The sequence below is a fragment of the Oncorhynchus nerka genome, linkage group LG22 (genome assembly GCF_034236695.1).
Source record: "Oncorhynchus nerka isolate Pitt River linkage group LG22, Oner_Uvic_2.0, whole genome shotgun sequence".
In the NCBI taxonomy this organism is placed as follows: domain Eukaryota; kingdom Metazoa; phylum Chordata; class Actinopteri; order Salmoniformes; family Salmonidae; genus Oncorhynchus; species Oncorhynchus nerka.
In genome coordinates, this window is record NC_088417.1 from 14,357,534 (window position 1) to 14,429,622 (window position 72,089).

The 72,089-nt window shown below is 41.3% G+C and overlaps 5 protein-coding genes across 7 annotated transcripts in view; 3 read left to right on the forward strand and 2 right to left on the reverse strand.

Moving 5' to 3' along the window:
* LOC115104878 (GTP-binding protein Rheb) overlaps positions 1-8,349 on the forward strand; it is a 36,938-nt gene extending 28,589 nt beyond the window's left edge. For both annotated transcript variants that reach the window (XM_029626250.2, XM_029626249.2), the window contains 2 exons: positions 6,561-6,642; positions 7,940-8,349. In XM_029626250.2, coding sequence (XP_029482110.1) covers positions 6,561-6,642; positions 7,940-8,032 — 175 coding nt within the window. In that variant the 3' untranslated portion in view covers positions 8,033-8,349. The remainder of the gene's footprint in view (positions 1-6,560; positions 6,643-7,939) is intronic.
* A 3,929-nt stretch (positions 8,350-12,278) lies between these two features.
* Positions 12,279-15,566, forward strand: LOC115104881 (gamma-crystallin N-B). Its single transcript, XM_029626253.2, has 4 exons — positions 12,279-12,381; positions 13,954-14,202; positions 14,568-14,713; positions 15,313-15,566. Exons 1-4 carry the CDS (start codon positions 12,361-12,363, stop codon positions 15,446-15,448), a joined length of 552 nt encoding a protein of 183 aa, XP_029482113.1. The 5' UTR covers positions 12,279-12,360; the 3' UTR covers positions 15,449-15,566.
* Positions 15,567-15,952: 386 nt separating this feature from the next.
* Positions 15,953-21,301, reverse strand: LOC115104879 (NEDD8 ultimate buster 1-like). Of its 2 annotated transcripts, none has more exons than XM_029626252.2 (15): positions 21,172-21,301; positions 20,734-20,858; positions 20,419-20,586; positions 20,250-20,314; positions 20,060-20,124; positions 19,668-19,835; positions 19,380-19,468; positions 19,055-19,161; positions 18,604-18,790; positions 18,381-18,488; positions 18,073-18,225; positions 17,626-17,772; positions 17,332-17,418; positions 17,050-17,230; positions 15,953-16,760 (listed from the first exon to the last, which is right to left on the reverse strand). In XM_029626252.2, the coding sequence occupies exons 2-15, from the start codon at positions 20,848-20,850 to the stop codon at positions 16,591-16,593; spliced, it is 1,812 nt and encodes a 603-aa protein (XP_029482112.2). In that variant the 5' UTR covers positions 20,851-20,858; positions 21,172-21,301; the 3' UTR covers positions 15,953-16,590. The 2 variants fall into 2 exon arrangements, with proteins under 2 accessions (XP_029482112.2, XP_029482111.2); XM_029626251.2 differs by having other exon boundaries at positions 17,029-17,230.
* A 6,880-nt stretch (positions 21,302-28,181) lies between these two features.
* Positions 28,182-30,257, reverse strand: LOC115104546 (uncharacterized protein C9orf152-like). Its single transcript, XM_029625903.2, has 2 exons — positions 29,960-30,257; positions 28,182-29,107 (listed from the first exon to the last, which is right to left on the reverse strand). The coding sequence occupies exons 1-2, from the start codon at positions 30,186-30,188 to the stop codon at positions 28,596-28,598; spliced, it is 741 nt and encodes a 246-aa protein (XP_029481763.2). The 5' UTR covers positions 30,189-30,257; the 3' UTR covers positions 28,182-28,595.
* Positions 30,258-39,426: 9,169 nt separating this feature from the next.
* Positions 39,427-47,587, forward strand: LOC115104547 (bifunctional endo-1,4-beta-xylanase XylA-like). Its single transcript, XM_029625904.2, has 2 exons — positions 39,427-39,564; positions 45,394-47,587. Exon 2 carries the CDS (start codon positions 45,402-45,404, stop codon positions 45,852-45,854), a length of 453 nt encoding a protein of 150 aa, XP_029481764.1. The 5' UTR covers positions 39,427-39,564; positions 45,394-45,401; the 3' UTR covers positions 45,855-47,587.
* The last annotated feature ends 24,502 nt before the right edge of the window (positions 47,588-72,089 follow it).

The following is a 72,089-nucleotide window of genomic DNA, read 5'->3' on the forward strand; positions in this document are numbered from 1 at the left end:
CATTTTCTTCATATCATGCTTCTTTAGAACTGTCTAAAGTAAATCATGGATTTATTGTGAAGGTCTAGGCTATATTACATGGATTTACGAGCCTTTTTAAAATGGCTTGTAAAATGTGTGGAAGCCAGGAGATGCTAAATGTGTTTGTTAACTAACGGTGAATTACCGTTAGACTCAGTAATTTGTTTGACAATCACCGGCTGACGAAATTTTGTGACCGCCACATCCCTAGCTGCAACCATAGGAGTTGGCTATATAGCACAAACAGATCTGGGACCAGGGTAGTGTTGAGAAATAGCGTGGCGAGCCTACTCTGTGGCTTATAGGGCCCAATTCAGACATAGGAAATGACACCTTTCTTACGCACGCCTTTCCTAAGCTCTTATCAGTAGTTGGTATTTAGAATTTGCAGGTGTGGTTCCCTTGAGCTCTGCACACATTTTAATTCAAACACTGAAAACCCACTTGCTGGCCAACATATTTTCTCGTGGAGTTTTCATTAAATACGGTTTTCAGGACCTTTATCTAAGACCATCCCTTTAAATTTGGTGTACATTTTTTATTAAATTTTTCTCGACAGGCTAACTAGAATATCTGTAGAGAATGATTCAGAATATAGGGATCAATGAAAGAAAGTCGTCTAATAAATGCATATTCGTCTCCGTCTCAGGTAGATTTAATAATACTCTTATCTTGTAGATTTAGGCAGTTTTAGGGTTAGGAAAGTGTTATGAATCGGTAACACTTTACACTCAGCGTCATAACACAGTCATGACAGCTGACACAACTTGTCATAACCTGTTATAATATGGTCATAACACAGTCATGACAGCTGACACAACTTGTCATAACCTGTTATAATATGGTCATAACACAGTCATGACAGCTGACACAACTTGTCATAACCTGTTATAATATGGTCATAACACTGTCATGACAGCTGACACAACTTGTTACAACCTTTTATAATATGGTCATAACACAGTCATGACAACTTGTCATAACCTGTTATAATATGGTCATAACACAGTCATGACAGCTGACACAACTTGTCATAACCTGTTATAATATGGTCATAACAGTCATGACAGCTGACACAACTTGTCATAACCTGTTATAATATGGTCATAACAGTCATGACAGCTGACACAACTTGTCATAACCTGTTATAATATGGTCATAACACAGTCATGACAACTTGTCATAACCTGTTATAATATGGTCATAACACAGTCATGACAGCTGACACAACTTGTCATAACCTGTTATAATATGGTCATAACAGTCATGACAGCTGACACAACTTGTCATAACCTGTTATAATATGGTCATAACAGTCATGACAGCTGACACAACTTGTCATAACCTGTTATAATATGGTCATAACACAGTCATGACAGCTGACACAACTTGTCACAACCTGTTATAATATATACATTTTTTTAATTTTATAATTTTTTTTAACCTTTATTTAACCAGGCAAGTCAGTTAAGGACACATTATTTTCAATGACGGCCTGGGAACAGTGGGTTAACTGCCTGTTCAGGGGCAGAACGACAGATTTGTACCTTGTCAGCTCGGGGGTTTGAACTCGCAACCTTCCGGTTACTAGCCCAACGCTCTAACCACTAGGCTACGCTGCCGCCCCTGTCATAACACAGTCATGACAGCTGACACAACTTGTCATAACCTGTTTATAATATGGTCATAACACAGTCATGACATATATTTAGAGCTATTGTGACATTGTTGTTTTATGGCTGGTTATGACACCTACAGTACATAAGAGTGTAGAAACCAGCACAACCTACCATGGTAGTTATTTTATGGTTTATTATGACACCTACATACTGTACGTGTCAAAACCCACAAAACCACACAGGGCAAAACATTCCCTTACACCATAGCCTACGTGTCAACAATATGTTTTATATACACTTTTTTTTTTTTAATTGACCACATTAAATTATAATTGTAATTACGCACACATTGATGTCAGACATACACCTACCCCAATGCTCTGTTGCTGATGACTGGGATGAATACAGGAGCAGATTTCAGGAGCAGGACAAGACGCCCTCTATTAGACTGATGAATGGGATGAATACAGGAGCAGGACAAGACGCCCTCTATTAGACTGATGAATGGGATGAATACAGGAGCAGGACAAGACACCCTCTATTAGACTGATGACTGGGATGAATACAGGAGCAGATTTCAGGAGCAGGACAAGACACCCTCTACTAGACTGATGACTGGGATGAATACAGGAGCAGGACAAGACACCCTCTGTTAGACTGATGACTGGGATGAATACAGGAGCAGGACAAGACACCCTCTATTAGACTGATGACTGGGATGAATACAGGAGCAGGACAAGACGCCCTCTATTAGACTGATGACTGGGATGAATACAGGAGCAGGACAAGACGCCCTCTATTAGACTGATGAATGGGATGAATACAGGAGCAGGACAAGACCCCCCTATTAGACTGATGAATGGGATGAATACAGGAGCAGGACAAGACACCCTCTATTAGACTGATGAATGGGATGAATACAGGAGCAGGACAAGACACCCTCTATTAGACTGATGAATGGGATGAATACAGGAGCAGGACAAGACACCCTCTATTATGATGACTGGGATGAATACAGGAGCAGGACAAGACGCCCTCTATTAGACTGATGATTGGGATGAATACAGGAGCAGATTTCAGGAGCAGGACAAGACACCCTCTACTAGACTGATGACTGGGATGAATACAGGAGCAGATTTCAGGAGCAGGACAAGACGCCCTCTATTAGACTGATGACTGGGACGAATACAGGAGCAGGACAAGACACCCTCTGTTAGACTGATGACTGGGATGAATACAGGAGCAGGACAAGACACCCTCTATTAGACTGATGACTGGGATGAATACAGGAGCAGGACAAGACGCCCTCTATTAGACTGATGAATGGGATGAATACAGGAGCAGGACAAGACCCCCTCTATTAGACTGATGAATGGGATGAATACAGGAGCAGGACAAGACACCCTCTATTAGACTGATGAATGGGATGAATACAGGAGCAGGACAAGACGCCCTCTATTAGACTGATGACTGGGATGAATACAGGAGCAGGACAAGACGCCCTCTATTAGACTGATGACTGGGATGAATACAGGAGCAGGACAAGACGCCCTCTATTAGACTGATGACTGGGATGAATACAGGAGCAGGACAAGACGCCCTCTATTAGACTGATGAATGGGATGAATACAGGAGCAGGACAAGACACCCTCTATTATGATGACTGGGATGAATACAGGAGCAGGACAAGACGCCCTCTATTAGACTGATGATTGGGATGAATGCAGGAGCAGGACAAGACACCCTCTATTAGACTGATGAATGGGATGAATACAGAAGCAGGACAAGACACCCTCTATTAGACTGATGACTGGGATGAATACAGGAGCAGGACAAGACACCCTCTATTAGACTGATGAATGGGATGAATACAGGAGCAGGACAAGACACCCTCTATTAGACTGATGACTGGGATGAATACAGGAGCAGGACAAGACACCCTCTATTAGACTGGTGACTGGGATGAATACAGGAGTAGGACAAGACACCCTCTTTTTGACTGATGAAGTTCAATCCATGAATATGTTTTTTTTTAAGTGTACAATAGGGGTTGAACAATAGTCCTATAAATCTACCCTAATCAAGTGTATGACAACTGTCCAGTCGTTGTGAACCGTGCTCCAGGTTTAACCTGCTACGTGTGGTCTGAGTTCCATAATGATTCAAATAGGCTACATGTCCCAAATGACAAATTATTGTATAACGTTAGACTATGATCCACTAATGCTAGAGACCCTCAGGAACAACTATACGGACGTATGGAAAGCAAGGTAAACAGAACTGAATGTAATGATGCAAAATGTAGGCTACAAATTTAAGGAAATGTAACATTAAAGGGACAGTTATATATGTATGTGGGTATTACTGACGGTGGCTAAAATTCAGAATAACGGCACAACTTATTTATAGCTTCACTGTGAAAAGGGCCCCGATACATGTCATGTTGATATGATTTTCAGTTTGCTTCAATATGTCTGATTTCATATTCATCTCCAGGGATCATAATGGAAAATCATATAAAACAATTTAAATTCCCCTTCTCCAAATGGATTACTAATTTACCTAGCTCTTATCAATTTGTAATTTACAGTATATAGAGCATGCTGTTATTTCTGTCCTGATAAAAGAAAGTAGCTTTTTCCACTCAACCTTATTCATGGTTTCCTCGCAATGAAAGGTAGTGGAATTGTGAGGGAATTAAGTCGAGGTCAGAATACGGCGTATCTGTAGACACACCTTCATTTATTTGATCTCCACCCCAAACCAATAGTGGGTGACTAGCCAGTGGCGTAGCGCAGTATTATAGCTAATGTCATGCTATTTTACACATTTAGCCTGTATATGCCGTTTTAGACTTCAGGGTTTCTTGAATGACGGGACAATTTCAACTTTTTTTCCACAAATATTTGTCTTAATATTTTATCTTTATTTAACTAGGCAAGTCGGTTAAAAACAACTTCTTATTTTCAATGACGGCCTATGAACAGTGGGTTAACTGGTCTAGGAACAGTGGGTTAACTGTCTTGTTCAGGGGCAGAACGACAGATTTGTACCTTGTCAGCTCTGGGATTTGAACTTGTAACCTTTCGGTTCCTAGTCCAACACTCTAACCACTAGGCTGCCCCAATATTAACAACATTTGAAATGTATATTTTGAAAGACCAAAGTATCAGCTATCACACCATGTGAAGGAACAACATTGTTACATTATGTAATTTTTTATTCATAAAATGCAAATAACTGGATTCATGTCAACTCCGTCAGACACCATAAAAGCCATTTAGTGTTACAATGATTGTCCAACAAGTGTTTAAAGGCCTTGATTGTTTAATTCTAACAAGATATTATTCAAATAGGTAATGCAAATCTCAAAATGTATTTTATTGTTTTGTTTTCTAGCACTATTGAATGCTTCAGGGCTAATTCTGTTAGCATTTTGACCTTATTTTCTAGATTTAGGACATATTGACATTTTTACAGCAAACATCCCTTTGGTCTTGCACAGAAAATTGTTCCATTGTTTAAGCACATGTTGCAGAACAGTGTATTAACAAAGCATTAGAGTTGACAAGCCACTGGCAGAATTGTCGACAGATAATTAAAACGGACATGTTTTTGCCTCTAAAAATACAAGTTAAATACAAACATTTGTAAAATATGTTACATTATTAATTTGAAAATCGCCAATTAAAAAAACAACCATTTAAGACACATATCACAGAGTTGACCAGATCTTCGGACACATCTTTTAGGAATCACAGTTTTGAGAGAAATATTGTTTAACATTCAGAAGGCTATTGCAAGAAACTACATTAGATAGTTATTCAGTTGATATCCATTATTACAAGTTTTTAGAATTTTAAACCCTTTGGGATCCATTGCTCCGGAGCATGAGTATTTTTTTTGTTGAAAATTCCCCAAAACAAATCTTTTTTCTTATAAAATTGCCCTAAATGTAACGTTTGAGCTCAAATAATGCACACAAAAAAAACTATAAAAAGTGTTTCCCTGCCAGACAAGGATTGTCCCGAATGTCCTGCTTTTCTACACATTGGCAAAATGTACAACATTTTTTCAGTTTTAAAGCTACTTTCCTGTAATTCAAACCATTTATTTCATAACTTATGACGTGTTCATATGCTATCTGCGGGGCCCCCAAAGCTTGCCGGTCCCCCCCACCTTGCGGGGGTGTGCGCTTTGCCAGTGTGAATAGCATGCTATTCTCATGCTTAAGTTCAAGGTCAGATTCAGCTCAGTTCCATTTACACGTGCTTGACTCTGGTCGGAATCCCCCCATAGTGAAAACAGCTTAGTTCCATTTACACATGCTTGACTCCGGTTGGAATTCCCCCATAGTGAAAACAGCTCAGTTCCATTTACACATGCTCGACTCCGGTCGGAATCCCCCCATAGTGAAAACAGCTCAGTTCCATTTACACATGCTCGACTCCGGTCGGAATCCCCCCATAGTGAAAACAGCTCAGTTCCATTTACACGTGCTTGACTCTGGTCGGAATCCCCCCATAGTGAAAACAGCTTAGTTCCATTTACACATGCTTGACTCCGGTCGGAATCCCCCCATAGTGAAAACAGCTCAGTTCCATTTACACATGCTTGACTCCGGTTGGAATTCCCCCATAGTGAAAACAGCTCAGTTCCATTTACACATGCTCGACTCCGGTCGGAATCCCCCCATAGTGAAAACAGCTCAGTTTCGTCATTAGAGCCTTTACCCTCCTGTAAGGCTCCCATTGGATTTTAACACTTTCACATGTGGTTATACTGTAGCGTTACAAACAAATGGTGTTCACTTTATTATTCTGTTCCCCTCAGTACAATCAGGGACTGTGTGTATGGGCTGTACTGCTGTCACAAGCTAATTGTAGTCACTATGACGTGTTGTTTCCCCTCTCTCCTCAGTGTAATCAGTTGTGAAGAAGGCAAAGCACTGGCTGACTCGTGGAACGCAGCATTCATGGAGTCCTCTGCAAAAGAGAACCAGGTGATGACTGGACATTCACTCCCAGAGCCATCGGTTAGATGGAGTTTGACATCTACTGTAGTATTGTAATGGGTGCCATCTTGGCACCGAATGTTCCAAGGCTATTACAGTCTAGTTTGAATACATACAGTGAGAGTAATGTAAAGGAAGAAACATTTGGTGCCAACATGGAAGATAGTTTGCCAAAGTGTAATACCTACAGCTTTGTTCATCATTCTCCGCTCATCAATCTCTCTTTAATCAGTTCTCATCCTTGTCATTCCTGGGTAGGGGGGACAGAGCTAGGCAGGGGAATAGGGGGGTAGACATTGATCAGACCCCATTTCTGTGCCGTGAGGACTCCAGACCAGGGTGTCGTTTTGATCTCGGTCCCCAGGAGGAGAGGCCTTTTCTGGGGATGCTGAGGACAGCAGTCTGGGCTCCAGAGAGAGGGAGAGCTTCTTATTGAATTTCTCATTCTCTACTTTGATGGAGATGTGTGCACACACCTCTTCCAAGAAATGTTCCTCTCCTTCTCAGGAATAGGCCCTGCTGCTGAAGAAGATCATAAAGGTTTCCTATTGTTGCAGAAAAAAACATTATTTTGACGGATACTTCTTTAAGGCTGTTGCAGAATCTCTCCATAGTCTTTTCAAGATCAATATGTATGATAACCAAAGAAGTAACCGACTGTTGTATTTGTTTTTTGAAGTTATTTAAATTATATGGTCTGAATGCATCATTCAACATAATTGCTATTTCCCCAATTTTCCAAAGGAGGCATGTTAGATCCATTGGAAAGGAGATACCTAGTCCGTTGTACAACTCAATGGATTCAACTGAAATGCGTCTTCCGCATTTATCCCAACCCCTCTGAATCAGGGAGGTGCGGAGGGCTGCCTTAATCAACATCCACGTCTTCGGCGCCCAGGGAACAGTGGGTTTAACTGCCTTGCTCAAGGGCAGAACTACAGATTTTTACCTTGTCATCTCAAGGATTCGATCCAGCAACCTTTCGGTTACTGGCCCAATGCTCCTATCCGCCAGGCTACCTGCTGCCACATGCTGCTGATGATATCAAAATAATGTTTGTATCAAATATTCCAGTGTTTCAACCTTCCTTATTTCCCAGCAGCCACAATTCATCTGTCAATGTTTGGTTTTCTTTGAGATTTTCTGGTGTGAACTGAACACATTTCACCATCACCATTTAATCTACCTATTAAGCACAGAGCAGAGAAAACATCAGTCTGCACACTCCTGTTGTCTTTATGGCATCATTTCTGTCCTCTGACTTCCTGTTTCCTGTGTGAGTCAGACGGCGGTGGAGGTGTTCAAGAGGACCATCCTGGAAGCGGAGAAAATGGAGGGGGGAGCCCCCCAGGGCAGGACGTCCTGCTCCCTGATGTAACCATCCGCCTCGGGCCCTCGCAACCCATCCCCAACCACAGCACTGGACACTGGGAAATCCCTCTACTTGAAGTGGCTAACAGCCTGTTCTCCCTCGAGAAATGTCTTCTTTTTTTCCCTTTTATTTGTGTTTTTTTGGGGGAAGGACAGAGGAAGACTGACATTAAGAGTAATTATCCATCCCAGCTTAGAGTACACTCATATCCCCCCCCCCCCCTTCTGTCTTCCCCTTCTTCTGAGAAACTAAACAAGGTGAAATATCGAGCCTTACTTCTCATTTGAAGCCTGTAATCTCATATCTACCTGACCCCCCCTGCCTTCCCCTTGAAAAGTTTGTATAACAACGTATTTCATAAAGTTATTATACTACAGTTGGCCAGCATTCATTCACTAGTGTAGTGAATGTTGATTCCCTTTTTTTTTGTAATCATTAAATCTGCATATTGTTTCACTACAGTTTGATTTTCTGTCTGATTGTTTCTCAGAATTAGATTGTTTGTATAAAACAAAAAATCAGAATACACATGAAAATTATATATTTTGATATTACAGTATGTGATATAGGAATTATATATTTTCCCTAACCTGTCCTGGGATAAATGATTCGGTATTATACTTCCTCTTGGCTCTACCTCAGAACATGTCAAAACACTGAGGTTGCCACCCAGTCATGGTCTCAGAGCGGGTCCATGATAATTAACATTACCAAGGAGAAATGGAAACCTGGTGGGTTGGATTCATATGTGCCCCCCATGAGAGATCTAATCCTCATTATATTCCTCTCTATAATCCAGTTGGAGGAGAGTGGAGATAGTTACTGTCATGTAGAACCAATTACAGTACGGACTTATAGCCAGTCTTTACTCCATAGAATACATTAATTTTATGATGGAGAAACAACCCCTAGCCCACCTACCCTCTAGGCACTTGGGTAGATCTGCAAGGATGGGGTCTGGATCTATACTGAACAAAAATGTGAACGCAACATGCAGGTTTGGGCTGGCAAGGTTATAAGTGGTCTGTGGTTGAGGCCGGTTGAACGTAGTGCCAAATTCTCTAAAACAACATTAGAGGCGGCTTATGGTAGAGAAATGAACATAAACTTCTCTGCCAACAGCTCTGATGTACAGTTGGAGTCATCAAAACTTTTTTTCAACCACTCCACAAATTTCTTGTTAAACTATAGTTTTGGCAAGTCAGTTCGACATCTACTTTGTGCATGACAAGTAATTTTTCCAACAATTGTTAACAGACAGATTATTTCACTTACAATTCACTGTATCACAATTACCGTGGGTCAGAAGTTTACATACACTAAGTTGACTGTGCCTTTAAACAGCTTGGAAAATTCAAGAAAATGTCATGGCTTTAGAAGCTTCTGATAGGCTAATTGACATAATTTGAGTCAATTGGAGGTGTATTTCAAGGCCTACCATCAAACTCAGTGCCTCTTTGCTTGACATCATGGGAAAATCAGTCAAGACCTCAGAAAAAAAAACTGCCTGAAGGTACCACGTTCATCTCTACAAACAATAGTACGCAAGTATAATCACCATGGGACCACGCAGCCGTCATACCGCTCAGGAAGGAGACACGTTCTGTCTCAGAGATGAACATAGTTTGGTGGAAAAGTGCAAACCAATCCATGAACAACAGCAAAGGACCTTGTGAAGATGCTGGAGGAAACCAGTACAAAAGTATCTATATCCACAGTAAAACAAGTCCTATATCGACATAACCTGAAAGGCCGCTCAGCAAGGAAGAAGCCACTGCTCCAAAACCGCCATAAAAAAAGCCAGACTACGGTTTACAACTGCACATGGGGGCAAAGATCGTACTTTTGGGGAAATGTTCTCTGGTCTGATAAAACAAAAATAGAATTGTTTGGCCATAATGGCCATTATGTTTGGAGGACAAAGGGTAACACTTGCAAGACGAAGCACACCATCCCAACCGTGAAGCACGGGGGTGGCAGCATCATGTTGTGGGGTTGCTTTGCTGCAGGAGGGACTGGTGCACTTCACAAAATAGATGGCATCATGAGGTTGGAAAATGTGGATATATTGAAGCAACATATCAAGACATGAGTCAGAAAGTTCAAGCTTGGTCGCAAATGGGTCTTCCAAATGGACAATGACCCCAAGCAAACTTCGACAGTTATGGCAAAATGGCTTAAGGACAACAAAGTCAAAGTATTGGAGTGGCCATCACAAAGCCCTGACCTCAATCCCATAGAAAATTTGTGGGCAGAACTGAAAAAGCGTGTGCGAGCAAGGAGGCCTACAAACCTGACTCAGTTACACCATCTCTGTCAGGTGGAATGGGCCAAAATTCACCCAACTTATTGTGGGAAGCTTGTGGAAGACTCCCGAAACATTTGACCCAAGTTAAACAATTTAAAGGCAATACTACCAAATACTAATTGAGTGTGTGTAAACTTCTGACCGACTGGGAATGTGATGAAAGAAATAAAAGCTGAAATAAATCACTCTACTATTATTCTGACATTGCACATCCTTAAAATAAAGTGGTGATCCTAACTGACCTAAGACAGGGAATTGTTACTAGGATTAAATGTCAGAAATGGTGAAAAACTGAGTTTAAATGTATTTGGCTAAGGTGTATGTAAACTTCTGACTTCAACTGTACATTCCTGCAGACAGTGTACCAACTGCAGTATCCCTTAACTTGAGACGTGTGGCATTGATCGTGCTGTTTAATCAACTTCTTGATATGCCACACCTGTCAGGTGAATGGATTTTCTTGGCAAAGAAGAAATGCTCACTAACAGGGACGTAAACAGATTGGTGCAGAAAATTTGAGAGAAATAAGCTTTTTGAAACATTTCTGGGATGTTTTATTTCAGCTCATGAAAAAGGGGATCAACACTTTACATGTAGCATTTATATTTTTGTTCAGTATAACATGGCAAAACATATTGGTTTTACCTGTCCAATTATCCCAGGGCTGAATCTCAATAGTCTAAAGTGGATATCTCCCCTCCATCTGCACTGATCTGAAAACTACAGGATAGGTCAAAGCAGTATGGCGGATGCCTTCTGGGATTTTGTTTCCTCTGTCCAGCTCTTTCACATTAGTGGAGAAGAAAGGAGACAGCAGATGCAAATGAGCTGTTAGTTAAATCTGGTGCAACACATTTCTCACTATTACTGACACTTGTGTTTTTGTTGAACATTGTCTAATGTTGGCGTCTAATAATGACAACTAAAGTGGGAAAGGGGATACCTAGTCGAAGTGAATGAGACCAACATTACAGGCCTGCTACCCAGGCCATGATTGAGAGGGGCTAAATTATACAAAGATAGGGCGATCTATTAACCTATTGGCCCGAGCGAGAAAGAGAGTCAGCATATCCAGAGGTAGAGAGACACTTAAGAGGGCTTATCATCCTCTAATGGACTTGTAGGCAATCGATCAGCATTCAAGGGTAGTAATCCAATACCACAATGCACTATCAGCAAGTCAGGAGATCCATTTACGTTCTCTATGTTCTCTTACAGAGCTTCAAGCTCTCCAAGATATTACAATATGCCATTGTTGAAAAACATTTTATGACATTGAAGAGTCAGTATAAATCTATATTTCTCACTTGAATGTACAGGGATAGTTCTGACATTCATAAACAGATTTATCACCAGATTTATATGCCCAGTGCGTTATTGTCATAACAGCCATATAAAACTATTTCAAAGCCATAAAATCTTAATAATCTATTTAAATGTCCCCCACACTTCACATACAACATCACTGCCAGTTCTAGTACTTCAGATCAGAGGTCGATGGTCATCTAAATAAGGTTGTGACACCTTGTCTGTGTGAACAATGGCAGGTCATAGTAGTAGTATTGTGTGGAGAGGGCAGGAGAATACGGAGCCTTTGATGTAGCTCTGCACGCTCTCTTCTCCCTCGTGGGCCTATCACCTGGTTGCCATGATAACCACCCTCCCACCACACGCACACACACTTCTCTCTGTCTTTCTCACTGTGCGGGCATGCCAGGCCTTATTCAACTTGACCAGAAGAGAAGCGTAGCATGTGCAAAACGGCCTGCACAAAGCCCTGGCCAAGCAAAACCCTTTGTTGTCCTCCTGTTTAGTCTCTCTACAGCCAAAGCCCAGAATCAGCAGTGCCAACAGTTGAAGGGAAAGTGCCCACCCAGCAAAAGCCCTAAGTCCCCCATTGTGTGTCCTTTGTGTGGCAAAGCCTCGCGATACTTTCCGGCACGGCCCCGGACGTATATATTGAGGTGTCCAACTTTTTTACTGTTACACTTTACTTGTGGGCCAGGTTGGACAGTATCCAGTGGAAATGTCGCAGTATTCTGGAAAGGTAAGCTGCACCTGGGTCTTCTTGTATACACACGGCATCAGGTAGGTTACCACTGGGACATAACTGACTGGATAGCCAGGCCAGGTCACCCTTGAAAAATAGGTATTGGGACCTCACTGGGACTACCAGGTAAAGGTTAGAGGGAACTCCAGCCAATAAACATATAGGTTTGGGACTGTATGCATTTAACAGGTAGTGTAGATGTGATGAAATGAGTTTGGAAATTTGGAGGCAATCCCTGGTGAAAATGTGAGATTGTTCTGATCAGTGCCATAATTGTCTTGCTGGGAGAAATGTTCAATCTGTCAAGGGAGTTAAAAGATAATATCTAAAAGAGCAAGTCCTGAGAGCATTTCATTTATTTATTTAAACTATCAGTGGCCGGTATGGATAATTAGTTGGTGGCTGGCCAATAGGAATAGACATACCATAGTCTTGTATGCATAATGCTGCTAAAGCCAACTCTAGTCTTTTATTAATAGCTGCAGTTGGTTTCAGCACATAAATACAGCATGGAAACAGACTGCATGGCAACATCTGGAAAGCTGAAGCGTTAAAGTTTCCGCGATTAGAAATGAAAAGGTAACATCCGGTTGAGGCCACATATGCAGCGTTTACCTTTAATGAAGTCTACTCTAAAGCGGAAACATTGCGTTTAAATTTCAATCACGCTGAACTTCCGCGATGTGGATTGAATAGACACTCCAGTGACAGTATCCATAAGCCTCTAGCCTGGGATCCAAACTCAATCGCTCTGGATTGTTCACATAAAGTGAACAATAAAAGGAAATGGAGCAATGGAGTTTGCATCCAAATACTATTTGAAATCGTTCAAATACTTTAAGCGTTTGCTTTAGCCTGCCTGCAGTGGCAGCTGGGTGAGGGTTGCACTTTAAGGGTTTGCTTTAGCCTGCCTGCAGTGGCAGCTGGGTGGGGGTTGCACTTTAAGGGTTTGCTTTAGCCTGCCTGCAGTGGCAGCTGGGTGAGGGTTGCACTTTAAGGGTTTGCTTTAGCCTGCCTGCAGTGGCAGCTGGGTGAGGGTTGCACTTTAAGGGTTTGCTTTAGCCTGCCTGCAGTGGCAGCTGGGTGAGGGTTGCACTTTAAGGGTTTGCTTTAGCCTGCCTGCAGTGGCAGCTGGGTGGGGGTTGCACTTTAAGGGTTTGCTTTAGCCTGCCTGCAGTGGCAGCTGGGTGAGGGTTGCACTTTAAGCGTTTGCTTTAGCCTGCCTGCAGTGGCAGCTGGGTGAGGGTTGCACTTTAAGCGTTTGCTTTAGCCTGCCTGCAGTGGCAGCTGGGTGAGGGTTGCACTTTAAGGGTTTGCTTTAGCCTGCCTGCAGTGGCAGCTGGGTGAGGGTTGCACTTTAAGGGTTTGCTTTAGCCTGCCTGCAGTGGCAGCTGGGTGGGGGTTGCACTTTTGGGATTCTTCTATGGGTTGCATTGCAACAGGCAAGCTCAATCAAGCCAGTTATATTATAATGATGTTAAATATTATTTGATCCCAGGCTATCCTACCTCGACCTCCCCACCCTAACTAATGAACTGTGGTATTAACCTCCTCACCCACCCAACACAGATCACCTTCTACGAGGGAAAATGCTTCACCGGCAGGCAGCTGGAGGTCAGGGGCGACTGCGATAACTTCCAGGACCGTGGCTTCATGAACCGCGTCAACTCCATCCGTGTGGAGAGCGGCGCCTTCCGCTGCTTCGACCACCCCGACTTCAAGGGACAGCAGTACATCCTGGAGCATGGCGAATACCCAGAGTTCCAGCGTTGGAACAGCCACAACGACCACATGGGCTCCTGCAAGCCCATCAAGATGGTGAGAGATGGGGTTAAGTGTTCCGGATTGTAGGGATAGGGGTTAAGGTTTGAAGGGATAGGGATTAAAGGGATAGGGGTTAAGGTTATAAGGGATAGGGGTTAAGGCTTAAAGGGATATGGGTTAAGGCTTAAAGGGATAGGGGTTAAGGCTTAAAGGGATAGGGGTTAAGGGCTAGGAGGTGCTAATGAGGATGATGAGAGGTTACGTTATAGAGCCATTTTCTACTTTAACTCAAAGATACTTTAGATTCTTCTCGCTCATCTTCATTATAATAATATTCCGTATTCCGCTGTTGAAAAGCGTGTATGAAATCCAAATGCAGACTCATGTTAACCTCTCTCCTCTTCTACTGTGTCTTGCAGCACGGTGAGCACTACAGAATGGAACTGTTCGAGGCCTGTAACTTCTCCGGCCAGTGTGTGGAGGTCTGTGACGACTGCCCCTTCCTGCAGAGCCGTGGCTTCAGCAAGAGCTGCATCAACTCCATCAAGGTCTACGGAGACGGAGCGTAAGAAACACACCTCTAGCCACAGACTGCAATCACACACGTAAAACTGTGAAATCAGAGATAAACACATTTACAGTGATTAAACATTTGGATCTATTTTTGTTGAGCTAAGATATCCAACCTTTTAGCATGTAGGAACATAATTGGAACACATATGCCAACGATCTAGAAGGTAAAGCGTAGACATTGCTGAATTCCTAAATAACTAATTCCACTATTCACAACTGTGGTCCCAACTGTTATTTTCCAGGAGTGAGTTGAATATTAAAGGGGAAGTTCAGGATTTTACAACTTGTTGTTAAATGGATCCTCACCCTGAAAGTAGTATATTTATTTTTAAAAGCCAAACCACATATGTAGTTGATTTGATGTGTGATAGGTTTATAAAATACTATGTAATTGATTCATTTATTAATTGAATAGACAGGCTATAGCTATTAGCAAACACAATACATTTCTATATCTGACTTAATATCCTGATAACATCAAATTACACAGAGTAGATATATTTAGGCCATTACTGCTATTCCATCTTCTCTAACAGTGTGTGAAGTGAGCAGATGTGTGACCATTTCTAACCTGCCGATTTCCTTCTGTAGCTGGGTGATGTATGAGGAGCCTAACTTCCGCGGACGCATGTACATCGTGGAGAGAGGAGACTACTGCAGTCACAATGAGTGGCAGGCCGAGAACCCCAACATCCAGTCCATCCGTAGAGTGGTCAACTACTTCTAAACCTTTTCCCCTGTCCCGACCCCAGACCCGCATGGACTGACTTTCACCATTCTAGAAATGTACAATAAAAAAAAAAACATTTAAAAAAGATAATACCACAAATTTATTTTTAATCGAACACTTGCTGTGTTATGTTTCTGTGAGTGTACGAGGGTCTATATAGAGCAGTGGTTTTCAACCTGAATATTGGCTTAACGATTGATTGCACATGAGGGGGTACTGCGAGAGCAAAACAGATCTGGGGTAAGGTACCCCAAAAAGGTTATGATTAGATAGCACAGGAGGTTGGTGGCACCTTAATTGGGGAGAATGGGCTCGTGGTAATGACTCAGTGGAATGGTATCAAACACATGGTTTCCATGTGCTTGATGCCATTCCATTTGCCCCGTTCAAGACATTATGAGCCATCCTCCCCTCAGCAGCCTCCACTGGTAGATACGGTATAGAGCACAGGCATAAGAAAATACATGTTCATACTGTGAATCATGAGGCACAAATACATACTAATTGCAAAGGAGTATTTATTGTATGTAATAACAGGTTCTTAAATTAAATGCAAATGACTTTGAAACTAAAGGCAACCTGAACTATATGGCACTAAGACCAGTCATGTATTGTCATATTATTAATCAAACTCCATGAAAACCACAACTGAAATAAAAACAGAATTTAACCAACTTAATTTCTTGAATAAATTACTTAAAAGGGATCTGGAATACTAAAACAGAGCACGAAGACAAATGTATTTCAGTTGGAGAAACATCTTGTACACAAGCAACCAAAAATCCCTTTACGATACAATTATAAGCCTCACATTCTAAACAGGGTTGAAATCTCAAACATGAACCTTCAAATAATCCAAGTGGTGAGAATGGGGAGAACACAGTCCCCATATTAACTTTCTGATTTCCTTTTTTGATTGACGTTAGCTCACTTCCTTACAAATTATTTCCAATCTGTTCACATGTTTAAATGACAACACTTTAGTACAAAAAAACAGAATGTAAAAATGTTGATGTATCGCTATGGGGGAAAAAAACAATCACAAACCTAATTTGGGGTCTAAAAAGACCAAAATCAAACACCCTTGTTTCAGGACGTGGTGGAAGTGCGTTAAAAATGGCCACCGGCTTGACGGCACTTTAGCTGGAGGGGGTACAGTTCCTGTGGAGGTAGGACTTCATCTGAGCTATGACCTCGCTCTCCTCCTCCAGGGTCAGGTCCAGGTAGTCTTCTTCATGTCGGGGGATATCCTCCAGCACCTCATTCACCAGGTCTACGTCCATAGGGTCCTCCCCTTGGCTCCCAGAGCCTGGACACACCAATGACAAGTGTCATGTTCATTAGGGCTCTACTTTGGGGATTTGGGTATAAATGGCATCCTGGTGCCTTAAGTATCAACAGCATATTGAATGCCTCTTTCTCACATAGACCTCTCAACAGCGGAACACTAGCCAGTGTATGTGACAATAAAACCGATTTCTTAAATGATTTATTCAGTAAGACCTGTATTGTTGTATTAACGGAGTAATGAGAGCGTGAATCCATCTGTTCATCTGCATGCTTCTCTGTGTACGTACGTGTGTGAATGTGAGTCCTACCTGCGGACTCAGAGGAGGTGCTGGGCTCCTCGGACAGTGAGGAGGGGGGAGAGGGGGAGAGCAGCTCTGGGGGCAGGACCCCCTGGTTGTCCAGCAGTAGCTGGGTGGCCCCTTGCACGTCTCCCCCCGTGAGCCTCAGTGCAGCTTCGGCAGCCTCCGGCTCAAAGCCCAGGTATAACAGCTATGCAGAGGGAAGGTACCATACTAAACTGATAAACCTACCTTTTATACTGAAATAGTGACGAGAGCGAGTGAGAGCTCGAAAGAGGTAGGGGATGTTACCTGCTCAACCTTGGATTGATCTATGGGGAGCTCTGTGTTGTGGTTGGTTACAGCAGCAGACTCAGCCTGGGTGGACTCTAGAAGAATCTAGGGGGAAACAAGCAAACAAGGATCAAGTAATATAAAAATAATACATATTAGCAAAGTATGCTAGCCTGCACCTACACTCTTCTGCTAGCTAATGTTGCTTCATGGCTCTGGTTATGGTAACATGTTGTGATGGTTGGCATATCCTCTTTCATGGCGTATTGAGAAACAATGTGTGTTTTTGCAGTAGCAGCGACTGCCTCTCACCCCATAGGCTCTGTCCATGTCCCCGTCTGCCTGATGGAGGGCCCGGGCAGCGTCTCTCTTGGAGTAACCCAACGCTCTGAGGGTGGCCAGGCCCTCCATACGCCTCATCCTCTTCTCCCTCTCCTGCTGTTTCATCTCCTCCCTCTCCTGACAGGGACAGACAAAACCATAGAATTACACTGAATATGCTCCACCCATCATGCTCCACCCATCATGGGACACTGACTCAAATAGTTCTAGTAAGTGTATTTCTATAATTATAACAGCGCTGATAACTTAGTTGCTATTAGGAAATATTTCCTATCATCTGCAACTACATCAGGTGAGAGCGCCGGCCCCTTTTTCCCTACTATGGGACTTATTTAATTAATAAAAATATAATAAACTAGAATAGACGTTACCATTCAAGTCAACATTGCGTCATTCTATTGCTCAGGGGGGACCCACCTGTCTCCTGTGGGTGATGTGCAGCGCGGCCTCGTCTACGTTGCCGTGGCAGGCCCTCAGGCCTAGACGGGCCTCCTGCTCAGAGAAACCCAGACCCATCAGCCCGGTCATCTTCCCTGGGTCCAGACACAGACGCCCATACAGGTCCTCCACCTATAACACAGCAGGAGTAAGAGGTAGAATCAGTAATATGACATTATATTACAGTGAGGTGCCTCCCTGCTTATAGAAACTTTGTTGTTAATGTCTGAAGACAAGACAATCTGGAAGCAGGACTCCAGATTGTACAGCCAGATGATGGACTGTACCCGCATTAGCTTCTGTGTGGCCTGGTGTTCGTTACCATCCAGGTATGCTAGTAAGCTCTGTAGGAGGTACAGCCTGAGGAACAGCACTTCCTCTCGTCCTGTGTTTCCCTGAAAACAAAATTAAATTAATTAAATGTAATATATTGCAACTTTTATGAAATGTGGGTAGGGGTTAGGCGTTGTTTGTTAACAGAGCCATAGACCAGAGATGGCGGTTCATCACCTTGATCTGCATGAGCCTCTGCTGCTGCTCTCCGTAGCACTTGAGGAAGCAGTCCTCGGCTCTCTGCAGCCTCTGCTTGCCGTCGTCCAGGCAGGAAAGGGCCTCCAGGGCTCTGTAGCACCACACGATGTCCAGCTGCAGTACTGCATAGTTGTCCACCGTGCTCAAGAGCACCGAGCCACATGTACTGTGGAGAGACACACAAAATATATATCTTACATCAGTCTTAATAAATCTAATGGATCGGAGGAACTGTACAATGGTATTAGAGGTGGAACAGAACGTGTAGTAGAAGTCGTACACATTCAAAGTCAAATAAAATGATAACACCATAAAATGATCTGACATTTTTAATTAGACATTGACGGTTTTAACCAAAAGGTAAATGTGTGTTTTGACCAATATCTGCTTCGACAAAGGATTTCTGTGATTGTAGCTGTAGGTGTTTTACCCAAACTGGTCGTCAGCTTGCAACAGGTGGCACAGAGCAGCGTCGTACTGTTTTCTCTTCATCAGAGCGCGGCCTTTCTCGTGGAACCCCATGGCTAGAATCAAAGCCTGAGGACAACAATCACACAGCATTAGAAATAGTCAAGAGTTTGTGTGGTGCGGAATCACAATCAGTGGAGCTTAAATTCACACAGAACACATGGCAAGAATCATAGTTACCATTCAAGCCACACGTTGTGTGAGCTTGCTGTCCACTCGTACTGCTTATCATGGCAGTTATGAATATAATATTGCTCATATGTTCATGAGTCCTTTGTCTAGACTACCTTTTTCTCTCTGTGAGGTATTTTCAGAGGGTTCCCCTTCTGATCAGCAATCTCTAGGAATGGAGTCGTGGCTGGATCATCGGTGCCATCTACAATGACAACCAAACCACAGAACCACCATAAAATAACACTCCTGTAGCGTTGTGATTGAGGTTAAACACAGTATGAGGGTTTACTGAGAGGATCTGGATGTCTAAAATGACAACCAAGCCAAAGAACAAGCATGAAGTAATATTCCTGTAGCGTTGTGATAATTGTGATTGTGTTTAAAAGCAGTGTCTCACGAACCTCTCTCGGAGAGGATCTGGAAGCCCTTCTGGGTTCTCTGGACACTCTGGTCCTGGGTTTTCTTCTTCTCCTCCTCCTCCGCCATCTGTTTCTTCCTCTCAGGCTCGCTCACCCGCAGAACCATAATCTTACTGTTGTTCTTCACGTCCTGTTCATCCAGACGCTTCTCTGTGAAAAGAAACCGTTTCAATGCTTGCAAAGTTGAGAGAAAAAAAAAGAAACCTGCACATTGGTCTTGCTAATATCACTGCTCTTTATTATAAGCTTTACGTATCGGACTTAAGGACTTTGTCAAAGCTTTTGCATGCAAAGCTGAAATTACCAAACATAATGAGAGTTCATATGCATTGATTAGAGGGTGGTTGTGGCAACTATACCTAAGTGGAACTTACCAGGAGTCAGTGTCTTCCCATTCAAAATTAACTTGATGTATTTGAGTCCATATTGTTCAGCAATCCTATACAAATGTAGGAAGAAAGTAGCACTGTATAGCTTTGTGACCTTAGACATAATAGGCCTAATAAGACACTTCAACCACTGATAACATAAAAGATTGACATTGTGATGGCCATTTTCACTTACCTAGCCATGATATCTTGTGCAAGGACATCCAGTTTAGTCTCCAAATAGTTCTTCTTCTTGACATCCTAAAGCAATCAGGTAAAACAATCAGGAATTATTAGTTTATTTTCTGTAGGGTGTGTCAGGGAAAACACACCCACCCTCAAACTCAAAACACACACACACAAACCTTTTTTCCGTCTTTAGGCAGAAGGAGTTCCAACGTGGCCACAAATGTCTCTCTATAGGTCTTATTCCCCATTCCTCTCTTTACTGCTTGGGATCTGATGCTCTCCAAGGCACTTGCCACTTCAGACACAGAGAAGCACACAATGGGTGCATAGTTCACTGCAAGCTGCTGCAATGACAGTAGTGACAAAGACAGACACAGACAGGCATAGTTAAAAACTATCACACAAATCTGACTCATAGTCAGGTGACAGACCAACCAGCTGAATGAACATCAACACATTTAGAATGGCTATAACTTCATAGCTAATGTTACCTGCAGAGGTTGCTGTCCTGCCTGGTTGTTTTCTGTGGTGTATGGTGGGTTCCAGAGCTGAATTTTATCTTGTTTTAAAAGATTTACCAGCTTTGCCTGAATATGCATATCTGCCATTCTCAAAACTGTGAAACAAATATGGTAGAGAAAGTGAACAGCTAGCCCGCAAACAATAGGGGAATTCCGCAGGATGAAGTACGAACATGTATGTACTCACTACTGTAAGTCGCTCTGGATAAGAGCGTCTGCTAAATAACTCAAATGTCAAATGGATGAGTAGAACTAACTAGCTACAGTAGGTAGAGCCAATATTATTGTATGCTAACTACGCAGTCGCAGACAACAACAACAGCTGCGACGCTGCCCATTTTGGCTACGACTAGCTCACGCAGGATAAATACGACACATTCGTTGTTTCAGATTTATTTAAAGATTTACCAAATTAATGATTCAGTCACGTTGGAAGTGTAAACCTTGTCGCCGTATTATTTAGATAGGAATGTGTTGAAACGAGCTTTTTAATGTTATTCTTCTCTTTCACTTCCGTACTAAGGAAAGCCACGAGGTCCAAATTATCTTCGCTCCTACTCGGTGGCAAAGCACAGAACTTCTAGAAAGTACTCCACCACAAGTATGTCCAATGATTTAAAATACGTAGGTTATCCATTTACATTTTTGGTTGTATTTCATTCCACCTGCTATTACCCTGCAGTGGTGTAAAGTACCTAAGTAAAAAATAATTTAAAGTACTACATAAGTTTTTTTTTTGTGGTATCTGTACTTTACTTTACTATTTATATTTTTGACAACTTTTACTTCACTACATTCCAAAATGAAATAATGTACTTTTTATGCCATACGTTTTCCCCGACAACCAAAAGTAGTCATTACATTTTGAATGCTTAGCAGGACAGTAAAATTGTCCAATTCACAGACTTATCAATAGAACATCCCTGGTTATCCCTACTGCCTCTGATCTGGCAGACTCCCTAAACACACATTTATTTGTATTTTACCTTTATTTAGCTAGGCAAGTCGGTTAAGAAAAATTCTTATTTACAATGACAGCCTACCAAAAGGCAAAAGGCCTCTTTATATATATATATATATATATATATATATATATATATATATATATGTGTGTATATATACAGTGGGGAGAACAAATATTTGATACACTGCCGATTTTGCAGGTTTTCCCACTTACAAAGCATGTAGAGGTCTGTAATTTTTTTTATCATAGGTACACTTCCAAAATCCCTGCTGCAGTGTGTGCAAACCTGGTCAAGAACTACAGGAAACGTATGATCTCTGTAATTGCAAACAAAGGTTTCTGTACCAAATATTAAGTTCTGCTTTTCTGATGTATCAAATACTTATGTCATGCAATAAAATGCAAATTAATTATTTAAAAATCATACAATGTGATTTTCTGAATTTTTGTTTTAGATTCCGCCTCTCACAGTTGAAGTGTACCTATGATAAGAAATTACAGACCTCTACATGCTTTGTAAGTGGGGAAAACCTGCAAAATCGGCAGTTTATGAAATACTTGTTCTCCCCACTGTATATATATATAAATATATATATATATATATATATATATGACAAAACACACATCACGACAAGAGAAACAACACTACATAAAGAGAGACCTAAGACAACAACATAGCAAGGGAGCAACACATGACAACACAGCATGGTAGCAACACAACATGACAACAACATGGTAGCAACACAACATGGTACAAACATTATTGGGCACAGACAACAGCCCAAAGTGCAAGAAGGTCAGAGACAACAATAGTTCACGCAAAGCAGCCACAACTGTCAATAAGAGTGTCCATGATTGAGTCTTTGATTTTTGATTTTTTTATTTCACCTTTATTTAACCAGGTAGGCTAGTTGAGAACAAGTTCTCATTTGCAACTGCGACCTGGCCAAGATAAAGCATAGCAGTGTGAACAGACAACACAGAGTTACACATGGAGTAAACAATTAACAAGTCAATAACACAGTAGAAAAAAATGGGCAGTCTATATACAATGTGTGCAAAAGGCATGAGGAGGTAGGCGAATAATACAATTTTGCAGATTAACACTGGAGTGATAAATGATCAGATGGTCATGTACAGGTAGAGATATTGGTGTGCAAAAGAGCAGAAAAGTAAATAAATAAAAAACAGTATAAAAACAGTATGGGAATGAGGTAGGTGAAAATGGGTGGGCTATTTACCAATAGACTATGTACAGCTGCAGCGATCGGTTAGCTGCTCGGATAGCTGATGTTTGAAGTTGGTGAGGGAGATAAAAGTCTCCAACTTCAGCGATTTTTGCAGTTCGTTCCAGTCACAGGCAGCAGAGTACTGGAACGAAAGGCGGCCAAATGAGGTGTTGGCTTTAGGGATGATCAGTGAGATACACCTGCTGGAGCGCGTGCTACGGATGGGTGTTGCCATCGTGACCAGTGAACTGAGATAAGGCGGAGCTTTACCTAGCATGGACTTGTAGATGACCTGGAGCCAGTGGGTCTGGCGACGAATATGTAGCGAGGGCCAGCCGACTAGAGCATACAAGTCGCAGTGGTGGGTGGTATAAGGTGCTTTGGTGACAAAACGGATGGCACTGTGATAGACTGCATCCAGTTTGCTGAGTAGAGTGTTGGAAGCCATTTTGTAGATGACATCGCCGAAGTCGAGGATCGGTAGGATAGTCAGTTTTACTAGGGTAAGCTTGGCGGCGTGAGTGAAGGAGGCTTTGTTGCGGAATAGAAAGCCGACTCTTGATTTGATTTTCGATTGGAGATGTTTGATGTGAGTCTGGAAGGAGAGTTTGCAGTCTAGCCAGACACCTAGGTACTTATAGATGTCCACATATTCAAGGTCGGAACCATCCAGGGTGGTGATGCTAGTCGGGCATGCGGGTGCAGGCAGCGATCGGTTGAAAAGCATGCATTTGGTTTTACTCGCGTTTAAGAGCAGTTGGAGGCCACGGAAGGAGTGCTGTATGGCATTGAAGCTCGTTTGGAGGTTAGATAGCACAGTGTCCAATGACGGGCCGAAAGTATATAGAATGGTGTCGTCTGCGTAGAGGTGGATCAGGGAATCGCCCGCAGCAAGAGCAACATCATTGATATATACAGAGAAAAGAGTCGGCCCGAGAATTGAACCCTGTGGCACCCCCATAGAGACTGCCAGAGGACCGGACAGCATGCCCTCCGATTTGACACACTGAACTCTGTCTGCAAAGTAATTGGTGAACCAGGCAAGGCAGTCATCCGAAAAACCGAGGCTATTGAGTCTGCCGATAAGAATATGGTGATTGACAGAGTCGAAAGCCTTGGCGAGGTCGATGACGACGGCTGCACAGTACTGTCTTTTATCGATGGCGGTTATCATTTACATTACATTTAAGTCATTTAGCAGACGCTCTTATCCAGAGCGACTTACAAAATTGGTGCGTTCATCCGGTGGAACTGCCACTTTACAATAGTGCATCTAAATCTTTTAAGGGGGGGGGGGGGAGGAAGGATTACTTTATCCTATCCTAGGTATTCCTTAAAGAGGTGGGGTTTCAGGTGTCTCCGGAAGGTGGTGATTGACTCCGCTGTCCTGGCGTCGTGAGGGAGTTTGTTCCACCATTGGGGGGCCAGAGCAGCGAACAGTTTTGACTGGGCTGAGCGGGAACTGTACTTCCTCAGTGGTAGGGAGGCGAGCAGGCCAGAGGTGGATGAACGCAGTGCCCTTGTTTGGGTGTAGGGCCTGATCAGAGCCTGGAGGTACTGAGGTGCCGTTCCCCTCACAGCTCCGTAGGCAAGCACCATGGTCTTGTAGCGGATGCGAGCTTCAACTGGAAGCCAGTGGAGAGAGCGGAGGAGCGGGGTGACGTGAGAGAACTTGGGAAGGTTGAACACCAGACGGGCTGCGGCGTTCTGGATGAGCTGTAGGGGTTTAATGGCACAGGCAGGGAGCCCAGCCAACAGCGAGTTGCAGTAATCCAGACGGGAGATGACAAGTGCCTGGATTAGGACTTGCGCCGCTTCCTGTGTGAGGCAGGGTCGTACTCTGCGGATGTTGTAGAGCATGAACCTACAGGAACGGGCCACCGCCTTGATGTTATTTGAGAACGACAGGGTGTTGTCCAGGATCACGCCAAGGTTCTTAGCGCTCTGGGAGGAGGACACAATGGAGTTGTCAACCGTGATGGCGAGATCATGGAACGGGCAGTCCTTCCCCGGGAGGAAGAGCAGCTCCGTCTTGCCGAGGTTCAGCTTGAGGTGATGATCCGTCATCCACACTGATATGTCTGCCAGACATGCAGAGATGCGATTCGCCACCTGGTCGTCAGAAGGGGGAAAGGAGAAGATTAATTGTGTGTCGTCTGCATAGCAATGATAGGAGAGACCATGTGAGGTTATGACAGAGCCAAGTGACTTGGTGTATAGCGAGAATAGGAGAGGGCCTAGAACAGAGCCCTGGGGGACACCAGTGGTGAGAGCACGTGGTGAGGAGACAGATTCTCGCCACGCCACCTGGTAGGAGCGACCTGTCAGGTAGGACGCAATCCAAGCGTGGGCCGCGCCGGAGATGCCCAACTCGGAGAGGGTGGAGAGGAGGATCTGATGGTTCACAGTATCGAAGGCAGCCGATAGGTCTAGAAGGATGAGAGCAGAGGAGAGAGAGTTAGCTTTAGCAGTGCGGAGCGCCTCCGTGATACAGAGAAGAGCAGTCTCAGTTGAATGACTAGTCTTGAAACCTGACTGATTTGGATCAAGAAGGTCATTCTGAGAGAGATAGCGGGAGAGCTGGCCAAGGACGGCACGTTCAAGAGTTTTGGAGAGAAAAGAAAGAAGGGATACTGGTCTGTAGTTGTTGACATCGGAGGGATCGAGTGTAGGTTTTTTCAGAAGGGGTGCAACTCTCGCTCTCTTGAAGACGGAATGGACGTAGCCAGCGGTCAGGGATGAGTTGATGAGCGAGGTGAGGTAAGGGAGAAGGTCTCCGGAAATGGTCTGGAGAAGAGAGGAGGGGATAGGGTCAAGCGGGCAGGTTGTTGGGCGGCCGGCCGTCACAAGACGCGAGATTTCATCTGGAGAGAGAGGGGAGAAAGAGGTCAGAGCACAGGGTAGGGCAGTGTGAGCAGAACCAGCGGTGTCGTTTGACTTAGCAAACGAGGATCGGATGTCGTCGACCTTCTTTTCAAAAAAAAAAAAAGAAGACAGCAAAGACACTCAACTGAATGACCTGATTAAGTCACCTAACAGAACAAACTCTGAAGCTAGATGGGGGGCGATCTATTCACAAATGGTGTCCAGGGCACAGCTGGGAGCTGAGGGGGGTCGGTAGCAGGCGGCAACAGTGAGAGACTTATTTCTGGAGAGAGTAATTTTCAAAATTAGTAGTTCGAACTGTTTGGGTATGGACCTGGAAAGTATGACATTACTTTGCAGGCTATCTCTGCAGTAGACTGCAACTCCGCCCCCTTTGGCAGTTCTATCTTGACGGAAGATGTTATAGTTGGGTATGGAAATCTCTGAATTTTTGGTGGCCTTCCTGAGCCAGGATTCAGACACGGCAAGGACATCAGGGTTAGCAGAGTGTGCTAAAGCAGTGAATAAAACAAACTTAGGGAGGAGGCTTCTGATGTTGACATGCATAAAACCAAGGCTTTTTCGATCACAGAAGTCAACAAATGAGGGTACCTGGGGACATGCAGGGCCTGGGTTTACCTCCACATCACCCGCGGAACAGAGAAGGAGTAGTATGAGGGTGCGGCTAAAGGCTATCAAAACTTGAAGAGATTGAGATAAAACTGTCCAGTTTGAGTGTTTGTTGCAGCTCGTTTCAGTCGTTAGCTGCAGCCAACTGAAAAGACGAGTGACCCAGGGATGTGTGTGTTTTGGGGACCTTTCACAGAATGTGACTGGCAGAACAGGTGTTGTACGTGGAGGATGAGGGCTGCAGTAGATATCCCAGATAGAGGTGAGTGAGGCCTAAGAGGGTTTTATAAATAAGCATCAACCCGTGGGTCTTGCAACAGGTATACAGTATGACCAGTTTACAGAGGAGTATAGAGTGCAGTGATGTGTCCTATAAGGAGCATTGGTGGCAAATCTGATGGCACATGCTACGTTTGTAAATTATGTCTGAGTGTTGGAATGTTCCCCTGGCGATCTGTACATTTTTATGTTTTATTTTTGATTGAACCTTTATTTAACTAGGCAAGTCAATTAAAAACAAATTCCTATTTACAATGACGGCCTAATGATGTCTGGGTGTCAGTGGTGTAAAAATACTTTAAAGTACTACTTTTTGGGGCTATCTGTACTTTACTATTCATATTTTAGACCTACTTTTACTTCACTACATTCGTTAAGAAAATATTGTACTTTTTACTCCATACATTTTCCTTAACACCCAAAAGTACTCATTACATTTTGAATGCTTAGCAGGACAGGAAAATTGTCCAATTCAGTTATCAACCAAACATCCCTTACTGCCTCTGATCTGGCAGACTCACTAAACACACATGCCTTGTTTGAAAATGATGTCTGAGTGCGGGGGTGTGCCCCTGGCTTTCCGTAAATAAAAAATAAGTGCAATCTGGTTTGGTTAATAAGGAATTAGAAATTATTTATATTTTTGATAATTAAGAATATTTCAAACCAAATACTTTTACTCAAGTAGTATTTTACTGAGTCTTACTTTTGAGTCATTTTCTATTAAGGTGTCTTTGGTTTTACTCAAGTATGACAGTTGGATACCTTTTCCACCACTACTGAGTGTTGGAATGTTCCCCTGGCTATCTGTAAATTATGTCTGAGAGTTGGAGTGTTCCCCTGGCTATCTGTAAATTATGTCTGAGAGTTGGAGTGTTCCCCTGGCTATCTGTAAATTATGTCTGAGAGTTGGAGTGTTCCCCTGGCTATCTGTAAATTATGTCTGAGAGTTGGAGTGTTCCCCTGGCTATCTGTAAATTATGTCTGAGAGTTGGAGTGTTCCCCTGGCTATCTGTAAATTATGTCTGAGAGTTGGAGTGTTCCCCTGGCTATCTGTAAATTATGTCTGAGAGTTGTCTGATCTGTAAATTATGTCTGAGAGTTGGAGTTCCCCTGGCTATCTGTAAATTATGTCTGAGAGTTGGAGTGTTCCCCTGGCTATCTGTAAATTATGTCTGATGTTGGAGTGTTCCTCTGGCTATCTGTAAATTATGTCTGAGAGTTGGAGTGTTCCCCTGGCTATCTGCATGTCCCCAGTGAAAGTTGCGCCCATGGTTTGGGGTTAGATTAGGAGATGGCTCGGTCCTCATATTATGATGCTACCAACACAATTGGAGTTTAGCCTAAAACAAAATGCAGTGAGAGACTGACACAAATGACAACACAGAATAGTAGAAGCGAAGGAAAGAACATCAAAAGTATGGTACCTTTTTAAAATGACTCAGACAAAGAGTTTTGATGGGATGTTTTAATATTCAATATGCATGTTGAAGTAGCATACTGTACAAAGATATTTAAAAATCACTGCATCATCACACTGTCTGCACATTCCATCTGGATGCCTGGGATTAAGCTTACTGTATGACAATAATAGGCTATGCACACCAGAGAATAATCAGTCATGTTCCACTCATTTGTTCAGTGGCAGTCCTGCAGACTCACTGGGGAAAATATATTCCGTTCTCAAACAAACACATTTAGGCTCCAATGAGATGAAACTCAAACATTAACGTACGGGTCCAACACAGGGTAAGGCACAGCAACTTACATGACATCATTAACATGTAAATGGCTGCATAGCAACTCAACAATAATGTTTTTAATGCAGAAACATATAACACATATTGCACTATAGCAGACTCTTATCAGAATGATGTGTACATCCCAAGTCTCCTGGCAGCCTCTGACTTCTTGGGCCCTTTTCGCTGGGGGAAGGGGTAGTGGTGAAGGGGGCTGGAGGAGAACTGAGGTGGCTGCTGGCCCCCAAAACTCAGTTGTCTGGACAAAACGACTGGGGCTGAGAACTTCTGGGAGCCTGAAATGCTGTTACTGGAACTCAACTCTTCAGAATGGAAAGAAGTAGAATCCCCCAAGACTTTGTCACTGGATGTCTCAGGACAGTCCTCAGAGAGCGAAGTCAAACTCGAAGAGTTGCTGCCGGTGAATGTGGGGTTCGGATGAGGTGCTATGATACTGTTGGTCCGTCGGTGGATTCCTAAGTGTGTGTACCATGGAGTCATCTCCAGATGCCTAACAAAATCAAGCTCAGCCTCTGACACCGTCCTCTTCCTCTCATGTGTGCTCTTCATCTCCTGGTTGACCGGGACCATGTTGACCAGGGATTTCCCACTGATCTCTGTTGCGTCATCAGCTGATACTGTCGGGAAATAGAATAGAAAAGACAGGTTAACAGACATTTGCAATCAACCTTTCAGCTCAGAAAAAAAAAAATGAAGTGCTTACTTATGTAGTTATGTTATTGTAACAAAAATATAACTTGTGTTCAAATGACACACATGGACACACACACACTTCCAGAAGCCTATAGCCTAGCCAACAGATCCGACCTTCTTGCTTACAGCTGCATTAGGTTTGGATAGACTTCCTGTACATATTACCTAAACTACCTCGTACCCTTGCACATTGACTCGCGCTGGTACTCCTTGTAATATGGCCTCGTTATTGTGATTTATTGTGTTACTTTTTTCAATTAGCAAATGTTCTTACTTTTTTACTTCTGCGTTGTTGGGAATGGGCTCAAATTAGCATTTCATGGTAAAGTCTACAACAGTTTTATTCCATTGGCGCATATGACGAATACACTTTTATTTGAATGGGACAATTTTAAAGTACAAGGCATTTGTACAAGGCATTTGTCATCCCTGGATTGAGGTATGTTTTCTGAATAATATATTGCAGGGGCTCCCACAGGTGTTCACGAAGGAAGTCTGTCCGACCCTAGCGCAGCTGTAAGGGTCAGGTCTACTGGCTACAGTAACTGCCATTGTTGTTGTTCAAAGCAGACGGATCAGGATAATCAGTTGTATGAAGAAACAAAAGTAGCCAAGACTAATTCAGTCAAAACTACTGAAATTCACATTATATAAATCCATTATAGATACAAAAGACCAAGGAAGCAGAACATCGGCCTGTTGCCAGACAAAACTTTAGACAAAACTGGTTGTGTGCATGCCAAGCTCGCACAGCACTCATCGAAAGAGTTGCCTACCTTGTCTGAATAAAACCACCCGGGTCTTTTGTTTCTCTTTAGTGCAGTTGTACTGTTCTCTCAAAAGTGCAATGTCCTGGTTCATCCTGGTTCGGTCCGCGACAATTTCGCGTTGGTCCTCGTCCTCAACCAAATGACTCACGTCTCCGGCTGTTTCCCTACGACTCCGGGATCTTATCGGTTCACAGGAACACGTCGAATTGCAACAGGAGCACCAGGGCGACAACATCCTGTTTGCATTGAAGACCTATTTAGATTTTTATTTCCCCAATCAAAAGAAGGCACAACTGACAAAATGAAAAGTTGCCTATTTAACTACCTGCCGCATGTAGAATAGCCCACGGCACTGTGTGCTTCTGATTAGGTGTGTATTGTAACCTATGTACAGTGGTTCTGCAGTTTAATTGATGTGCAAACAACTGAGGAGAATTGAAGGTTAGCCTTTTCTTTTACAAAAGACCAATTAGGTGCAGTACAATGTGTAGTTTAGCTAGTTATGGTAAAAGGTGAAAACTGCTTATCTGTATAATATAATAAAGTAAAATAGGTGAATAGGTTAGTATGACTTTATATAATACAATATTATAAAGTAATGCATGCAGTAAACTATGCTACACAAGCATTACGTTACGTTTGAGTCTTCATACTATATAATCTAGTAAGTGGGCTTTTTAAAAATTATCTGTAGCCCTAACAATCTAAATTAATTTACATGTTTATGCATTATGTTCTGGAAAGATCTTTTGAATGACCCACTTGTTACTTGGACTAGTTGGCACTGACGCACAGTATATTGACACAACAGTGTTGTTGAAGTTGTGGGTGAGTCCTGCTTTGGAGGGGTGGCATAAATGGATGACATGGTGGCACATCTAGCAGGTGTATCTGCGCTGTAAAACCCTTCACAGGAAATATGCCCTCAGTTTAATGCTTGGCAATTAGGCCTGTTCACACATCACTCCTTTGCTCCATTATTACTGCCTGGAAAATGGGTCTTTCTCCTTACTAAAGCATTAAGGCAAGTGTTTCAAAGATATCAGTAGGCCTACCACAGGGATTGTCTATGCAAACACTCCCTCTTCCATGAATTGTTCAAAGGGACCTGTGGATTTCCTGTTTCTGAAAAAGAAGCAGAGGGCTGCTGATACAGTAAATGAAAGAACTCAATGGGGGGGGGGGGTCTCTCTCTCTCTCAAAAGAGAACTTTTGATTTAAAAAAGTAATCAGAATAGCCGGTAATGATTAACACGAATAAAGCCAAGGACAGAGTAGTGACTGCACAGTCAAAAAGGGCTCAATCAAGCGTGCACATTCTATAGGAACGCACCCCAGTGTACTGTAGCTCGCCAGTCACTACACCACCCACTGCAAACCACATCATTTCAACGTTGAAAAGTGGGTAATATATCGGTTGAGATGATGATCAATGAAATGTCAACCTTTATTCACCCACTGAAAAGACAGATAGAAGTTTGTGCAAGTACATAGTGCAAGTGATCAATACAGTATGAAATTCTGTTCAGATATCTATATTGTGAAGATCTCCACAGATCTCTAACCTTTGCATGCTATCTTGAACATGCACATGTTCTATGATTACATAATATGACTTTTATAGTTACAGTAACCTCAACAATGTGGCAATGGATGGGTTAGTCATTTTAAGGTTGAATAAAAACGGTTAAATTTGTTTGTAAGATAGCCTTAACTTTAGGATATTTACTGTATTACAAGTCATATCAAATTGTGTTAGGTTGACAATGCAACCAAATATCAACATTTTAATGAAGATGTATGTCATTCTTGCATAGTTTAATTTGAGCCACTGGCTTAATTCTAATCTTTAACTTTTTTGGGGGGAGTTTATTTGGAGACGTAAATCCAACATATTTGTTAATTTGTCGACAAGTTAATAGGCTATTTACTGTCTTGCAAAAGTGATGATGAATTGTGTTTGGTTGTCAATGCAACCAAATGTCAACATGTAAAGGAGATGTAAATGTTGTGCCACTGATTTAGTCTGATTTTAATTCCAGTTGGTCTACAAATTAATAATTGATATGTTGGATTCACCTCTGCATCTCAAACAAAAATCAAAGTTAAAGAATAGGACTAAATCTAATTCAACTGTAAACTTGTAATTTGATTTAGTCCTGTTCTTTAACCTTTTAAAAACTTTTAAAAACTTTTCTTTAACTTACATTTTTGGTTGAAATGGAGATGTGAATCAAACATATTCATTATTAACTTGAAGATTCAATTTGACATCAACCGAAGCTTGAAACCCTAGTCATATACAGTGCCTTCGGAAAGTATTCAGACCCCTTGACTTTTTCCACATTTTGTTACGTTACAGGCTTATTCAAAAATGTATTAAATTGTTTTTTTCCCCTCATCAATCTACATCCATAATGACTAAGAAAATATAGTTTTAGACGTTTTTGCTCATTTATATGAACAACAAAAAAATATCACATATACATAAGTATTCAGACCCTTTACTCAGTACTTTGTTGAAGCACCTTTGGCAGCAATACATCATCAAGTCTTCTTGAGTATGACGCTACAAGCTTGGCACACCTGTATTTGTCAGCATTTCACTGTACAAATACAATTTGATTTGATTTGGGGAGTTTCTCCCATTCTTCTCTGCAGATCCTCTCAAGCGCTGTCAGGTTGGATTGAGCATTGCTGCACAGTATTTTCAAGTCTCTCCAGAGATGTTCGATCGGGTTCATGTCCGTGCTCTGGCTGGACGACTCAAGGACATTCAGAGAGTTCGTTGTTTTCTTGTTGGAAGGTGCAATAATAGTGTTTAATATGATTTTTGAATGACTACCTCATCTCTGTACCCCACACATGCAATTATACTATATGTAAGGTCCCTCATTCAAACAGTGAATTTCAAACACAGATTCAACCATGAAGACCAGGGAGGTTTTCCAATGCATCGCAAATAAGGGCACCTAATGGTAGATGAGTAAAAAAAAACTATAAAAAACACTGAATATCCCTTTGAGCATGATTAAGTTATTAATTACACTTTGGATGTGGTATCAATACACCCAGTCACTACAAAGATACAGGAGTCCTTCCTAACTCAGTTGCCGGAGAGGAAGGAAACCGCTCAGAGATTTCACCATGAGGCCAATGGTGACATTAAAACAGTTACAGAGTTTAATAGCTGTGATAGGAGAAAACTGAGGATGGATCAACAACATTGTAGTTACTCCACAATACTAACCTAATTTGACAGAGTGAAAAGAAGGAAGCCTGTAAAGAATAAAACATATTTTAAAACATGCATCCTGTTTGCAACAAGGCATTAAAGCAATACTGCAAAAAATGTGGCAAAGCAATTCACTTTTTGTCCTGAATTCAAAGTGTTATGTTTGGGCCAAATCCAATACAACACATTACTGAGTACTACTCTCAATATTTTTAAGCATAGTGGTGGCTGCATCATGTTATGGGTATGCTTGTAACTGTTAAGGACTGAGTAGTTTTCCGGGGATAAAAAATAAATTGCATAAATCTAAGCACCGGCAGAAAAAAAACAGTCTGCTTCTCAGTCTGCTTTCCATCAGACACTGCGAGATTAATTCACATTTCAGCAGGACAATAACCTAAAACACAAGGCCAAATCTACACCGAAGTTGCTTACCAAGAACACAGTGAATGTTTCTGAGTGGTCGAGTTAAAGTTTTGAGTTAAATCTACTTGAAAATCTATGTCAAGACCTGAAAATTGTTGTCTAGCAATGATCAACAACCAATTTGACAGAGCTTGAAGAATTTTGTAAAGAATAATGGGCAAATGTTGCACAATCCCGTTGTGGTAAGCTCTTAAAGACTTACCCAGATAGACTCACAGCTGTAATCACTGCCATGCTTCGACAAAGCATTGACTCATGGGTGTGAATACTTATGTAAATAAGATATTTCTGCATTTAATTTTCAAAACATTTGCAAACATTTCTAGAAACATGTTTTCACTTTGTCATTATGGGGTATTGTGTTTAAATGGGTCAGAAAAAAACTATTTAATCCATTTTGAATTCAGGCTGTAAGTAAGTCCTTGGGATGTTTAAAGCTTGGGAAATCTTTTTGTATCCCAATCCGGCTTTAAACTTCTTCACAACAGTATCTCGGACCTGCCTGGTGTGTTCCTTGTTCTTCATGATGCTCTCTGCGCTTTTAACGGACCTCTGAGATTATCACAGTGCAGGTGCATTTATACGGAGACTTGATTACACACAGGTGGATTGTATTTATCATCATTAGTCATTTAGGTCAACATTGGATCATTCAGAGATCCTCACTGAACTTCTGGAGAGAGTTTGCTGCACTGAGAGTAAAGGGGCAGAATAATTTTGCACGCCCAATTTTTCAGTTTTTGATTTGTTAAAAAAGTTTGAAATATCTTTATGTTTTTTTTTATCTTTATGTTTTTATATCTTTATGTTTGAAGCCTGAAATGTGGCAAAAGGTCGCAAAGTTCAAGGGGGCCGAATACTTTCGCAAGGCACTGTATATATGACTTATAGAGTATGGTTCTGTTTCTTTAGCTATGTTTATTAAAAAATCACAAATTCTCATGTTCATCATCTCCAGCACCACGCCAACATCAACATATTGAAAATGGTGCATTTCTATATCTTGTAGTAAAAAATATATATTTCTCTAAGTATTTCCAATGACATCAAATCAAATAACATTTTATTCGTCACATGCTACAAATACAACAGGTGTAGTAGACCTTACCGTTAAATGCTTACCTTACTTACAGGCCCTTGACCAACAATGCAGTTTTTTAAAAAGTAAGTAAGAAAAATTAGCTAAATAAACTAAAGGAAAACAAGTAACAAAATAAAATAACTAACGAGGCTATATACAATGGGTACCGGTACCGAGTCAATGTGCAGGGGTACAGGGTAGTCAAAATAATTGAGGTAATATGTACATGTAGGTAGGGGAAAAGTGACTATGCATAGATAATAAAAAGAGAATATCAGCAGTGTATGTGAAGAGTGTGTGTGTGTGTGGTGTAAAAAATGCATGTGTTTTGTGTGTGTGTCCAAGTGTGTGTGTGATGGAATGTCAGTGTAGTATGTGTGAGTGTGGTTAGAGTCCAGTGAGTGTACATGGAGTCAGTGCAAAAAATAAGAATAAACTAAGGGGGTCAATGTAAATAGGCCTGGTAACCATTTGATTAACTGTTCAGCAGTCTTATGGCTTGGGGGTAGACTCGGCGCTCCGGTACCGCTTGCTGTGATGGTAGCAGAGAGAACAGCCTATGACTTGGATGGCTGGAGTCTTTGACAATTTTTCAGTCCTTCCTCTGACACTGCCTGGTATAGAGGTCCTGGATGGCAGGGAGCTCGGCCCCAGTCACGTACTGAGCCGTGCGCATTACCCTCGGTAGTGACTTGCGGTCGCCGAGCTGAGCTTGCGGATGCCAAGCTGTTGCCATACCAAGCGGTGATGGAACCAATCACGATGCTCTCGATGGTGCAGCTGAATAACATTTTTAGAATCTGAGTCCCCATGCCAAATCTTTTCAGCCTCCTGAGGGGGAATAGGCATTGTCGTGCCCTCCTTACAACCGTGTTGGTGTATTTGGACCATGATAGGTCCTTAGTGATGTGGACACCAAGGAACATGAAGCTGTCAGTGAAGACACTTGCCAACTGGTCAGCACATGCTCTGAGTATGTGTCCTGGTAATCCATCTGGTTCAGCGGCCTTGTGAATGTTAATTGGTTTAAAGGTCTTACTCACATTGGCACACACTGTCATCCAGAACAGCTGGTGCTCTAATGCACGGATCAGTGTTGCTTGCCTCGAAGCAAACATAGAAGGCATTTAGCTCGTCTGGTAGGCTTGAGTAATTGGGCTGTTTGCAAGCCCTGCCACATCCAACGAGCATCAGAGCTGGTGTAGTAGGATTCGTTCTTAGTCCTGTATTGACACTTTGCCTGTTTGATGGTTCTTTGGAGGGTGTAGCATGATTTCTTATAAGCGTCCAGATTAGTGTCCCACCTCTTGAAAGTGACAGCTCTAGCCTTTAATTTAGTGTGGATGTTGCCTGTAATCCATGGCTTTTGTTTGGGAAATGTATGTACGTACGGTCACTGCGGGGACGTCGACTTCAATGCACTTATTTATGAAGCTGGTGACTGATGTGGTATACTCCTCAATGCCATCGAATGAATCCCGGAACATATTCCAGACTGCTAGCAAAACAGTCCTGTAGCTTAGCATCCACTTCATCGGACCACTTTCATATTGAGCACGTCACTGGTACTTCCTGTTTGAGCTTTGGCTTGTAAGCAGGAATCTGGAGGATAGAGTTATGGCCAGATTTGCCAAATGAAGTTTTTTTCTCTAGTTGCACGTGAAATGTTGGTAGGAATTAGGTAAAACTGACATTTTCCTGCATTAAAGTCCCCGGCCACTAGGAACGGTGCCTCTGGATGACAATTTTCTTGTTTGCTTATGGCCTTATACAGCTCGTTGAGTGCAGTCTTAGTGCCAGTGGTAAATAGAGAGCAATGAAGAATATAGTTGAAAACTCTCTTGCTAAATAGTGTGGTCTACAGCTTATGATGAGGTACTCAGGCAAGCAAAACCTTGAAACTTCCTTAATATTAGATATTGCGCACCAGCTGTTGTTGACAAAGAGACAAACCCCATCCCCACGGATCTTACTGGAGGCTGATGTTCTGCATGGAAAACCCAGATAACTGTATATTATCCATATCCTTGTTCAGCCACGACTAGGTGAAACATAGGATATTACCGTTTTGAAAGTCCTGTTGATAGGATAGTCTTGAACAAACCTTATCCAGTTTATTCTCCAGTGATTGCACATTCTCCAGTGGATTATCCACTCGCCAACGCAGTCTCGCCAGGCATCCGGCTCATCGACCTCTATAGCGGCGTCTCCTCTTCTTACGAATGACAGGGATTTGGGCCTTATATATATCCTTCACGTCAGACTCATTAAATAAAACATCCTTGTCCAGTTTGAGGTGTGTTATCACTGTTCTAATGTCCAGAAGCTCTTTTCAGTAATATGAAACGATGGCGGAAACATTATGTACAAAAAAGTTCAAAACAGAGCAAAAAAACAATTAATCAGGCAATTAGTAGACAATTAGTAGGTCATGTCTAATTAAAATTGGTAAAAATCACGCGATGCACACCGATGATGTCATTGGAAAAACGTATCTATTAAAAACACACTATTTTCACATATGTCGATGTTGGGGTGGTACTGGAGATGATGAATATGAAGTATAAAAATGCTGAAGTTTGCCTTTCAACCTAACCTTTGGAATGACTTTGATAGCAACAGTGAATCTATTTCGTTATTAAGAGATCTCTCAATAATAATTCTCACAATAGCACTTTGGTAGTAGTCCTTCACAAATATCAAAGCAGGGCTTGGTTAAAACCCTGGATGGGAGACTAAATGAATAGCTGGTCAACTCCCCACTTGGAGGTAATGCCCAGACTATATTTTTTTCTGATAGTGGATATAACTTTGAAGATCTGACGTTGTTTCAAAGGTACAAATTCAAGATATTTTATACAAGGTTTGTCTATGTTGAAAATTGGTTACCATGGTGACAATTCATGGTTCAAGCTTCACCCTCAAAATGACTTTTTGCAAATCCAATGTATTTTCCACATAGATTCCACAAATTCTGTTGTGCGTTTTTTTAATTGCTATGTCAGTCTCTGACAGTCACTCAATTAGCCCATGTCAGCTAAATGTTTTTAGATTGGTAAGTTAGTCTAGCCAGCTATCAAAGCTACCGACCGGGGGTCCCCATTGACTTTGCTAGTCACCCTCACTCAGATATCATATTAAAAACTTCTAACCCTTCTTTCCACCACATGTCAAAATGTGTAGAATTGCAGGAAATTAGCTGTAAAACTGCAACATTTTCTCTACGTATGGCAAAATGTGTAAAAATGTCACTTAGGTCCCACAAAAAGCTAGGGCCGGCTCTGACTGCGTGCTTTGGTATGGATGTGGGTACATGAGCCACTGCCACCCCTCATGAGGAAACCCCATCGAAGTTGCCCTACTGTAAGATATGATGTGGTTAGCTGATACGCAGAATACCTATCCAGGAGTCATAAGATCATAAGATCATAAGAACTTTCAACAGTAAGTTGAGACCACAGGAGGTTGGTGGTACCTTAATTGGGGACGATGGGCTCGTGGTAATGCCTGAAGCGGAATAGGTGGAACTGCGTCCACCGATTCATTTCACCTGAGGTTTTGATATCAGCACTCAACATGAAGGGCTATTATAACTACATCGTTGCGTGTGTAATACTTCCTAGGCACGCATATATTTGAGTTAACACGGAAGAGGAGAAAAAACGACCAATCAGAGGCTACATTATTATAGCTTTGCTTATCTTGAAAACTTAGTCTCTCAAGTAATCCATTAGTGTTTGCCACTATTATTTGACTGTCAAGATTTAGTAGGCAACTTATTTAGGTCTGTTCATTCACTGCATTTGATGGGCATTTTCTTCACTCATTCTGGATTTCGGGCTTGGAGCCAGACAGTTTCATTGTTTATTCATAACTAACATGTACATCTACTGCAGCTGCTCACTCAATCCATTTCCCCAATGTTGTGTTCAGCTGAAGGTGGTTGCTGTTGATGGAAACCTCAATGTTGTCCACCGGAACAATGTGCAGTTTGACAGTGAACTTTCAGAATTCAGGTAAAACAACAATGAACTAAAGAGAGAAATACGTGCACTCCATAATGTTTTGGATGATTTGTGTTAACAAACAAACCACTTTATTTATTTATTTTCCTCCAAGGACTCAGGGAGGGGTCCATATCCATGTAGACAGGCTTACTGTCACTCCTTCTGTGGTCATGTTGGTTAAGGTTGTAGTGCACCATGAATAGTACACTACTTTATAGTGCATAAGTACAACTATTTGCTCAGCTCAGTTTACTCTGTTCAAACAATTACATAGCTGAAGTAGTCCATTACTCACCTCTCAGCCATTATTCAGTTGAGTTCAAAGGTAGGGCCTACAACAGTAAGATCACCAAAAGTGTTGTAACAAATCCATTACACTGCGTGAAAATATAAGATTTATGAAACTAATTTAATTTTATTGCAGATAATTAATATTTTGGAAAATATGAAATCTCTCCACTATCTCCATTATCTCTCCACTATCTTCAGCAGAAATACACAACGCTTTGAATCAACAGTCATCAAGATCGGATTCAAGTGGAATCCACTTGTAATAGGAATGCTACTGGCAGAGCCAATCGTGTTTTAGTCCTGTGATTTGAACTGAGACATTCCATGGGGATTTCCAAGGCACTTGACCTGGTCGTTGAAAGCCCTATGTGGGAGTGGCCAGGTGTGTGGACTGTACTAGTAATATATTAAAGTGCTCCATCTTGTATTTTGATTAAAGTCAGGCAACACATGTATTGTATTTCATAATTTCCCTTTTTAACAGCAACATAGCAGTGTGTACTGGAGGAAAGGAACCAAACAAGCTCTCAGTGATCTCAATCCAGGAAAAAGTTTGCATGAACCTCTGCAGGTAAGTTGCCCTATAGATAGCATGGATAGTTTCTATACTCTCAGTGCAACAGTGACATGCAAAATAAAAAACTGATCTATTTTTAACATTTTGTTTATTTATCGTCCTATAAAATGGCATTTAACTTTGCACATACAGTTCAGTATAAGCAACAAACGGATTACAAACTTGATTTTTGATACAGTGCCCTGTTTTTCTCAGAGTATTGCTGTTGGTAAATGTCAAATGGGTGGTATCCGCCTGGTTAAGAGTTAATACATTAACTTCCTTGTGTGGGTAAAAAAAAACACATTGGCCAAAGTCTTTGATACATTGCAAGCACAGCCTGTCAGGACCCGGTTACGAACCCGGGTCTCCGGAGTGAGAAACAGTCACTTAACCAACTGAGCCACGAATAGTCGGCAGAACCCAGAAGATGAGGCAGACACAGCAGTACTTGAGACGGTGTATTTAATGAAGTAAAAAGTGAAGTTCTTCAGGAAAACATGTAACTCCACAACCTCAAAAGGAATCCTACAAGAACAAAGGTAATCCTCCAAGACAAAAAAGGTAAATCCACAAGGTGGAAGGTAAAGCACAAAAAGCCTCAAAAGATACTCAAAAAACAAACAAACAAGAACAAAAAAACAGAATTCCACAAGAGAGTCCACCGGGATCAACAAGAGTTCTCAGAGTACTAGGGCTGGGTGCTAACATACAAACACAGAGCAAAGAACTGAGGAAAACAAAGGGTTTAAATACAATCAGGGGAAACGAGGCACAGGTGCAAATAATAATGGGGATCAAGGGAAAACAAAAGGTCAAAAGGCACAATGGGGGCATCTAGTGACCAAAAACCGGAACAACCCTGGCCAAATCCTGACACAGCCGACCATATATAGACAAATATTTGTTCATTAATCCAACACTAACACTCAAACCCTGAGATATATTCAGTTACTGAAGGGGATCTTTCTATCTCAGTGAATTTGCAAGTCTAAAAGGACCATGAGAAGGAGTTGCTTTCTGCATTGCACCTTCATGTCTTAAAGTAATGATGGACTGTCATTTCTCTTTGCTTATTTGAGCTGTTCTTGCCATAATATGGACTTGGTTTCTTACCAAATAGGGCTATCATCTGTATACCACCCATACCTTGTCACAACACAACTGATTGGCTCAAATGCAATAAGAAGGAAAAAAAATCCACAAATGAACTTTTAACAAGGCCACACCTGTAAATTGAAATGCATTCCAGGTGACTATTTTATTTAAAAAAAATATTTTCCAACTTTATTTAACCAGGTAGGCAAGTTGAGAAGAAGTTCTCATTTACAATTGCGACCTGGCCAAGATAAAACAAAAAAGCAATAAAAACAGCAAAAAAGCAATAAAAGCAATAAAGCATAATATGGGGATGAGGTAGTCGGGTGGGCTATTTACAGATTGGCTGTGTAAATGTACAGTGATCGGTAAGCTGCTCTGACAGCTGATGCTTAAAGTTAGAGTGGGAGATATAAGACTCCAGCTTCAGAGATTTTTGAATTCGTACCAGTTATTGGCAGCGGAGATTTTTGAATTCGTACCAGTTATTGGCAGCAGAGATTTGGAAGGAAAGGCGGCCAAAGTAAGTGTTGCCTTTGAGGATGACCAGTGCAATATACCTGCTGGAGTGCGTGCTGCAGGTGGGTGTTGCTATGGTGACCAGTGAGCTGAGATAAGGCGGGGCTTTACCTAGCAAAGACTTATAGATTACCTGGAGCCAGTGGGTTTGGCCAGCCAAAGAGAGCATACAGGTCGCAGTGGCGGGTGGTATATGGGGCTTTGGTGATAAAACGGATGGCACTGTGATAGACTACATCTAGTTTGCTGAGTAGAGTGTTGGGGGCTATTTTGTAAATGACATCGCGGAAGTCAAGGATTGGTAGGATAGTTTTACGAGGGTATGTTTGGCGGCATTAGTGAAGGAGTCTTTTGTTGGCCGGGGTGTTAAGCATGTCCCAGTTTAGGTCACCTAACAGTACAAACTCTGAAGATAGATGGGGGGGCGATCAATTCACATATGGTGTCCAGGGCACAACTGGGGGCCGGGGGGGGGTCTATAACAAGCGGCAACGGTGAGAGACCTATTTCTGGAAAGGTGGATTTTTAAAAGTAGAAGCTTGAATTGTTTGGGCACAGACCTGGATAGTATGACAGAACTCTGCAGGCTATATCTGCAGTAGATTGCAATTCTGCCCCCTTTGGCAGTTCTATCTTGTCAGAAAATGTTATAGTTAGGGATGGAAATTTCAGGATTTTTGGTTGCCTTCCTAAGCCAGAATTCAGACACGGCTAGAACATCCGGGTTGGTGGAGTGTGCTAAAGCAGTGAATAAAACAAACTTAGGGAGGAGGCTTCTAATGTAACATGCATGAAACCAATGCTTTTACGGTTACAGAAGTCAACAAATGAGAGCGCCTGGGGAATGGGAGTGATGCGGGGGCCTGCAGGGCCTGGGTTAACCTCTACATCACCGGAGGAACAGAGGAGGAGTAGGATAAGAGTACGGCTAAAGGCTAAATTAACTGGTCGTCTAGTGCATTCAGAGGGTAACATAGAGTAAAAGGAGCAGGTTTCTGGGCTTGGAAGAATAAATTCAAGTCATAAAGTACAGACAAGGGTATGGTAGGATGTGAGTACAGTGGAAGCAAGCCTAGGCATTGAGTGACGATGAGAGAGGTTTTGTCTCTAGAGGCACCATTTAAGCCAGGTGCTGTCACCGCATGTGTGTGGGGTGGAACATAAGGGCTAGCTAAGGCATATTGAGCAGAGCTTGATGCTCTACAGTGAAGTAAGACAAAAATCCAAAACAGCAATAGACAAGGCATTTTAACATTAGGGAGAGGCATGTGTAGCCGAGTTATCATAGGGTCCAGTGAGTAGCTAGGTGAGCTGGAGGCACGACGATTCAGACAGCTAGCAGGCCGGGGCTAGCAGCAGGCTAGCAGATGGGCCTCAGGGGGACGTCGCAACTGAAGATTCTGTTGAAACCCCCTCGGATGGTTACGTCGGCAGACTAGTTGTGATGGATCGGTGGGGCTCCGTGTCGGCAGCATAGGGTCCAGGCCAATTTGGCAGAATAATTTTTGAAGTCCAGGAATTATCTGATGGAATTCTTCAGCTAGCCGGGAGAAGGGCCTAGCTCGAGACTAACTGGTGCTTGCTTCAGGACAGAAACCCCCCCGGTCAGTTACATCGGTAGACCAGTCGTGATGGATCGGCGGGGCTCCGTGTCAGCAGCAAAAGGTCCAGGCCAATTGTTAAAAGAGGTAATTGAAGCCCAGGGATTGCTTGATGGAATCTCTTTGGCTAGCTGGGAGATGGGCCTAGTTCGAGGCTAGCTCCAGGCTAACTGGTGCTTGCTTCGGGATAGTGTCGTTAGACAGGAGTAGCCACTCGGATAGCAGCTAGCTAGCTGCGATGATCCGGAGTAAAGGTTCAGAGCTTGCGGTAGGAATCCGGGGGTGTGGTAGAGAAAAGCAGTCCGATATGCTCTGGGTTGATATCGCGCTGTGCAGGCTGGCAGGTATTGACCGGGCTGAGGCTGGCAGTCTGCCTTAACAGTGATAACCCCTATCCTTTTTCACTCAACTTTACACTTTTCCAAACACAAAAAACACCCCACCCTCCATCCCAATATATCTGAACATACATTACCCACATACTGTGCCTTCTATGTCCTCCGTGTTTTATTTCTACCACGTTGATTGAGTACTTTTGTGTTTCAGTTCCTTATATTTGAAGAAGTATTATTTAGTTAATTATCATTTCTTCTAATGCTTTCTCGTCCATTTCTGAAATACTACAAATAGAAAGTTGAATACGAATTATTTTACCACATTCCTTATCGAGTTGGATTTTGTCGACAGCATCGCTTGGAATCTGTAGCACTGTAAGAAATACTTTTTTCACCAAACTTTCAGGGTATTCGCCCTCTTTTTCTTTGATACCTTTAAGTACCAGATTTTCTCTTATAGATCTAGTCTGTATGTCAAGTAAGGCTCCTCTAAGAAACATGTTCTCCTTTTTATGTTCATTAACGTCTGTTTCAATCTTATTGACTGACCCTTTCTTTCTCTGTTGTCGCAGCTTTTCGTCACTCATCTAGCAGCTCACCTTCAACTCCTTTATATCTCTACTGACTAACTCAAGTATGCCCAGTTGATCATGTATTGACTTTAACAGATCAGTTTCCACTCTTATCATTCCCAGTGTGGAAAAGCAGAAATCGTCTGTGTCCGTTGAAGTGTCACGTTTTCTTTTGGGGATTGGTTCTGAATGTTTACCCTCCTTCATGTTTGCGTGTGAAGTGCTAATATTAAGTCAAACTTACAGATATTGAATATAACGTTTTTTTTTTATCTTGAGGCGATCTGCACATTTTACATTTACATTTAAGTCATTTAGCAGACGCTCTTATCCAGAGCGACTTACAAATTGGTGCGTTCACCTTAAGACATCCAGTGGAACAGCCACTTTACAATAGTGCATCTAAATCTTTTAAGGGGGGGGGTGAGAAGGATTACTTTATCCTATCCTAGGTATTCCTGAAAGAGGTGGGGTTTCAGGTGTCTCCGGAAGGTGGTGATTGACTCCGCTGTCCTGGCGTCGTGAGGGAGTTTGTTCCACCATTGGGGGGCCAGAGCAGCGAACAGTTTTGACTGGGCTGCGTGGGAACTGTACTTCCTCAGTGGTAGGGAGGCGAGCAGGCCAGAGGTGGATGAATGCAGTGCCCTTGTTTGGGTGTAGGGCCTGATCAGAGCCTGGAGGTACTGAGGTGCCGTTCCCCTCACAGCTCCGTAGGCAAGCACCATGGTCTTGTAGCGGATGCGAGCTTCAACTGGAAGCCAGTGGAGAGAGCGGAGGAGCGGGGTGACGTGAGAGAACTTGGGAAGGTTGAACACCAGACGGGCTGCGGCGTTCTACACAGCTTTGCACAGCTGTGTTCATTCCGCCATCTTACCCTTTCTGTTGTTGGCCAATCAAACCCAATCTCCAGAATTTCAGAATTTTTACACAATATCTTAGTGATCAAATTTAGAGGCAATTTTATCAGTGAATTTATTACAAATGGATGTGTGTTTAACAATGTGCACTGTAAAAAGCAATGTAAAATTGTTTATAACATCATTCATGTTCCAACTGTTATTCTTTTTTACATTTCTTTCAACAACAATAAGGTTATCAAGGGGATTTTCTCTGTATGTTATCAGCAGCACTGAAACCATGTTGACATTATAATCAAGTCCTGTATCTGTTTTTCGCTTGAATTTCGTTACAATATACAGCAGGGGAAGGGGGAAGGGGGGGGGTCTTGTTTAGCATACAGGAAGAATACGGTCATTTGTGGGACTGTGTAAAATGATCTCTCTCAGTGGAGCGCACAATTTGACCATAACATTTAAGTCTATCTGTCTCTCCTGGATTAGCACAGCAGCCTGTGCTGAGGAGAGTTTCCCAAACAATGATATCTGGTGATATACACAGTAGTAGTAGACCAAGGGGCTGTGATAACATACATTACAGTTTATGAATAACATACAGTCATTTTAAGATTAGTCAGAATGGACTTACTTGGTGGTTGATTAAAGCATTTATAATAATCCAATATAAATGTCTACAAATGATGAAATCCTCATGTTAAAGTGTTACCCAAACATGTTGTGCACTTGGTTCCGTATGATCTGCATTTTATTAAAACTGTCCTGCATTGAGGTGTACCGTGTATTCTATATTATTTATCTTCTTAGGAAAGGTTTGATCAGTCGTTCTGATTTTGTGACATGTTTATTCTTTTCGTTTATTAAGGTTCAGGGATGAATTTGATGGACATATTCAGCGAGCAGTGGTCGGAGTCCGGCGAGCAGTGGTCGGAGTCCGGCGAGCAGTGGTCGGAGTCCGGCGAGCAGTGGTCGGAGTCCGGCGAGCAGTGGTCGGAGTCTAGCGAGCAGTGGTCGGAGTCTAGCGAGCAGTGGTCGGAGTCCAACGAGCAGTGGTCGGAGTCCAGCAAGCAGTCTTCAGAGTCCATCAAGCAGTGGGTGGAGTCCGGCGAGCAGTGGTCGGAGTCCAGCGAGCAGTGGTCGGAGTCCGGCGAGCAGTCTTCAGAGTCCATCAAGCAGTCTTCGGAGTCCAGCGAGCAGTGGTCGGAGTCCAACGAGCAGTGGTCGGAGTCCAGCGAGCAGTGGTCGGAGGCCGGCAAGCAGTCTTCAGAGTCCATCAAGCAGTCTTCGGAGTCCAGCGAGCAGTGGTCGGAGTCCAGCGAGCAGTGATCGGAGTCCAACGAGCAGTGGTCGGAGTCCAGCAAGCAGTCTTCAGAGTCCATCAAGCAGTGGTCGGAGGTCACTGTCCCTAACCTGGAGGCGAGACGGCGAGCCCCTGTTCCATCATCAGGTTTTTTGGTAACATTCCCTATGATATAGCATCATACGTACACTGGTGTTTATTGGTGTGTCTATTCTCCTGGAGAAAGAATGGAAATCAACTTTTGACCTTAGAATGGGCACATGAAAGGGTGGTCGTGTATGGCTCAGTTGTTAAAGAATGGTACTTGCAACACCAGGATTGTGGGTTTGATTACTGGGACCACCCATACGTAAAATGAATGCATGTATCACTGTCACTTTGGGTATATGGCATATATTAGAGGGTGTTTCATATTTTTTATTGTAAAATAATAAATTTTTGGTAAAAGGGTTTGGGTGGGGTCATGTGTGCATAGTGTCACCCAGTCTTTGCTATCACCTCATGTTTGTATTTGAAGAGTTGCAGGTCAGCCTGAGGGCTCCAGCTATAACTGGGTAAACAACTGGGGCCATCGACCCAGCTCTCCTCGTCTGTCTTTAGATATGACTCAGCCATATAAAGGCGACCACTGGTCCAGCTACAATCTCCACAGGAAAAGCTGATGACTCCTAAAGCTAACGCTGGGTAATATATATTATAAACTGGGTGGTTTGAGCTCTGAATGCTGATTGGCTGAACCCCGTAGTGTATCAGACCGTATAAGGGAATAACTCGCTGCTCTGACCTCCTCTTCTTATATACCTCACCTGGATCCCCTCCACAGGGGCCTGTCTCTCCTTACTATTTCACTCGCTATGGCTTCTCAGCGGACTGCAAAGTGGTGGCGTTCCCTGGGGACAACCCAGGTTGCTCTGTAGCTGTCTTTGTCAGGGGCTTCTGTTTTGATTTCCTCCTCCTGTCATTCTGTCATTTGGCCTCTGGGTGGCAGTAGCACTGTACTGATGGCATTGATCTGCTCCACTAATCCTCAGCTCCTCCACTCCTATTCTACACATGGATGTTGTGTAGATTCTAATGTGAGTGCATGGCGGCGGTGGTCACATGTTCACCCTCTTCCCAGGCAGCTGGATATGAACCCGATGAACAGAGAGAGGAGCTGGCCCCTCGCCAAGCAAGCAGCACTTGTTTAGGACCACGACCATTCCTGCCTGTGCTGTGTGCTGCCCATGTCTGTAGACTAGAATGTCACGGCAGGCCAGCTGAGCATAAACACAGACCCTGACAGGCTTCAGCCCGCTCCGCCCTCTACGCTAGTCCGCTCAGCAGTGTCATCTGCGTAAAAGGGGCTTTGCGACCAATAAAAAGACGGGCAACGCCCAGATCGCAGGTGTGTGGCCAGCCTGAGGCACAGTCCATTGAGATTGAACTCTTTCAGTACAGCTCGGTGTGAGCAGTCAAACAATAGCAAATGGACTAATTGATACAGCTGTGCAATTGCCTGGCTATAATTCATTTTGATCAATGGTGTGATACAGTATGTCAAGGTAGGCAGGATACATAAGGGGATGGTTAGTGCAGTAAAAATGGAAGGAGGCTTCATGCTAAGATTTAAAATGGTTTTCCAATTGATATATACACTGAACTGAAATATAAATGCAACGTAAAGTGTTGATCCCATGTTTCATGAGCTGAAATAAAAGATCCCAGAAATGTTTCATACGCACAAAAGGCTTATTTCTTTCAAATTTTGTGCACACATTTGTTTACATCCCTGTTAGTGAGCATTTCTCCTTTGCCAAGATAATTCATCCACCTGACAGGTGTGGCATATCAAGAAGCTGATTAAACAGCATGCTCATTAAGGTTGGCGGCACCTTGTGCTGGGAACAATAAAAAGCCACTCTAAAATGTGCAGTTTTGTCACACAACACAATGCCACAGAACTTGCCTCAAAACTTGCCTCAAGTGCAATTTCCATGCTGAATGCAGGAATGTCTACCAGAGGTGTTGCCAGAGAATTTAACATTAATTTCTCTACCATAAGCCACCTCCAATGTCGTTTTGGAGAACCGCAGAGCACATGTATGGCGTCGTGTGGGCGAGCAGTTTGCTGATCTCAACATTGTAAACAGAGTGCCCCATTGTGGCGGTGGGGTTATGGTATGGACAGGCATAAGCTACACTATGAACAACGAACACAATTGCATTTTATCTATGGCAATTTGAATGCACAGAAATACCGTGACGGGATCCTAAGCCCCATTGTGAGGTCCATTTTTGTAAATGTATCTGTGACCAATTCCCATTCATGTGAAATCCATAGATTGGGGCCTAATTTATTTATTTCAATTGACTGATGTAACTCAGTAAAAGCTTTAAAATTGTTGCATGTTGCGTTTATTTTTGTTCCGTATTGTCAGGGTTTTCCTGTGGTGAAGTCTTTTCTCTCCAAAACTCTTGAACGTGCCGTCCTTGGCCAGCTCTCCCGCTATCTCTCTCAGAATGACCTTCTTGATCCAAATCAGTCAGGTTTCAAGACTAGTCATTCAACTGAGACTGCTCTTCTCTGTATCACGGAGGCGCTCCGCACTGCTAAAGCTAACTCTCTCTCCTCTGCTCTCATCCTTCTAGACCTATCGGCTGCCTTCGATACTGTGAACCATCAGATCCTCCTCTCCACCCTCTCCGAGTTGGGCATCTCCGGCGCGGCCCACGCTTGGATTGCGTCCTACCTGACAGGTCGCTCCTACCAGGTGGCGTGGCGAGAATCTGTCTCCTCACCACGCGCTCACCACTGGCGTCCCCAGGGCTCTGTTCTAGGCCCTCTCCTATTCTCGCTATACACCAGGTCACTTGGCTCTGTCATAACCTCACATGGTCTCTCCTATCATTGCTATGCAGACGACACACAATTAATCTTCTCCTTTCCCCCTTCTGATGACCAGGTGGCGACCGCATCTCTGCATGTCTGGCAGACATATCAGTGTGGATGACGGATCACCACCTCAAGCTGAACCTCGGCAAGACGGAGCTGCTCTTCCTCCCGGGAAGGACTGCCCGTTCCATGATCTCGCCATCACGGTTGACAACTCCATTGTGTCCTCCTCCCAGAGCGCTAAGAACCTTGGCGTGATCCTGGACAACACCCTGTCGTTCTCAACTAACATCAAGGCGGTGGCCCGTTCTTGTAGGTTCATGCTCTACAACATCCGCAGAGTACGACCCTGCCTCACACAGGAAGCAGCGCAGGTCCTAATCCAGGCACTTGTCATCTCCCGTCTGGATTACTGCAACTCGCTGTTGGCTGGGCTCCCTGCCTGTGCCATTAAACCCCTACAACTCATCCAGAACGCCGCAGCCCGTCTGGTGTTCAACCTTCCCAAGTTCTCTCACGTCACCCCGCTCCTCCGCTCTCTCCACTAGCTTCCAGTTGAAGCTCGCATCCGCTACAAGACCATGGTGCTTGCCTACGGAGCTGTGAGGGGAACGGCACCTCAGTACCTCCAGGCTCTGATCAGGCCCTACACCCAAACAAGGGCACTGCGTTCATCCACCTCTGGCCTGCTCGCCTCCCTACCACTGAGGAAGTACAGTTCCCGCGCAGCCCAGTCAAAACTGTTCGCTGCTCTGGCCCCCAATGGTGGAACAAACTCCCCTCACGACGCCAGGACAGCGGAGTCAATCACCACCTTCCGGAGACACCTGAAACCCCACCTCTTTCAGGAATACCTAGGATAGGATAAAGTAATCCTTCTCACCCCCTTAAAAGATTTAGATGCACTATTGTAAAGTGGCTGTTCCACTGGATGTCTTAAGGTGAACGCACCAATTTGTAAGTCGCTCTGGATAAGAGCGTCTGCTAAATGACTTAAATGTAAATGTAAGTAGAGGCGGACCAAAACGCAGCGTCGTTATATTGATTCATGTTTAATAAAAACAGATAAACATGAACACTACAAAACAATAAACGTGGAAAACCAAAAACAGTCCTATCTGGTGCAAAGACAGAGACAGGAACAATCACCCACAAACACACAGTGAAACCCAAGCTACCTAAGTATGATTCTCAATCAGAGACAACTAATGACACCTGCCTCTGATTGAGAACCATACTAGGCCGAAACATAGAAATACCCCAAAACATAGAAAAACAAACATAGACTGCCCCCCCAACTCACACCCTGACCATACTAAATAAATACAAAACAAAGGAAATAAAGGTCAGAACGTGACACGTATAGATAAGTATCATTACGTTATCATCAGTTATGCAACAAAATAGCTTGAATTCATTTTCAGAGATATGAGTTAAATAAAGGTTAAATAAATACAAATTTAAAAAATATGAAGAAAGGGAATTGTTGAGGTAAACTAAATGTCCATGAACACTTTGTCTTGCCTAAACAAATCCTCATATTTTCATCCAAATTTGAGCATGATTTAGTAGCCCAGGAAGGCATATGGATTGTTTTTATTTTACAATTGCACTGATACACAAAGATGTCCACTTATTTTTTTAATTTTTTTTTTTAACCTTTATTTTACTAGGCAAGTCAGTTAAGAACAAATTCTTATTTTCAATGACGGCCTAGGAACAGTGGGTTAACTGCCTGTTCAGGGGCAGAACGACAGATTTGTACCTTGTCAGCTTATCAAAATATTTACAATACTACATTCCCATAAATCACTGAAAATGAAAAAATGTATGGTTGGCGACAGATCTGAAATACTCAAAATGATTCCTAAACTTTGGACCGGTGAATAATAATAATAAGAAGAAGAATCCATCCAGAGGTCCATTTTTCTTGGGTCCTTTCAGGGGCCTGCATGAGTCACAGCACAAGAAAGATCGATTTAACACTTTCTCCAAGGTCACCAAGTAATCCAATGGACTGGAATGATTCAATCTTCCCACCAGGTCCGCCCACTGATTCTGAAGCCCCCAAAATTAAAACATGTAAAAGATCTGCTCAACAATTCCAACTCAACAGCAGGCAGATGGGACTTGTTATGCACAATACCTGTATACCTTGTTGTCCATATAGAAGAGTGATTATACTTCGGGTAAACTCAGGTCACAGTCTGTGGATGGAAGAGAAATTAAACAGCCAACAACATAAGGTACTGCATTTGCAGTGACTCAAGTAGATTTGTGAGTCTGTTGTGCAGAAACAGTGGTGTAAAGTACTAAAGTAAAAATACTTTAAAGTACTACGTAGGTAGTTGTTTTGGGTATCTTTACTTTACTAAATATATTTTTGACTACTTTTACCTCACTACATTCCTAAAGAAAATAACATACTTTTTACTCAATACATTTTCCCTGACACCCAAAAGTACTTGTTACATTTTTAATGCTAAGCAGGACAGGAAAATGGTCAAATTCACACACTTATCAAAAGAACATCCTGGTCATCACTATTGCCTCTGATCTGGCGGAGTCACTATGCTTAATACACATGCTTAATTTGTAAATGATCTCTGAATGTTGGAGCGTGCCCCTGGCTATCCGTAAATTGTGATACCGTATCCTCTGATTTGCTTAATATAAGGAATTTGAAATGATTTACACTTTTAATTAGATACTTAAGTATATTTTAGCAATTACATTTACTATTAATATTTAAGTCTATTTAAAACCAAATAATTTTTGACTTTTACTCTAGTAGGATTTTACTGGGTGACTTTCAATTTTACTTGAGTCATTTTCAGTAGCGATTTTAGCATGTAAATCTTGGTGGGGGTTAAAAAAGAACATTTGATGCGTGCCAGCAAAGCCACTACACTACACAACACAACACTAAACCATGCATTAATTGCACTATAACGGAGACAAACAGTGCCCACAAACTGTTAGCGCCTACATAAAGCTGTCCCAACAGCAGAGTTTTCTTTGTAGCACCATGGAGTGAATCCTTACCACTGCTACACCTGGCTATCAGTGGAGCTTTGTCTGGCAGCGAAACAGTTCATTCAGCCTCATTTACTGCCTTTTAGAAAAACATAGCTGACATGGCTGACTTGCTCAAACAAATGTGGTTTCCACTGACAATTGAGATGTACAAACTATGGTATAAGGGGACGACAAGAGGATAAGAAGAAATCTGTAATTTAGATTAAGACATTAATGAGCGAGCTAGGACGGACGCTGTCAATATTACTATTTGTTCAGCACATTTGAAATGTACAGCCCCAAAATTCAGATCATGGGCCATTCTTACAGTATTATCCCTGTACACCAAGTCAGAACCATAGGATAAATAAAGGGTGCATATATGCAGAAAATGAAAGCTCTTACAATATTAAATTATTACATTTCTCTATGTGCACCACCAAGTCAATCAAATCAGTAGGCTAAGTTATGAGGGGGAAAGGGAACTAAATTTTAGGGTGAGGCACATGTGGTACTTTCTTAGCTATAGTATGTATGTATCTCCCTGGCATATTACATAATTTATGCAGCAGCATACAAGACATTTTTGGACTCACCTTGTTGTGCTGTGCTCACTTGAATAGGAAGGTGGTCCTTCTTCTGGGCAAATTTTGTCATCAAAGCATGGCATTCTCTGGATTTATGATGCTTTCAAGACAAGGTTCAATGATGACGTCAGTGATCTTCAGATCGGAGCTCTAGAAAGAGATTTGAGTTCCCGACATGGAACTCCGAGTTGGATGACCGTTCAAAACGTATTTTCCCAGTCGGAGCTAGTTTTTTCCCCGAGTTCCCAGTTGTCTTGAACTCACTGAAGTCTGACATTTTCCTGTTGTTTTGAACAGGGCAGAAGTCATGCTGGATTGACAGCATGGCCAATGTATTCAACTTTTTCTCACCCATGGTGTTGAATGTTTATCCTTTTAAGCTTGGAAAAGAGACCCTTAAACCCAGACTTGGACCACATACCCACTCCACTGAATAGTAGGCCAGTTATTGCTTTGCAACGCTTGCAGTTAGCCACAGATTCATTCCAAACTACTCATTTTTGAATTTCCAACTTGTTGTGTAATGTTTATGTCCAATGGCCGATGAGCTCTGATACGTTTTATCTATAATTTCTCTTCATATGACAAGGATTGAAAAGGATTTGTCAGTAGATTGTCTAATTGCATCATGATGATGACTGCCGGTCTAGCTTGCGAACTAAGATTTTGCTTCGGTAGATATAACATGATTTGACGTCATTTTATCTGTGGCCCCACCACCACAGAAAGCACTGAGCTAGGCTGAAACACCTGCATTTTGGAGCTGCATTACTCAAGAAAGCAAAAAAGAGACCAAGTTTGTATATTTGACTGTATATGTCGTTTTTTTAGCTAAACAGGTGGGGCTCAAAACAACTGCCCTGAATGACAGGTCGCCACTAGTCATTTTCTATTAACGTATCTTTCACTTCCACTCTAGTATGACAATTGGGCACTTTTTCCAGCACTGTGCATGAACATCTAATTTAAAAGGACATACTGTAGGTGAAAGGTATGAATGGAACATAGAACTAAATAGAACTAGACTTTCTCAAAGGCTGTCAATCTACAATTAGTGTGTTTCAGGTCTGAATTCTATTTTCATTTCTTATTCCAGGGTCTGGGATGAGGCTATAGGAAGGAGATGTAGCCGTAAGGCCTTTCAGCTTTCTGTCTGCTCAAGCACATCAAATCATAGCCAATTGTAGTGCACAGGGCTCAAATGCTAACAAGTTGCAGTTCTATGCTTACAGAGGTTTTACAGAACTTTTACTTCTGTGGCTGCTCTTGATCCAAAAGAAGGCTCCTAAGTGGACAGAAATATTGCCCAGAAATGACCTGATTGGACAGGGGCACACCTTTGAGCAAGCATTGTGTAGCTTCAGGAGATATGACATTGATTCATATTATTGAGTTGAACAGTTTAAGTTGAACATTTTATTAGTCATATGTACAGGATACACATGGTATACATTAGTGATGGGGGTCAAATCAATACGGTTACATATCGTGATACATTTTTTTATGATATATCTTTTTGAATATCACAATATTATTTTTGGCTAGTTGGATGTACCTGCACCAAAACTTTTTCCTTCATAGCTTGTTCTCCATCTTTAAAAAAAACAATAGGGAGACATTTTTTAGTCCAATATTTATAGTCCAATATTTACACATGTTTTGGGGAAGGTGGGATTGGGGGTGAAGTGTTTAAATCGTGCAGTATTTATCAATCAAACTTCCGTACAGCCTCTTCGACTACAGCAGTACAGTAATGTGATGCAGGGAAGCCATGTTAAGGACCACATGGATGTTCCATGTCATTAAATCATTCATTCCAATAGGACCGATGTTGTCCGACGAGCATCAATATCAAGCTGTTTTCATCATCAAATGGAATTATTGGTGGAATCAACGCATTAAACCCGTTACAGCGCTAGCTTTGATCTTCGCCTAAATTAGTGATCACACATTTTCCAGATGCGCTTTGACTACCGGCTTCCAAATCACTTCAGCGACCATTACCAAATAGAAGTCACTTCCTCTAATCAAAACTATTTGTTTAATGTCTTCCTCCTATATCATGGATTTTGCAATGGAAACAGGCAGCTTATATTTCCATTGATGTATATTATTCCTATGTTCTACAGTATACATACTATACAGTCAGTTCAGAAAGTATTCACACTTCATATTTGTTTCAATCTCTCCCCATCCCTGTGCCCGCAGCATTCTTTTCATCTCTCAACAAGCTGACCAGACGGTTTACCTGGCATGGCAAAACCCCTAGGGTTAGCCTGGACAAACTGACCCTTGATTATGGTAAAGGGGGTTAAACCTCCCCAATTTCAGAATGTATTACTGGGCTGCGCAGTCTAGATTTCTGGCTCAGAGGTTTGACAATGGTCCTTCTCTCTCATGTTTGAACATTGAACAGTTTGAGGTACATGAGGACACTGGGGCAGAATTGTTTTACAAATGGGGCATTACATTTATTAAAACCCATCACAGACAACCCTTTAATCATACATTATGTCCTGGCATGGTGCAAACTGCTGTTCAGGCGAGAGGGATTTCCTTCCCGTAAAACCCCTCTATGGAGCAATAGATATATTCCTATGTTTTACCAGAATAGTAACTTTAGACCATGGTGTCTCTCTTCTGGAACAGTGTTATGAGGAGGGAAATATTATGTCCTTCAAACAGCTGAAACTGCCACGCCCTGACCATAGAGAGACATTTTTTCTCTATGGTGTAGTAGGTCAGGGCGTGACTGGGGTTATTCTAGTTCATTATTTCTATGTGGTGTTCTAGTTTATTATTTCTATGTTGGGGATTTGTATGATTCCCAATTAGAGGCAGCTGGTAATCGTTGTCTCTAATTGGGGATCATATTTATGTAGTGTTTGTTCCCATCTGTTTGTGGGATATTGTATTTTGTATTTTGTGTAAGTGTATGGAGCACCTCTGTAGTCACGGTTCGTTCTTTGTTTCTTGTTTTGTTTAAAGTTTCACGGTTAATAAATGATTGGGAACTCATTGTCCGCTGCGCCTTGGTCCGTCTCTACAAACGATCTTGACAGAAACAGAAATAGCACCTGTCTAACAAGGACTCCTTTAGTTACCTACAACTAGAGCATTTTATTAGGGTGAATCTCAAGGGACAATGGAACCTACCTAAGATGTCACCTACTGAACAACTCTACCACGCAGACCAACCACTGTGTTTACGATGCTCTTCTGTCAGGACTACCACTGCCTGAGCTAGATAAACCCAGATTTAGATGGGAAAAAGATCTGGGTATTGATCTTGATGAGGGTCTATGGAGTGACCTATGCAGGGAAGGGGTTACATCCACATTGAACTCCAGATACAGACTGATCCAGTTTAATTTCCTCCATCAGCTCTATATCACCCCATCTAGACTGCACAAGTTCAGCCCAGATATCTCCTCCCTATGTTTTAGATGTGGCTCAGAAGAAGGAACATTCCTGCATTCCACTTGGCAGTGTTCAAAACTACACCGTTTCTGGCAAGAGTATGTGATACCATATCCTCAATTCATGGGGCTGCATTCCCTTTAGACCCAGATATCTGTCTACTGGGTAACTTTACAAATTCCAATCTTAGGCAAAGCCATACTATAAAGCTAAGCCATTTATTAAAAATGAAATACATGAATATCTCATTTACATAAGTTTTCACACCCTTGAATCAATACACTTTAGAATCCCCTTTGGCAGCGATTTACAGCTGTGAGTCTTTCTGGGTCTTTAAGAACTTTGCACACTTGTATTGTACAATATTTTCACGTTATTCTTTTAAAAATTATTCAAGTTCTGTCAAATTGGTTGTTGATCATTGCTAAACAGTTATTTTCATGTCTTGCCATAGATTTTCAAAACTGTCAAAACTGTAACTAGGCCACATTCAAAGTCGTCTTGGTAAGCAACTAAGTTATAAACTCTGTGGCCAGTTTATTAGATACTCCACCCTGTTCATAAAAAGGGTTAGCTCCTACAGACAGTGAGTCACATGGTGGTGGCTTGCTATATGAAGCGGGCAGACAGGCATTGAGGCATTCAGTTACTGTTTGATTGAACATTAGAATGGGCAAAACAAGTGACCTAAGCAACTTTTTTATTTTATTTTCCCTATTATTTAACTGACTTGCCTAGTTAAATAAAGGTTTTATCTTCAGTTTCTTGGCAATTTCTCACATGGAATAGCCTTCATTTCTCAGAACGAGTTTCAGAAGAAAGATCTTTGTTTCTGGCCATTTTGAGCCTATAATTGAACCCACCAGTGATCATGCTCTAGATACTCAAGTAGTCTAAAGAAGGTCAGTTTTATTGCTTCTTTCATCAGGTTTCATAATTGCAAAAAGGTTTTCTAATGATTAATTAACCTTTTTAAAATGATAAACTTGGATTAGCTAACACAACGTGCCATTGGAACACAGGAGTGATGGTTGCTGGTAATGGGCCTCTGTACGCCTATGTAGATATTCCAAATCAAATCAAATTTTATTTCTCACATACACATGGTTAGCAGATGTTAATGCGAGTGTAGCGAAATGCTTGTGCTTCTAGTTCCGACAATGCAGTAATAACCAACGAGTAATCTAACTAACAATTCCAAAACTACTACCTTATACACACAAGTGTAAAGGGATAAAGAATATGTACATAAAGATATATGAATGAGTGATGGTACAGAGCGGCATAGGCAAGATGCAGTAGATGGTATCGAGTACAGTATATACATATGAGATGAGTAATGTAGGGTATGTAAACAAAGTGGCATGGTTTAAAGTGGCTAGTGATACATGTATTACATAAAGATGGCAAGATGCAGTAGATGATATAGAGTACAGTACATATTGAGCGCCATCTTGTTTTTTTTCTCCCCCCCCTCAATAAAAGTCCATATTTGCTGAGGGAGAAAGAGAACTGAGTGTTATGATCTGTGACAATATTGCTACAAACTGCTACTGTATGGATCTTAGAAGTTAATGCTAGTTCAATTTACGCACCATTGACTACTGCCAAGGCTGAGTATTTTTCAATTAGTCCATGAGGGATCTGTTTGTCTGTTGCCTTCATAGCAAGCAGTTTGGTCCATCTGTTGTCATTGGATATGTTATAGCCTCCGTACTGTATAAGGGATGTAGTCTAATACGTTTCCATGTTCCTTAGTCACTCTCTGAATGGATAGCAATGACAGGTCAGGATTGGCTGAATGCTAGTTGTATGGAGTCATCTGAAACACTGAATCAAACTGAACCACATTGCTATTTCCCAATGCAGCCTTTCAATTCAAACCATTGCAAATTAAATGCTCAAATGCAGCCTAATCCCAGTGAATTTCATGAGCCGGGGTTTGCCGGTTTAATAGATAGACAGGCAGGTTTGGCAATCGATTGATTCTGAGTTCTGTTATAACATTTGGGGCTGGCACCGGAGCTGGTCTGTGTGTTTGTACATGTGTGCGATCTGGCCCGGAAATCTTACTCACTCTCCGCAGAAGGAACGTCAAATAATACCCTCCCTGGCCATCAATAGCCATTAATAATTTATTCACATACTGACAGATCGCTCTTTATGAAAACTAATCTCTTATTGACGCTACAAGCCTTTTTTTGAGCAATATTTGAGTGTGATAAACTAGGAATATCAAGTCAAGACTGCGTTCTCTGGTCTGCTAGAATGACCTGTCAGACAATGTAAGTTAAACAGATTTACCCGCTAAAAGTAAATATTAAGGAGTATGTTGTTGGTTTACATCCTGGAGAAGTGCAATAACCGTGGGGCTAAAATTATTTACCGCGACACAGTAGTGAAGGGCTGACTGGGACGTCAGGGAGATAGCCGAGGGTTACACGTTTTTAAAGAGCTCCAAACGCTGACTGCTGTCTGCTCTCTGCTCTCTTTCTCTCGCGCTTTCTTCATCTCTCTCCTTTCTTTCTCTCTCCTTTCTTTCTCTCTCAATCTTTCTCTTGCTCGCTCCCTGGAGAGGGGAGGACTGCTTTAAAGTCACAGCTGACCTCCAGCAAAGCAAATGATTGTGAATATGATGATGGTAGTAGTGATGATAATGTGGGTAGTGGTATTAATGATGGTAGTAGTGATGATAATGTGGGAAGTGGTATTGATGATGGTAGTAGTGGTATTGATGATGGTAGTAGTGATATTGATGATGGTAGTAGTGATGATAATGTGGGTAGTGGTATTGATGATGGTAGTAGTGGTATTGATGATGGTAGTAGTGATGATAATGTGGGTAGTGGTATTGATGATGGTAGTAGTGATGATAATGTGGGTAGTGGTATTGATGATGGTAGTAGTGATGATAATGTGGGTAGTGGTATTGATGATGGTAGTAGTGATGATAATGTGGGTAGTGGTATTGATGATGGTAGTAGTGGTGATAATGTGGGTAGTGGTATTGATGATGGTAGTAGTGGTGATAATGTGGGTAGTGGTATTAATGATGGTAGTAGTGATGATAATATGGGTAGTGGTATTGATGGTGGTAGTAGTGATGATAATATGGGTAGTGGTATTGATGATGGTAGTAGTGATATTGATGATGGTAGTAGTGATGATAATGTGGGTAGTGGTATTAATGATGGTAGTAGTGATGATAATATGGGTAGTGGTATTGATGATGGTAGTAGTGATGATAATGTGTGGGTAGTGGTATTGCTGATGGTAGTAGTGATGATAATATGGGTAGTGGTATTGATGATGGTAGTAGTGATGATAATGTGGGTAGTGGTATTGATGATGGTAGTAGTGATGATAATATGGGTAGTCATATTGATGGTGGTAGTAGTGATGATAATATGGGTAGTGGTATTGATGATGGTAGTAGTGATGATAATGTGGGTAGTGGTATTGATGATGGTAGTAGTGATGATAATGTGGGTAGTGGTATTGATGATGGTAGTAGTGATGATAATGTGGGTAGTGGTATTGATGATGGTAGTAGTGATGATAATATGGGTAGTGGTATTGATGATGGTAGTAGTGATGATAATGTGGGTAGTGGTATTGATGATGGTAGTAGGGATGATAATGTGGGTAGTGGTATTGATGATAGTAGTAGTGATGATAATGTGGGTAGTGGTATTGATGGTGGTAGTAGTGATGATAATGTGGGTAGTGGTATTGATGATGGTAGTAGTGATGATAATATGGGTAGTGGTATTGATGGTGGTAGTAGTGATGATAATGTGGGTAGTGGTATTGATGATGGTAGTAGTGATGATAATATGGGTAGTGGTATTGATGGTGGTAGTAGTGATGATAATGTGGGTAGTGGTATTGATGATGGTAGTAGTGATGATAATGTGGGTAGTGGTATTGATGATAGTAGTAGTGATGATAATATGGGTAGTGGTATTGATGATGGTAGTAGTGATGATAATATGGGTAGTGGTATTGATGATGGTAGTAGTGATGATAATGTGGGTAGTGGTATTGATGATGGTAGTAGTGATGATAATATGGGTAGTGGTATTGATGATGGTAGTAGTGGTGATAATGTGGGTAGTGGTATTGATGATGGTAGTAGTGATGATAATGTGGGTAGTGGTATAGATGATGGTAGTAGTGATGATAATATGGGTAGTGGTATTGATGATGCTAGTAGTGATGATAATATGGGTAGTGGTATTGATGATGGTAGTAGTGATATTGATGATGGTAGTAGTGATGATAATGTGGGTAGTGGTATTGATGATGGTAGTAGTGATGATAATATGGGTAGTGGTATTGATGATGGTAGTAGTGATGATAATGTGGGTAGTGGTATTGATGATGGTAGTAGTGATATTGATGATGGTAGTAGTGATGATAATATGGGTAGTGGTATTGATGATGGTAGTAGTGATGATAATGTGGGTAGTGGTATTGATGATGGTAGTAGTGATGATAATGTGGGTAGTGGTATTAATGATGGTAGTAGTGATGATAATGTGGGTAGTGGTATTAATGATGGTAGTAGTGATGATAATGTGGGTAGTGGTATTGATGATGGTAGTAGTGATGATAATGTGGGTAGTGGTATTGATGATGGTAGTAGTGATATTGATGATGGTAGTAGTGATGATAATGTGGGTAGTGGTATTAATGATGGTAGTAGTGATGATAATATGGGTAGCGGTATTAATGATGGTAGTAGTGATGATAATGTGGGTAGTGGCATTGATGATGGTAGTAGTGATGATAATGTGGGTAGTGGTATTGATGATGGTAGTAGTGATGATAATGTGGGTAGTGGTATTGATGATGGTAGTATGGATGATAATGTGGGTAGTGGTATTGATGATGGTAGTAGTGATGATAATATGGGTAGTGGTATTGATGATGGTAGTAGTGATGATAATGTGGGTAGTGGTATTGATGATGGTAGTAGTGATGATAATATGGGTAGTGGTATTGATGGTGGTAGTAGTGATGATAATGTGGGTAGTGGTATTGATGATGGTAGTAGTGATGATAATATGGGTAGTGGTATTGATGATGGTAGTAGTGGTGATAATGTGGGTAGTGGTATTAATGATGGTAGTAGTGATGATAATATGGGTAGTGGTATTGATGATGGTAGTAGTGATGATAATATGGGTAGTGTTATTGATGATGGTAGTAGTGATGATAATGTGGGTAGTGGTATTGATGATGGTAGTAGTGATGATAATGTGGGTAGTGGTATTGATGATGGTAGTAGTGATGATAATATGGGTAGTGGTATTGATGATGGTAGTAGTGATGATAATATGGGTAGTGGTATTGATGATGCTAGTAGTGATGATAATATGGGTAGTGGTATTGATGATGGTAGTAGTGATATTGATGATGGTAGTAGTGATGATAATGTGGGTAGTGGTATTGATGATGGTAGTAGTGATGATAATTATGGGTAGTGGTATTGATGATGGTAGTAGTGATGATAATGTGGGTAGTGGTATTGATGATGGTAGTAGTGATATTGATGATGGTAGTAGTGATGATAATATGGGTAGTGGTATTGATGATGGTAGTAGTGATGATAATGTGGGTAGTGGTATTGATGATGGTAGTAGTGATGATAATGTGGGTAGTGGTATTAATGATGGTAGTAGTGATGATAATGTGGGTAGTGGTATTAATGATGGTAGTAGTGATGATAATGTGGGTAGTGGTATTGATGATGGTAGTAGTGATGATAATGTGGGTAGTGGTATTGATGATGGTAGTAGTGATATTGATGATGATAGTAGTGATGATAATGTGGGTAGTGGTATTAATGATGGTAGTAGTGATGGGTAGTGGTATTAATGATGGTAGTAGCGATGATAATGTGGGTAGTGGTATTGATGATGGTAGTAGTGATGATAATGTGGGTAGTGGTATTGATGATGGTAGTAGTGATGATAATGTGGGTAGTGGTACTGATGATGGTAGTAGTGATGATAATGTGGGTAGTGGTATTGATGATGGTAGTAGTGATGATAATGTGGGTAGTGGTATTGATGATGGTAGTAGTGATGATAATATGGGTAGTGGTATTGATGATGGTAGTAGTGATGATAATATGGGTAGTGGTATTGATGATGCTAGTAGTGATGATAATATGGGTAGTGGTATTGATGATGGTAGTAGTGATATTGATGATGGTAGTAGTGATGATAATGTGGGTAGTGGTATTGATGATGGTAGTAGTGATGATAATATGGGTAGTGGTATTGATGATGGTAGTAGTGATGATAATGTGGGTAGTGGTATTGATGATGGTAGTAGTGATGATAATGTGGGTAGTGGTATTGATGATGGTAGTAGTGATGATAATGTGGTTAGTGGTATTGATGATGGTAGTAGTGATGATAATGTGGGTAGTGGTATTGATGATGGTAGTAGTGATGATAATGTGGGTAGTGGTATTGATGATGGTAGTAGTGATGATAATGTGGGTAGTGGTATTGATGATGGTAGTAGTGATGATAATATGGGTAGTGGTATTGATGGTGGTAGTAGTGATGATAATGTGGGTAGTGGTATTGATGATGGTAGTAGTGATGATAATATGGGTAGTGGTATTGATGATGGTAGTAGTGGTGATAATGTGGGTAGTGGTATTGATGATGGTAGTAGTGATGATAATGTGGGTAGTGGTATTGATGATGGTAGTAGTGGTGATAATGTGGGTAGTGGTATTGATGATGGTAGTAGTGGTGATAATGTGGGTAGTGGTATTAATGATGGTAGTAGTGATGATAATATGGGTAGTGGTATTGATGGTGGTAGTAGTGATGATAATATGGGTAGTGGTATTGATGATGGTAGTAGTGATATTGATGATGGTAGTAGTGATGATAATGTGGGTAGTGGTATTAATGATGGTAGTAGTGATGATAATATGGGTAGTGGTATTGATGATGGTAGTAGTGATGATAATGTGGGTAGTGGTATTGATGATGGTAGTAGTGATGATAATATGGGTAGTGGTATTGATGATGGTAGTAGTGATGATAATGTGGGTAGTGGTATTGATGATGGTAGTAGGGATGATAATGTGGGTAGTGGTATTGATGATGGTAGTAGTGATGATAATATGGGTAGTCATATTGATGGTGGTAGTAGTGATGATAATATGGGTAGTGGTATTGATGATGGTAGTAGTGATGATAATGTGGGTAGTGGTATTGATGATGGTAGTAGTGATGATAATGTGGGTAGTGGTATTGATGATGGTAGTAGTGATGATAATGTGGGTAGTGGTATTGATGATGGTAGTAGTGATGATAATATGGGTAGTGGTATTGATGATGGTAGTAGTGATGATAATGTGGGTAGTGGTATTGATGATGGTAGTAGGGATGATAATGTGGGTAGTGGTATTGATGATAGTAGTAGTGATGATAATGTGGGTAGTGGTATTGATGGTGGTAGTAGTGATGATAATGTGGGTAGTGGTATTGATGATGGTAGTAGTGATGATAATATGGGTAGTGGTATTGATGGTGGTAGTAGTGATGATAATGTGGGTAGTGGTATTGATGATGGTAGTAGTGATGATAATATGGGTAGTGGTATTGATGGTGGTAGTAGTGATGATAATGTGGGTAGTGGTATTGATGATGGTAGTAGTGATGATAATGTGGGTAGTGGTATTGATGATAGTAGTAGTGATGATAATGTGGGTAGTGGTATTGATGATGGTAGTAGTGATGATAATATGGGTAGTGGTATTGATGATGGTAGTAGTGATGATAATGTGGGTAGTGGTATTGATGATGGTAGTAGTGATGATAATATGGGTAGTGGTATTGATGATGGTAGTAGTGGTGATAATGTGGGTAGTGGTATTAATGATGGTAGTAGGGATGATAATATGGGTAGTGGTATTGATGATGGTAGTAGTGATGATAATATGGGTAGTGGTATTGATGATGGTAGTAGTGATGATAATGTGGGTAGTGGTATTGATGATGGTAGTAGTGATGATAATGTGGGTAGTGGTATTGATGATGGTAGTAGTGATGATAATATGGGTAGTGGTATTGATGATGGTAGTAGTGATGATAATATGGGTAGTGGTATTGATGATGCTAGTAGTGATGATAATATGGGTAGTGGTATTGATGATGGTAGTAGTGATATTGATGATGGTAGTAGTGATGATAATGTGGGTAGTGGTATTGATGATGGTAGTAGTGATGATAATATGGGTAGTGGTATTGATGATGGTAGTAGTGATGATAATGTGGGTAGTGGTATTGATGATGGTAGTAGTGATATTGATGATGGTAGTAGTGATGATAATATGGGTAGTGGTATTGATGATGGTAGTAGTGATGATAATGTGGGTAGTGGTATTAATGATGGTAGTAGTGATGATAATGTGGGTAGTGGTATTAATGATGGTAGTAGTGATGATAATGTGGGTAGTGGTATTGATGATGGTAGTAGTGATGATAATGTGGGTAGTGGTATTGATGATGGTAGTAGTGATATTGATGATGGTAGTAGGGATGATAATGTGGGTAGTGGTATTGATGATGGTAGTAGTGATGATAATATGGGTAGTCATATTGATGGTGGTAGTAGTGATGATAATATGGGTAGTGGTATTGATGATGGTAGTAGTGATGATAATGTGGGTAGTGGTATTGATGATGGTAGTAGTGATGATAATGTGGGTAGTGGTATTGATGATGGTAGTAGTGATGATAATGTGGGTAGTGGTATTGATGATGGTAGTAGTGATGATAATATGGGTAGTGGTATTGATGATGGTAGTAGTGATGATAATGTGGGTAGTGGTATTGATGATGGTAGTAGGGATGATAATGTGGGTAGTGGTATTGATGATAGTAGTAGTGATGATAATGTGGGTAGTGGTATTGATGGTGGTAGTAGTGATGATAATGTGGGTAGTGGTATTGATGATGGTAGTAGTGATGATAATATGGGTAGTGGTATTGATGGTGGTAGTAGTGATGATAATGTGGGTAGTGGTATTGATGATGGTAGTAGTGATGATAATATGGGTAGTGGTATTGATGGTGGTAGTAGTGATGATAATGTGGGTAGTGGTATTGATGATGGTAGTAGTGATGATAATGTGGGTAGTGGTATAGATGATGGTAGTAGTGATGATAATATGGGTAGTGGTATTGATGATGGTAGTAGTGATGATAATATGGGTAGTGGTATTGATGATGCTAGTAGTGATGATAATATGGGTAGTGGTATTGATGATGGTAGTAGTGATATTGATGATGGTAGTAGTGATGATAATGTGGGTAGTGGTATTGATGATGGTAGTAGTGATGATAATATGGGTAGTGGTATTGATGATGGTAGTAGTGATGATAATGTGGGTAGTGGTATTGATGATGGTAGTAGTGATATTGATGATGGTAGTAGTGATGATAATATGGGTAGTGGTATTGATGATGGTAGTAGTGATGATAATGTGGGTAGTGGTATTGATGATGGTAGTAGTGATGATAATGTGGGTAGTGGTATTAATGATGGTAGTAGTGATGATAATGTGGGTAGTGGTATTAATGATGGTAGTAGTGATGATAATGTGGGTAGTGGTATTGATGATGGTAGTAGTGATGATAATGTGGGTAGTGGTATTGATGATGGTAGTAGTGATATTGATGATGGTAGTAGTGATGATAATGTGGGTAGTGGTATTAATGATGGTAGTAGTGATGATAATATGGGTAGTGGTATTAATGATGGTAGTAGTGATGATAATGTGGGTAGTGGTATTGATGATGGTAGTAGTGATGATAATGTGGGTAGTGGTATTGATGATGGTAGTAGTGATGATAATGTGGGTAGTGGTATTGATGATGGTAGTATGGATGATAATGTGGGTAGTGGTATTGATGATGGTAGTAGTGATGATAATATGGGTAGTGGTATTGATGATGGTAGTAGTGATGATAATGTGGGTAGTGGTATTGATGATGGTAGTAGTGATGATAATATGGGTAGTGGTATTGATGGTGGTAGTAGTGATGATAATGTGGGTAGTGGTATTGATGATGGTAGTAGTGATGATAATATGGGTAGTGGTATTGATGATGGTAGTAGTGGTGATAATGTGGGTAGTGGTATTAATGATGGTAGTAGTGATGATAATATGGGTAGTGGTATTGATGATGGTAGTAGTGATGATAATATGGGTAGTGTTATTGATGATGGTAGTAGTGATGATAATGTGGGTAGTGGTATTGATGATGGTAGTAGTGATGATAATGTGGGTAGTGGTATTGATGATGGTAGTAGTGATGATAATATGGGTAGTGGTATTGATGATGGTAGTAGTGATGATAATATGGGTAGTGGTATTGATGATGCTAGTAGTGATGATAATATGGGTAGTGGTATTGATGATGGTAGTAGTGATATTGATGATGGTAGTAGTGATGATAATGTGGGTAGTGGTATTGATGATGGTAGTAGTGATGATAATATGGGTAGTGGTATTGATGATGGTAGTAGTGATGATAATGTGGGTAGTGGTATTGATGATGGTAGTAGTGATATTGATGATGGTAGTAGTGATGATAATATGGGTAGTGGTATTGATGATGGTAGTAGTGATGATAATGTGGTAGTGGTATTGATGATGGTAGTAGTGATGATAATGTGGGTAGTGGTATTAATGATGGTAGTAGTGATGATAATGTGGGTAGTGGTATTAATGATGGTAGTAGTGATGATAATGTGGGTAGTGGTATTGATGATGGTAGTAGTGATGATAATGTGGGTAGTGGTATTGATGATGGTAGTAGTGATATTGATGATGATAGTAGTGATGATAATGTGGGTAGTGGTATTAATGATGGTAGTAGTGATGGGTAGTGGTATTAATGATGGTAGTAGCGATGATAATGTGGGTAGTGGTATTGATGATGGTAGTAGTGATGATAATGTGGGTAGTGGTATTGATGATGGTAGTAGTGATGATAATGTGGGTAGTGGTACTGATGATGGTAGTAGTGATGATAATGTGGGTAGTGGTATTGATGATGGTAGTAGTGATGATAATGTGGGTAGTGGTATTGATGATGGTAGTAGTGATGATAATATGGGTAGTGGTATTGATGATGTTAGTAGTGATGATAATATGGGTAGTGGTATTGATGATGCTAGTAGTGATGATAATATGGGTAGTGGTATTGATGATGGTAGTAGTGATATTGATGATGGTAGTAGTGATGATAATGTGGGTAGTGGTATTGATGATGGTAGTAGTGATGATAATATGGGTAGTGGTATTGATGATGGTAGTAGTGATGATAATGTGGGTAGTGGTATTGATGATGGTAGTAGTGATGATAATGTGGGTAGTGGTATTGATGATGGTAGTAGTGATGATAATGTGGTTAGTGGTATTGATGATGGTAGTAGTGATGATAATGTGGGTAGTGGTATTGATGATGGTAGTAGTGATGATAATGTGGGTAGTGGTATTGATGATGGTAGTAGTGATGATAATGTGGGTAGTGGTATTGATGATGGTAGTAGTGATGATAATATGGGTAGTGGTATTGATGGTGGTAGTAGTGATGATAATGTGGGTAGTGGTATTGATGATGGTAGTAGTGATGATAATATGGGTAGTGGTATTGATGATGGTAGTAGTGGTGATAATGTGGGTAGTGGTATTGATGATGGTAGTAGTGATGATAATGTGGGTAGTGGTATTGATGATGGTAGTAGTGGTGATAATGTGGGTAGTGGTATTGATGATGGTAGTAGTGGTGATAATGTGGGTAGTGGTATTAATGATGGTAGTAGTGATGATAATATGGGTAGTGGTATTGATGGTGGTAGTAGTGATGATAATATGGGTAGTGGTATTGATGATGGTAGTAGTGATATTGATGATGGTAGTAGTGATGATAATGTGGGTAGTGGTATTAATGATGGTAGTAGTGATGATAATATGGGTAGTGGTATTGATGATGGTAGTAGTGATGATAATGTGGGTAGTGGTATTGATGATGGTAGTAGTGATGATAATATGGGTAGTGGTATTGATGATGGTAGTAGTGATGATAATGTGGGTAGTGGTATTGATGATGGTAGTAGGGATGATAATGTGGGTAGTGGTATTGATGATGGTAGTAGTGATGATAATATGGGTAGTCATATTGATGGTGGTAGTAGTGATGATAATATGGGTAGTGGTATTGATGATGGTAGTAGTGATGATAATGTGGGTAGTGGTATTGATGATGGTAGTAGTGATGATAATGTGGGTAGTGGTATTGATGATGGTAGTAGTGATGATAATGTGGGTAGTGGTATTGATGATGGTAGTAGTGATGATAATATGGGTAGTGGTATTGATGATAGTAGTGATGATAATGTGGGTAGTGGTATTGATGATGGTAGTAGGGATGATAATGTGGGTAGTGGTATTGATGATAGTAGTAGTGATGATAATGTGGGTAGTGGTATTGATGGTGGTAGTAGTGATGATAATGTGGGTAGTGGTATTGATGATGGTAGTAGTGATAATATGGGTAGTGGTATTGATGGTGGTAGTAGTGATGATAATGTGGGTAGTGGTATTGATGATGGTAGTAGTGATGATAATATGGGTAGTGGTATTGATGGTGGTAGTAGTGATGATAATGTGGGTAGTGGTATTGATGATGGTAGTAGTGATGATAATGTGGGTAGTGGTATTGATGATAGTAGTAGTGATGATAATGTGGGTAGTGGTATTGATGATGGTAGTAGTGATGATAATATGGGTAGTGGTATTGATGATGGTAGTAGTGATGATAATGTGGGTAGTGGTATTGATGATGGTAGTAGTGATGATAATATGGGTAGTGGTATTGATGATGGTAGTAGTGGTGATAATGTGGGTAGTGGTATTAATGATGGTAGTAGGGATGATAATATGGGTAGTGGTATTGATGATGGTAGTAGTGATGATAATATGGGTAGTGGTATTGATGATGGTAGTAGTGATGATAATGTGGGTAGTGGTATTGATGATGGTAGTAGTGATGATAATGTGGTAGTGGTATTGATGATGGTAGTAGTGATGATAATATGGGTAGTGGTATTGATGATGGTAGTAGTGATGATAATATGGGTAGTGGTATTGATGATGCTAGTAGTGATGATAATATGGGTAGTGGTATTGATGATGGTAGTAGTGATATTGATGATGGTAGTAGTGATGATAATGTGGGTAGTGGTATTGATGATGGTAGTAGTGATGATAATATGGGTAGTGGTATTGATGATGGTAGTAGTGATGATAATGTGGGTAGTGGTATTGATGATGGTAGTAGTGATATTGATGATGGTAGTAGTGATGATAATATGGGTAGTGGTATTGATGATGGTAGTAGTGATGATAATGTGGGTAGTGGTATTAATGATGGTAGTAGTGATGATAATGTGGGTAGTGGTATTAATGATGGTAGTAGTGATGATAATGTGGGTAGTGGTATTGATGATGGTAGTAGTGATGATAATGTGGGTAGTGGTATTGATGATGGTAGTAGTGATATTGATGATGGTAGTAGGGATGATAATGTGGGTAGTGGTATTGATGATGGTAGTAGTGATGATAATATGGGTAGTCATATTGATGGTGGTAGTAGTGATGATAATATGGGTAGTGGTATTGATGATGGTAGTAGTGATGATAATGTGGGTAGTGGTATTGATGATGGTAGTAGTGATGATAATGTGGGTAGTGGTATTGATGATGGTAGTAGTGATGATAATGTGGGTAGTGGTATTGATGATGGTAGTAGTGATGATAATATGGGTAGTGGTATTGATGATGGTAGTAGTGATGATAATGTGGGTAGTGGTATTGATGATGGTAGTAGGGATGATAATGTGGTAGTGGTATTGATGATAGTAGTAGTGATGATAATGTGGGTAGTGGTATTGATGGTGGTAGTAGTGATGATAATGTGGGTAGTGGTATTGATGATGGTAGTAGTGATGATAATATGGGTAGTGGTATTGATGGTGGTAGTAGTGATGATAATGTGGGTAGTGGTATTGATGATGGTAGTAGTGATGATAATATGGGTAGTGGTATTGATGGTGGTAGTAGTGATGATAATGTGGGTAGTGGTATTGATGATGGTAGTAGTGATGATAATGTGGGTAGTGGTATTGATGATAGTAGTAGTGATGATAATGTGGGTAGTGGTATTGATGATGGTAGTAGTGATGATAATATGGGTAGTGGTATTGATGATGGTAGTAGTGATGATAATGTGGGTAGTGGTATTGATGATGGTAGTAGTGATGATAATATGGGTAGTGGTATTGATGATGGTAGTAGTGGTGATAATGTGGGTAGTGGTATTAATGATGGTAGTAGGGATGATAATATGGGTAGTGGTATTGATGATGGTAGTAGTGATGATAATATGGGTAGTGGTATTGATGATGGTAGTAGTGATGATAATGTGGGTAGTGGTATTGATGATGGTAGTAGTGATGATAATGTGGGTAGTGGTATTGATGATGGTAGTAGTGATGATAATATGGGTAGTGGTATTGATGATGGTAGTAGTGATGATAATATGGGTAGTGGTATTGATGATGCTAGTAGTGATGATAATATGGGTAGTGGTATTGATGATGGTAGTAGTGATATTGATGATGGTAGTAGTGATGATAATGTGGGTAGTGGTATTGATGATGGTAGTAGTGATGATAATATGGGTAGTGGTATTGATGATGGTAGTAGTGATGATAATGTGGGTAGTGGTATTGATGATGGTAGTAGTGATATTGATGATGGTAGTAGTGATGATAATATGGGTAGTGGTATTGATGATGGTAGTAGTGATGATAATGTGGGTAGTGGTATTAATGATGGTAGTAGTGATGATAATGTGGGTAGTGGTATTAATGATGGTAGTAGTGATGATAATGTGGGTAGTGGTATTGATGATGGTAGTAGTGATGATAATGTGGGTAGTGGTATTGATGATGGTAGTAGTGATATTGATGATGGTAGTAGTGATGATAATGTGGGTAGTGGTATTAATGATGGTAGTAGTGATGATAATATGGGTAGTGGTATTAATGATGGTAGTAGTGATGATAATGTGGGTAGTGGTATTGATGATGGTAGTAGTGATGATAATGTGGGTAGTGGTATTGATGATGGTAGTAGTGATGATAATGTGGGTAGTGGTATTGATGATGGTAGTATGGATGATAATGTGGGTAGTGGTATTGATGATGGTAGTAGTGATGATAATATGGGTAGTGGTATTGATGATGGTAGTAGTGATGATAATGTGGGTAGTGGTATTGATGATGGTAGTAGTGATGATAATATGGGTAGTGGTATTGATGGTGGTAGTAGTGATGATAATGTGGGTAGTGGTATTGTGAATGGTAGTAGTGATGATAATATGGGTAGTGGTATTGATGATGGTAGTAGTGGTGATAATGTGGGTAGTGGTATTAATGATGGTAGTAGTGATGATAATATGGGTAGTGGTATTGATGATGGTAGTAGTGATGATAATATGGGTAGTGTTATTGATGATGGTAGTAGTGATGATAATGTGGGTAGTGGTATTGATGATGGTAGTAGTGATGATAATGTGGGTAGTGGTATTGATGATGGTAGTAGTGATGATAATATGGGTAGTGGTATTGATGATGGTAGTAGTGATGATAATATGGGTAGTGGTATTGATGATGCTAGTAGTGATGATAATATGGGTAGTGGTATTGATGATGGTAGTAGTGATATTGATGATGGTAGTAGTGATGATAATGTGGGTAGTGGTATTGATGATGGTAGTAGTGATGATAATATGGGTAGTGGTATTGATGATGGTAGTAGTGATGATAATGTGGGTAGTGGTATTGATGATGGTAGTAGTGATATTGATGATGGTAGTAGTGATGATAATATGGGTAGTGGTATTGATGATGGTAGTAGTGATGATAATGTGGGTAGTGGTATTGATGATGGTAGTAGTGATGATAATGTGGGTAGTGGTATTAATGATGGTAGTAGTGATGGTAATGTGGGTAGTGGTATTAATGATGGTAGTAGTGATGATAATGTGGGTAGTGGTATTGATGATGGTAGTAGTGATGATAATGTGGGTAGTGGTATTGATGATGGTAGTAGTGATATTGATGATGGTAGTAGTGATGATAATGTGGGTAGTGGTATTAATGATGGTAGTATTAATGATGGTAGTAGATGATAATGTGGGATGAGGTAGTAGTGATGATAATGTGGGTAGTGGTATTGATGATGGTAG

What these genes read in the sequence shown, in the direction of transcription:
- LOC115104881 (XM_029626253.2), top strand. Translation starts at nt 12,361, where the DNA reads ATGTCGCAGTATTCTGGAAAG. An exon ending in TGTCGCAGTATTCTGGAAAG is followed by an intron (nt 12,382 to 13,953) that starts GTAAGCTGCACC and finishes CACCCAACACAG; the next exon opens with ATCACCTTCTACGAGGGAAA. An exon ending in CCTGCAAGCCCATCAAGATG is followed by an intron (nt 14,203 to 14,567) that starts GTGAGAGATGGG and finishes TGTGTCTTGCAG; the next exon opens with CACGGTGAGCACTACAGAAT.
- LOC115104879 (XM_029626251.2), bottom strand. Translation starts at nt 20,850, where the DNA reads ATGGCAGATATGCATATTCAGGCAAAGCTGGTAAATCTTTTAAAACAA. An exon ending in TGCCTAAAGACGGAAAAAAG is followed by an intron (nt 20,315 to 20,418) that starts GTTTGTGTGTGT and finishes TGATTGCTTTAG; the next exon opens with GATGTCAAGAAGAAGAACTA. An exon ending in CCAGATCCTCTCCGAGAGAG is followed by an intron (nt 19,469 to 19,667) that starts GTTCGTGAGACA and finishes TTGTCATTGTAG; the next exon opens with ATGGCACCGATGATCCAGCC.
- LOC115104546 (XM_029625903.2), bottom strand. Translation starts at nt 30,188, where the DNA reads ATGTTGTCGCCCTGGTGCTCCTGTTGCAATTCGACGTGTTCCTGTGAA. An exon ending in GGTGGTTTTATTCAGACAAG is followed by an intron (nt 29,108 to 29,959) that starts GTAGGCAACTCT and finishes ATTTCCCGACAG; the next exon opens with TATCAGCTGATGACGCAACA.
- LOC115104547 (XM_029625904.2), top strand. Translation starts at nt 45,402, where the DNA reads ATGAATTTGATGGACATATTCAGCGAGCAGTGGTCGGAGTCCGGCGAG.